Below are 72089 nucleotides of genomic sequence, written 5' to 3'. Positions count from 1 at the left end.
TCCAATGCTGACAGAAACAACACAGATGTTTGGGAAAAAGCACCACGTTTACAATTTACTGACAGGCTCGAGTGGTTCTAGCAGAGCTTGTGTTGCTAGAAGGGGAGCTTCTGTTCACATGCTGGAGGCAAAAAGGTGAAGTAGAGGATTCTCTCTCTAGAAACAAATGGTGCTGCCATAGTGAAGTTAGCCTGATTTGGGAGGAGGGCTTTTGATAGATCTTAGTTTATTCTTAAAAAAAAAAAAAAAAAAGAAAAGAAAAGAAAAAAAAAAGAAGTAGAACTATGAAAGAAAACAGCAAATTAAATGTATTAATAACAGATTTGAATCTCCACTTTCCTAATTATTTCCCCGTCCCCCTCACTCACTCAATGCATTTGCAGTTTTGGCCATTCACCATTTTATCTTACCATCCACCAATGTGTGTCTCAATAACTTTGGAACCTGCCAGCCAATTGCAGATGACTTTGCAGGGAACAGGTAATATATTTCTGTAGATTTTTTTTTTCATGTTAAACAGCTGACAAAGAAATCCAACAGTTGCTTCACCAACACGAGTGCACCCTCTGTTAGACATCAGAGAATCCACACATGATGTAAGCTTAGGGAATAAATCCATAAGCAAATAATTTCAGCTTTTTAGATAACTAGTGATTGACCATTTCAGTATTATCCTCTCTTTAAGCAGGATCAGGCCCACAGAGCAAGAGCAAGCTTTTCAACATGTCAGAATTAAGAAAAATACATTTCCAGAAGACTTTCATTTCACCCTTCGTGGTCTGTCAGCAAACATTTTGACTGAACAAGTGCAGACTGTGCTACTTGCACCCCTTCTGCATGAGTGTAAAAGGCTCAGGAAAGTATGAAAGAGCATTCCTACATAAATGAAGATATTATAGTTGCTATTAGGATTTCTAATACTCACGGCTCTCCTAAACGCACATACAACGTAGAGATAATAACACTGTGAGAAAGCTTCATTTTTAGTGTTCTGTTTTAAAATTCTCAATCTTTAATATAACATTAAAGTGACTTTTAAGAAAATTTCATCATCTGAATAGTTCGTACAGGTCTTTAAAAAAAGATTAACCTGACTAGTATCACACTGTGATTTATTATTATTTAAATTACTAATGTCTGTCAGTTGCTTAAGTGCGTGCATTTTTATTTATTTATATTTTTTGAAACATACCTATTTAATGAAACAACAAGGCAGACAGCAAGCAGCAGAAGGGCCATTGGACTGGGGCTAAGACTTCCCCAGTCTCAGGGTTTGAATTGTGAGTGCTGGATGACCTCTACAAGTCTCTTTACATCTTGATGTCACCTTTCCTCCTTCCAGTTTTCTACTGCCTCATCTGCTCATAAGTTCTTGAGGATAGAGACTTTCATCTAATACATTCACATAATTCACAGCGCAATTACTTGCTGATGTCACTCTATATTAAAAGATTATGATATGGTGATTGATAACTGCAACTAGAAAAGAGACATCTTCCAAACACTACTGAAGCCCACAGGTGTGCTACTGTACCATGATTAAGTGGTACATTCACGACAGAAGGTTTTAGTGAAGAAAAAGCCACTGCACCATTTTCCTCCATCTGCACGCACTCTGTACATTTATCATCTGGTATTCACAATATTCTTGAGTGCTGTTTCTCTGTAAGGATGCTCTTCACCAGAATTTCTTAATTGGGAAAACACAAAATCAACAGTTTTTATATTAGATTGATCTTTGTATGCATATGGAAGTCAAATGTTGCATGATATTATTTGTACAGCATCACGACAGGGCATGAGAATGGTGCTGTAACAGGCCAGAATACTCATATTTTCCTGAGCAAAGAAACAGAGGAAAAGTGGGAAAACCAGCAGCATGTTCCTGCGGTATTTTCTCCCGCTGTCTGCCATGGTAAATGTCATCAGACCTTATTCACAGAGGTCACTCCATTCCTGACTTACAGAGCACAGAAATGGAGGCTACTGTGATGGTCTTTAGTTATCTGTCATTGATCTGGGACGTCTCCTTGGACCGTGACTGAAGCATCTGGAAAACAAGGAAGTGATCTGCACTTGGTGGCCATCTTCATGGTTCAAAGTAACCATAGCATAACTTCAGGACTCTATTACAGACCTGTTGTGGCAGGACATCTGAAGGCAGTGGGGATGCAGGTCTCACTCAGCATCCACTATAGAGCCTAAAGCCAGATGGAATATTTACATTCAAATTTCCTCCACCTTTTCTATTTGTGAAGCAGTATAAAAGCTGCCAGCTCCCGGGAGGATAAGGCAGGAGCCATAAAGGTTTCCAATTTCCTTTCTGGGCTTTAGTAAGAGGATTACATATCTCCTTCTTTGAGAATAAACCCCTTTGCAGGAAAGATACTTTTCAAGCCCTCTTTGGAGATCAGCTGGGACATCATGACTCTTAAGATTGAAGCCATTACAGGAGCTAGTTTAAAGGAAAGGGCTTCTGCAGCTATGCAGGACTAGACACAGCGACCATGCTACGTCAGGTTGCTGGGATCACAGCCATTAGAGTCAGGAGAAAAAAAAAAAAAAAAGAAGCATAAACAAACAACAGAGCTCAGGCTTCATCCCAGATAACACCAGACTGTTGGTGAAGCTTTGGAAAGACATCACTAATCTTCTCACTTGAAGATCTTCAACATGAAGGACAAGTGACAAGGAAAAAAAGCAGGAATCTCTTGTAGCTTCCTTAAATTTAACAAAATATGTCCAAAAGCAGTACTCAAGCATGCAGACAAAGGCAGGATTGTGAGGATAGTGTCAAAGGCAAATCCATGTTTGTAGCACACTGCTCTTCTGAAGAATTGAAGGGCAAAAAAGAGGGAAGAACAATTATCCCCAATGACTGTTTTTTGGGAGCAATTGCCAAGCACGCATTTCCAAAGGATTTATTTTTATCCTTCTGGAATGTGAAGAACCATCCAAATTCCTCCTGCAGGAAAAGATGATGATGTACCATCTCTCCCTCAGTGCAAACGTGGTATGGTTTAAGAGAGCTATGGATTACTCAGAACACATCAAATGCTTCCACTTTTCCACAGACTCATCTTTAACAATCCCTTTTGCCTCTCTCAAAACACTTGATTCCTCTCCATGCTCTTGCTTTCCTTAGCCAAAGGCTGAACATGATTTTGATAAGAGTTCAGAACAGCCATACAAATTCTGATTGGAGCCTCAGCAATTGCCCTCAAAATAAAAGGATACAGAGCAAGCAAAGGAAAGCTATAAAAGGAGCTTATTTAACAGGGAGGACATTGTTTTCCATGAGAGGAGTCAGGCTGTCATTTCTCCAGCATAAGGAGATGGAATTCCTTAAAACTGCTAGCCTGCACAAGACAGAAGGATTCAATACCTGCTTTGAGAATCACCCATTAAAGAAAAACAGAGAAGAAAATGCTTCTTCCAGCCACATACCATCTACCAGAGAATTAATGGTCTCCTTTGAATAAAGATGACAAGACAGATCAAGATTTTTGTTAAAACAGAGAAAGCAAATTCAGAGTTTTAGGACAATATCACATCTCTTTTACTGTACCTCGCCCAAAGACGCTGACTAATTAAAGATCTTCAGGAGGACCATAGTGTCTAACTTAATCATTCCTACAACTTTTGAAATATCAACCAGCAATTACTTTGCAAGTTACTACACTCCTTTCTTAATAAAAAGAAATCTGTATGACAAGTCAAAAACACTACTCAATTCCATAGACCCTCGAGCTCACTGTTCTCTTCTGCTGAGAGACAGCACTCATGACAATGCTACAAACCTGCCCACTTCCTACTTCTCTGGGGTAAAGACAACACTCTGCCCTCCACATGAGTGAGTGTTGGTGGGAAAGGGATGGCTGGACTTACTGCAGCAGCAGCTTTACTCTCTGCCATTCTTTGTTCACCACTGTAACGGTCCTTTTGGATGGCTGATGGATGTCATAAATAAAGCTCCTTCCCCTTATACACAGTCTTTGCTTTTCCTTGCCTGTCCAGAGATGCCTGGGTTTTAGAAGCACCAGGTGCAGCTACTGGGACCGCTGGTCGAAGAAACATTTGCCTCCTGAGCCCGTTAATTAGCACAGTAACGGTAGCCGTGCTCCATTAGCCAACCCATGTGGTCGAGTCCCCTCCCCGTCCACCAACCTTGCCCTTAATGAGAGCTGGAAGGGGGACACTCACAAAACACTGCTTCAGAATAATATTCGGCTTTGTCCACGCCGGTAACAAGAGCTGACAGGATCACTACGTCCATTTCTCTTCTAATTAGCACACTTCCAGTTCGGCCTGAGCCAGCAGCCAGAGAAAAGCGATCGGACAACCGTACCGAATCACAAACACAAAGAGGCCCATTCCCCGTAATTAGGTGAGACAATCCCTCAGTCTTTTCTCGGCTGGAGCTTGCCGGTAAGACTCTCGCTGTTTTGGTAAGTCCCAGCAACACAAGTTACACGTCTCCCCAGGACACTAATAAGCCCCTAATTGTCTTCCGCTTCACACGGCTTGTACCATAGGTCCGACTTGGGGGAATTCTTCTAACGAGCGGCAGTCAGCACTCCCTGCACCACGGACTGCATTGGGAGCCGCCTCACAGGCACCGAGACCAGAAGGGGGATGTGGAGAAACAGGGAGGAAAGCAGCCTGGGCGCTGGGGCCCAGCCGCAGCATGGAGCTGGTGGCCACTCATTACAGAATCGCAGAACGGCCAGGGTTGGAAGGGACCTCAAGGATCATGAATCTCCAGCCCACCTGCCACATGCAGGGCCACCATCTCCCCATTTAATGCTAGACCAGGCTGCTCAGGGCCCCATCCCATCTGGCTTTGAACACCTCTAGGGACGGGGCATCCACAACCTCTCTGGGCAGCCTGTTCCATTACTAGGGAGAAAGGTCTCCAACCTCACTCCAGCTCTCCATTGCTATTGCTCACCTGTTTGCCTCTCCTCCTGACATACCTTCTTTCCAGTGTCTGACTGGGATCTACCTTGCCAGAAGCACAGCACCTGGTACATGCTTTCCTCTGACGAGGCTGTGCCATGTCTCTGCCCTAGAGTACAGATACAAAAGGAGTACATACATATCATCTTCCCCTGGAAAGGAACACATACAAGTTTTCACAGGACAGGTTTCTAAAGATGGCCCCCAAATGATAAAGAATATGAGAACTTCCAGAGGTTGTGAGGTGAGTAGGAGACCAGAGCTCAAACTCCCTGATCAAAACAAGGTAAAGGGAGGATACATACTCTCTCTGCCTTTCTTAGTAAGCCACCATCATCTTAAATACAATTCAGCAAAACATTTTGTCCAGAACCCCAGCGACAATTTTTAACAAGAAGTCCATTTTGAGCAAAATACTTCAACTGATTCCAAGTAAAGATGCTCAGATCCTGCAAATCCCTTTGCCTTCAGGGCTGCTGGTTACAGACTGATTGCTCCCGCCAATCAGCATCTTACCAGAAAGGATTTGTCCTTAAGATTTATAGTGCTATGACTTTGGTGAACTAAGCAGGGAAGAGAAACCCCAGTGGGCAGGAAGGCAAGCTGAAAAAACAAATTCATGTAGAATCCAAGAGAATGTCAGGCGCAGGTGATTACCCTGCAAGGCAATTTAGGATAGTCAATACACACATGTATAAATAAGTCAGTGAAAGTTAGCAGTAACTAATGAAAGCTACTTTAATACAGGGTGAGGAATACAAAATGAAGGCCACAGAACCAGGCAGCCTCAGCATCCGTGACCACTTGGGTCACTGCTGGTTACTTGTTTCTCATTCTGATTTAGCGTATGAGCTTCCCTCCTGAATTTTTGTACATAACCTGCTGCATTTTGGAGTACTGTGAGAAGTGAAAGATGTCAAATGGCAAGTCTCTAATGCTTAAGAACTCACTTTAAGATTCTGTGATTACAATGGGAATTGTTAGATGTGCCTGGTATTTTTGGGAAGGGAATCCTCCTTCACACATCCACATGCCTAAAAACACAAAATTTAATTACCCTGTATTATTGCACCTACTCATCATTTGTTGGTCATAGAGACAGCCTTTCAAGCAATACAGCATTGAGTCAAGTATTTTGCACCCTACCAAGATCTGATCAATAAATAAGGTGCAAGGTCACGCTTAGTGCCCATTTTTTTTCTATTAGCAATTAAGTAACCATTTTCAAAGCTCACCCCTCTTCCTCTTTTCTGTTCCATACTGAGGTGTCTGTAACAGAGACAGGCAAGGAGAGTTCTGGCTTCACTGGTCACTGATCGGTATTATAGGAATCAGCAGGGAGGCCAGAGGTCAACCACATAAACCCAACAAGAAAACGCCTGTTCTGTGCATGCATCAGCTAGCAGAAGTCGGTCATCTTGCTGAAAGGGACACAGCAGAAAAGGTCAAGTCTAGAAACCAGCAGTTCCAGTGGATGGCAGTCAAAATGTGAAGAGATCCCTTCATGCTGAACATACAGCACAACCTAAACATGGCAATATTACACATATTCTGTACAGATTACACAATTTCAGAAACTGTACATACTTCTGACTACTTATGCTTTTGAATATCTTCACACAGACTAGAATTGATTGGCAACGTTTCACTTCAAGTTTTGCATTTCATGTCCTCCTGATAGAAGTTGAAAGCATTGATTTAGGGGTAGATTTGCAGAGATAATAGTTCTAGAATAGCTTTGATTCCAAGAATCATAGCATAACACAAAAATCAAGAGGATCCAGCCTTCTTCCACCTTACACTGTTTTTCTCTTTCTTGCCTGTTAAAAATATCAAGGCTCATCTTTCATCAAGGTATATTTTTTCTCCCTGCCAGGAATTTTACGTTAACAACCAGAGCTGAGTGTTGTACTGCTTCTGTCTATGCATTTCAATGTGCAGCTACTCTTGAAAATGTAAAAGGTTTTGGGACAAGGGAGGCTAATATGCATCTCCTGCAACACCAATTTAGAACTTTTTTTAAAAGCATGAGAATTCCTCACTTTCGACACCGTGAGATGCTAAAAGTGTCAGTGTGAAGCCAACAGGTGGTCACTGAAGAGCTCTGGATAAAAAAAATGATGAAATAATACGTGATGCATAACCTCTACCATAAATGAACTATTAGAGGAATGGCAGGTGACAAAATTGGCAATAATTCTTACAAACTACAACAATTCTGGTCAAGCTACAGACCACCAGCTTTTAGCATCAATTGTGTAACTCAGCGAAAACTGGGAGATGTCTAAAGAACAAAACAGATGCAATAATACATCACGTATAACAGGGAAATGTGAACAGATTTAGTGGAAGATATTTTTTCCACACAACTACTGTGTATTGTACAAGATGTTAACAAGCACAGAAAGATGACCTTGTGATAGAATTTTGAGTTTTACTAAAGCCTTCTGGCTCTTGAAGAAACATCATGAAATAATAGCCTACATCTTCCTGTAAATCAACAAGAAATTACAAAATAGGAAATGAGCAGCAAGAACAGTCAATTTTTGTAAAACAGAGAGGCTGGCAACTTGTTCCACTTACACTTACTTGTCCCACAGACACAGGGCCTGTGCTAGTCACTGCCTTTGTCAACAATCCAGTGAGTAATGAGATGACACTTGTTAAAAGGTGCCAGTACAGGGTTAGGGTTATGAAATGGGCATACAAAACTAAGGAGGGGAATTATTGTCACATGATACAATTTGCCTATCATACGCAGACAGCTCACTCCAAGATACAATCGTTTTTCCTTTTGGAGTGCCCTTGGTGCCTGGGATTCATCCTGAAAGGAACTCCAAGAAAGTGTCAGAATATGTGATGCCTCAATTAAGATTACACCTTTGATATTCTGAGTGACTGCTGACTTTACTAACAGAGTAAAGTAGACACGGTCAAAGGATTTTCTGTATTCATAATCTGCAAGTTGTCCTTTTCTTTTGATCGTGGATGTCTACAAAGTTGTATTAATTTCAATGTATTACCAAAAAAATTGATGCAAGCATGCTGCAAATTCAGTACCATAACAGACCAAGCTTTCAGACCATAGAAAAAAGATGCATTTTACTACTTCTTTTTTTTTTTTTTTTTTTTTTTTTTAAAAAAAAAAAAAAAAAAACAAAAAACATACCACAAAGGTTGATGAAATACCTAGAATCACTTCCTCATCATGAAGTGTTTGGCACAACTGTTTTCACAGCTGGGAAAAAAAAGCACTGTTTACTTAAGACAAGTTGCCTTAGGTGAAAATGAAGTGGATGAGATCAGATTTGCAGTCTCTGTGCATGCAGCTAAGTGATGACCCTGTTTTTACAGCTATTCAAAGCAGGATTTCGCCAATATTGATGTGGGAAAAAACAGTGGAGAAATCACCATTACTACTTACCTCCACAGCATGCCTGTAGTCTGAACGCTCCACATATTTTCTTAAGGCATCAATGAAAGGATGTAATAGAAGACAAACGCCAAGAAACAAAAATGTAACAGATTAAAAAAAAAAATCACAAATAGAACAGAGACAGGTTAAAAACAAAACCAAAAGCCACTTGTTTCTGATAATACAAGAAATGAAAGGTTCAAAATCCAGTTATCATGTATCAGGTTTAAAAACAAACAATACTGTTAAAACAAAAACTTTTCTTTGCACAGCTGAAAGACGGAATTCATTCCCATAGGGCATTTTAGGAGCCACAAGTACAAATAAATTAGGACTAAAACAAATGAATGGCAGTAGGGCCTACTGCATACCTGGCTCAAACTAGCTTGAAACGTCACTAAGAGGTTGCTGGATAGGCTAACCTAAAGCAAAATCTATGCAAGAGTCTTTTGTGTATATTCTTTCCTATGCATCCACAACTGTTTAAAACAAGAAGATGATTACAGGTCAGACAGGTTTGTGATTTGCCTTGTAACAGCACATTGCATTTTTATGTAACACCACAATAAGATAAAAGAATATGGTTTAAATATCACCTCTGAGTTGGATTAGCCAATCTTACTTACCTGTTATTGCTAAGAGAGTTGTTGAGAAAAACTGAGAAATTGCAGGTTGTAGGATTGCTCCAAAACTGTCCATTTTGCAATGGCAAAGCACTAAGCTTAATGGAATATTACCCTCTTCCATTTAAAGCGCAACAAGATTTTCATGATTATATCAATTAATAGAACAAGAATTTATTCTGAATTGGATTAAACTGTAAAGTAATGAATACTCCAAAAATGAAGTGAACAGCATTCACATTATTAGCATTTAATACAACAAGAGCATTTAAAAGGAACTAAAACCATGGGTTTCATTTCCAAGAACTGACAGTAACATCTAACATACCAACACATGAAAATACTTCATAAAGCACTGCACAAGCTCAAGTATTACTTACTACTTATTACTTATCAAGCACAAGTATTACTGAATTTTGATCTTATTACACTCTTCATTCACATCATTTATCAAAATTTGTGGTTGTTGTTTTAAAATATAGAAATTTACCAGCAATATGAAGTCACCCAGATGTTATTATATGGATAGATGCTGCAGTGATGTTGGGAAGGACATCACTGAAGAGGGAAAAAATGGTGGTTCCAGAGGGCATGAAAATCTCCCAGTACCAGTTGGATATTGCCAACTATTTACTTACTGATGGGAATGAAGTAGTCACAAGTTGAAAACTGAAGTGGTGATGAGCAAAGTGTCTTATCAACTTAACAGTAAAGAAGAGCCTAAGAAAGAGAACTGCCCAAGTGACTCTAAGCCAACAGCTTTCGCATCCCAGAGGGCTCTTCTGGAAACTCCGGCTACTCTTTGAGCTCTGCATTTGTTTGTTATCAGATTACAGAGCAGTAAAGGTTACAATTCTCCAGCTATCATACAAAATACGTATACGTATTACCAATAAAAATATGCAGCACTGGCTGATCTCTACAGATGACAAAATACAAAGCCAATAAATACAGTTCTAAGGCACATATTATTTGCTGCCCTACCGACAATAAGTACTGCGTGGTAAAGGCTTTTTGTTTGTTCTTAAAAGACATGTATATTACTAAGAACTACTAAAAAGCCTGAAATTTCTTACTGGACACACTAGAAAACAAACAGGCTTTGATATCTTTTTCTACACTCCTCTTCCTTTTAGATCTCAACTTCTTAAAGTGTTGGATCAAACAAACCTGTATGAAATGCACAAACTCGTATTAGTCGTTCAGATCAAGTATCCCATTATGTGGTGTGTATACATACTATACATAGTATACAAACTTACAATTACATTTTAAATGTATAATTTTTAAAACTACATTAGCATTGGCTTGCACCAGCAACTTTTGTCTCTGAACAGTCATTCTTAACTTCTCTTTTCACTGCAATGTCTCATCTCTCATGTTCTCAAGGGATGGAGTTCCTGTTAAGCATGCTCTTATGTAAACCAAAGTAGGGAAGTAAATCCATTAAGTTTAAAACCATGCTCCTGAAATTCCTAAGTATTCAGTATTTGTGTGTGACCTTCCTGGGATTTGGGATTTAACTGCTTAAATTTAGTGAACTGGAGCTGTCCAAAACAAGCCAGGTTTTCAGTGATAACAACCACAACCACAGACTGCAAGCTAAAATACCACAATCACCTTAAGAAAAAAATCAGGGGAGTCTATTTGATTAAAAATCTCCTTTATCACACATGTAACTGAAAACAGTCTCTCTCTGCAAAGACAGACATTTGCAATGCTCTAAGGGCAACCTGTTAACGACGAGGCACAAGTACTATTTCCAAGACATTTCTCCTCTCACATGTGATTATCAGTCTGGGAAATGACAGACTTTGAAAAGCATGGATGCTAAAATTAACATTTTTAAATGGAAAAGAAACCCTATTCTTTATCCAATGTATAATACTATGCTTTACCCTAGAAAGATCATAGTTACTAACACTTATTTCCTAGAAAAATAGGATGAAAAAGTTCTTGCAAACAAAATCCGAACATGCTTCTCAACTTCTTAGGGCTGACAATGCAGAAGTGCATTAACAGAAAGACAATGCATTAAATTATAAAATGAGTGAAGTCCAGAACTGTGTGCTAAGAGACTGGGTCACATAAAATTCTCCCTTCAGAATTTTGTTTTTGCAGGTGAACCTAATTTTGAGATCCCAGTTTTCCAAGTAATGAAAATACCAAAAAAATGCTACTTTTAGAAGTGTGAAGACTCCATTTAAGCAGAGTATCCCCATGATGGGGCTCACAAGCCTGCTCAGGAGTTTACTCCAAAAATGAGCATTACTGCCTTTCAACCTTATAACTCTCCTCTGTTTCTAGCTCTGTACAAAGCAAATAGAGAATTGCAGAGCAGACAGACAAAGCTGTTTCTTTGTGTATATGCTGAACTTGCTATGGCAGCTATTTCCTTCATGGTACAGTAAGGCTTCATAGCCCCTATATCTGTCAGCCTAGATTTCACTAGAAAACTGTAGCACTGTAAGCTCTCAATACACACAATAGTTGATACAAGCCATAGGAAGTGAAAGGACCAACAGACTGAAGATCCTCTTTGTGGTACTGGGCACATTTCTCTGAAAGCAGAGATCAACTGGAATCTAATGCAGACTGCACTCAATTTCTACACTAAAAGCAAATGTTCTGCAGAACCACTGCTATCTGTCTCAGACCACACCCCAAACTGTTGTCCAGTCATTCAACACAGAATTTGTGTGTAGGAAACCAATGCACGTACAAGACACACAAGAGGGCCAATGTAATAGGATGCATGCTGGCCAGTCTCATGAAGAACTGCTGTGTACTTTACACTGGTGCTGCCACTCGAGAACAATCCAGTAAGGTCACGATGGGGGCACACTTTGAATAACTGACTAAAAAAAACTAAAAACAACCCATCAGGTGACTTTGTTGTTGCATGGCAGGGTCAAATCCTTCCATTTGGGTATCTTAAGGCAGGAAGAAGTCTGAATTCCAACGCACCTAATCACAGGCTTAGTAACCTGCGCATGCAGTATGTCTCTCCTGCAAAGAGAAGAGCTGTGGAAGTAAAAGAGGTGCTTGCTTCTGAGGGTCTACAGCAAGAGCTTTGTACTTCTTAGAAGTTTTGGAGTTCATCTGGATCCATAGTACATAATATGATCCAGTCAGGATACTTTATTGTCCCAGCTTCTGATGCTGCAGTTACTTCTTGGGTTTCTCTAAGATGTTCAGGAACTTGCCCCGAGTCATTTCTCTAGCTGAAACCACAAGGGAGGAAAAAAAAGATTAATATTGAAAGAAATCCAAGAAACCCAAACAGAGTTGTATATTTTACAGTATTTAACCAGAGGGTAAGAAAATCATTTAATTATGCTTCTACTAAGAATAAGGACTTGCTTTATTTAAATGAAAGGTAAATATATCTGCATTACAGCCCAATTTCCTGACAATCTAAAAATGCAGGCAAGGCCCGAAACTTTTCTAAACTCAGCAATAACTCCCAAAGGCTTCCTTGTTACACAAAATCTCAGCTTTCTATTCCTACTGCATTATTCTCTAGCAGATTCCACTTCTGTCTCTATTCCCATCCATCTCTGAATGGTATAATCCACATCTCCATCACTCTGTCTCAAAGTAATTGTTCCTGGATGTTATAATCCCATCAGAGATTATGGAACTCTCTCCATTTCAGGATTACTGGTCCCTGGATGCAACGATCTCCAACAGAAATCACACAGCATTCTCTCTCAGTAGTGTCAATCCCTGGGTACAGTAATATAACAGGGTTTATATTCTCCCCAACAGAGTTCATCCATGGATGGTGTAATAAAGTTTATAGAGCTTTGGTCTTCTCACTCTCTCTGCATTGTCATTCCTTCGATGTTTAATACAGCAAGGCAAGGTTTATACATCTCTCTTGGCACCATCAATCTCTGGTAGCTGTATTACACAGGGTTTACAAAGCCACTTTCCTGCATGAGATGCTTCTGACTTGTGAACAGAAGCTCACAAACTGGCAAAGCAACCCACATACCATCTTTGTCTCACAACTCAATGCAATGCATCAAGGACAGCACAATTAGTGACAAGAGTCCTGGAGAGAGACAATTTCCCCACTGGAGCTTTCCATCATTTCTTTTACGTAAAAGTGTGAGCTTCGTGCTGGACTGACAGCCATCAAAACATGGATGTTTTTATTCACAGGATTGATGAGAGCACGCACATCTCCCCATGCCTAACCTAGAGAGACTCTGAAAGGCAGAGATGGGAATTAATTTCCCATTTTCTCCATTCAATTCCTGACCTCTCTACTGAGAGGAACAACAGCAATGACAATTAGCATAAAAAAACATGAGGTGAGCGTGTTGCTGATGTTAACTTTTTACTCAGTATTACTCGTTATCTATTTGAATAGAACTGAAATATAATAAGTGTTTGTTTAGCTTAAAATACTTGAATACTCACCATCAGGTAAAGGTATTTTGTTACTTTAGCTATAAAGGTTAGAAATGGTGTCTTGAAACCTATTCTTTACATTATTACATTCCAATTTAGAAACTCAAATTATACCATGAGGTGCAGACATTTAAAACAGTATTGTTACAAAGTGCCTGGCACACTGAGACATTCAGAGGCTACAAAGCCCATCGCCACAAGTGGAACATGCCCCACACAGCTACTGCAGCTCACTGTGTTATTCACGTGGTTCATGCCATCAGCTGTGAGTTTTATCATCTAGGATCCACTCTCAAATCTGCTTCTGAATCAGCGTGAGCTCCCACAAATGTCATTTATTCCTTTGTATCTTTACCTCCCTGCCTGCAAGATAACCTATGTCTTTCAGTGTTATTGAAGAGACACACCGGTAGAAGGCGCTGAGAAGGGCAGCAAACAGACTGCTATATTGTCAAGAACTAAGTTGTCTAGCACAAAGAATGTGATTAAATAAAAATGCAAGTTTCTGAATGTGTCAGGTAGGAAAAGGTTTTCACCAACAATTCTAAGACATATCCCCGCCTTGCACCAGCAACAGTGCATGGTTTTGAAGCACTTCTTATGGAGAAAGCACAAAGCTGAACTACTGCTGATTGAGCAGAAAGTTTTCCTGAGTGCAAGTCCCATATAGGAGATATACGAATACATGACAATTCTGTTCCCTAAAGAGGCTGCACCCTATAAATCAGGCAGAGAGCATAGACTCCTTCTGTGCGCTGAGCAAAATTACTGTGGGTTGGGGGTTGCTCCAGAACACGTGCCCTCCTGTTCACTTGTCATCTGAGATGTTAACATTTCTGATTAATTCACAGACCTCTCATTTTATTCTTCATTCCTTTATCCTTGCTATCCTGTTCTGCTGCAGCTTAAAGATTCTTACCGACCTGCTACAATAATCACCGCCCGCTTCCCCCCCCCAACCTGGTGAAATTGTTTAGTGATGCCAACCGCGCTTTTAATTTGCAAGACATCAGACACAGAGGTAATTTATACCAACATCTGTTCATTTCTGACTTCTGAAACAAACTCGCACATGCTGCTACAAAATCCCATTAGGAGCAGGAGACAGCCTTCTGCTATTCTGTATTCCTCTTCTCCTCACATACTCAGCCTTGCAACAGGGCTTTATTTTTAAAGATATGATGCCAAACAGAAAGAAAGGACCTTACATCTTTGTATATGTATGAAAACGGCCAGGAAATAACATCCTCATACCACAAACAAATCCCAGCCAAGCTAAGGGCAACTTTCCACGAACACTGACAATCTTGTTTTCCCTGCTTCAGCTGCTTCTCTTGTCTGCCCAGGGATCACAGTTCAATGTATTCCTCGTAAACACAGGCCAAATACATATTACACGGTGCTGTGTTCAAACGTCTTGGCTATTCCTTCCCCTTTGTTCCTCTCAGATCTGCACTGAAGTGTCTTCAGCTTGGGTTTCGCACAGAAAAGCCTCAAATATTAAACTGACTCTGCTGCTCAGCACTGCTTCTGATGAATGAATTCTTAGAAACAGGAATCATTTCCAACTGGGCCTTTTGGAGCTTGCTAGAAAAAGAAAGAGCTTGTGAAGTAAGACACCATCACCCACATTCTAAATACCAACACAGACTGGGACAACAAAACCCATCTTAAGCCACTACCCAAGGGACCAGTAGAAGCACGCTGTATGGCAGAAAGAGGTGGACTTTTTAATTACAAGTTTGGACAGAACTGTAGTAAAAACCTTAGGGATTTTTCTTTAATATGGTTGCTTAAACTACAGACTTGTAGTGGAAAAAGGGCTTGAGCACAGGTTTCATCGCACTAGGAGACAGCTACTACAGAGGCTGTGCAGCATGAAGCAGAATCATGAATCTCTGTGTCAAGAGACAATTTACAGCCTTGCCTTAGCAGTGCATCTACTACAATAGAAAATCAACAATGGATATGATCGCAATAGCTTGGATACAAATTAATCTCACATAGTAGGGAGGAAGGAGAAGGCACTGAAGACCATAGAAAAAAAATGCTAAGATGTTATCAGCACTGGTTACAATGGAAGTTGAGTGCTTGAATTGACTCTCAAAAAGATAACTACTGTAAAATGGTCTCAGGCTGTTACAACTAATAGAGAATGCTGTGCCCTGCGAGTTAAGTTTGCTGCTGGGGAGAAGCAGATCTCAGGAACAGGTATTGGACAGTAAAGTCTGAGGCTGAAAGGAGAAGGAAAGATTTCTACTTGATAGGGGAACAGAATAAGGTTTAATATAATCTCTTCTTTAGAACTTCAATCCTTCAATCCCGCATTTAGCCTTGTTGCCTGGGGTCCTTTTCTAGTACAACTGCCCTCAAGCTGCTTCTTCGCAGTAAATTTTGTGGTTGCTAGTTGAAAAGAGTCAGTAGTACAGATTGATTTCCTACAAGTGAGGAGATGAGGGATTACCAAAAGCAGTCTTGGTTAACAAGATTGGGTGCAGATCTCCTGCGAGAGCAGCCCACTCTGCCAGTGCTTTGCATCCTTTCACTATGACATATGGGTTTCATTACACAAAGATTTTCCTGATTTTAACTTGGAAGCGATTATACTGAAAACTCAGAGTTATCTTTACATCTGTAGCAATTTAAAGGTTAAGTAACTTTTAATCAAACGACAAGGGCTCAACGTTTTTTTTTCCTCCACTGATAATGAAATCTGCTGTTCCATATATTCCTTCATGACAATTTAATAAGAAGAAAAAACAATGCACTGGAGATCTGGGCCCAGTCTGATTGCTTCCCATAAAAAGCCTTCTCATACATACAGCAGCACAGGACAAGCTGTGTCATAAGGTTTGGAGAGCCAGGAAATAACGGGAGGATTTACTGCTATAAAGTCAGCAACAAAAATAGTGACTTATATAAGAAACTTTCATCCAGGAGAATCCCTAAGCAACACACATACATACACATGTTCTTAATATAGCATATACTTAAATACAGAAGTGCAGACTTGGTGACAAAGACTAAGAACAAGATGTGAGACAAACTATATTTATGATCATCATCACACTTTCCACTGCTTACTGCCTCTGGGCGTATCTCAAAACAAAGCCTTTGAGCATCTCCAAATCAAAGATATTTTAAAATGAAGTCAGCCCTCAAAAGATGCACTTCTCTGTCTCTTGGGCAATTTTGACTGGATTTCTCCTCCAACCTGAAAACATAACCATGTTGATATCTCAATGCCTTGCTACTAAAAAAAAAAAAACCGGACGTACAATTAATGTCACATGAACATAACATGTTTTAAGCCCTGTAGTATCACACTTTGAATGCTACATTCTTGACTACCAAAATGTTATTTGGGGCACTGTCATAATTTGTTAGCTTCTCAATTAAAACATTCCCCTCATTCAGTTCCACGCAGTTGTACTTACAATAGTTAAGGGACTTGACGTTCAACATGGATTCTTCTAAAGTATCAATCATGCATTTTCAAACTGCTGTGTCTTAGCACTACAGAGACAACAAAACTAAGAGGCCTTATTTGTGAAGAGCTATCAGTGTAAATTACCAGTTCAGGGAAAAGGACACGAACTGCAGAAAGACAGCAGAACACAAGTCTAGGTTAACTCCTCTGTCACAAGGGTATAAAGCTGCAGCAATTATTTCTTTTGTCCTTTAACACAATGTTAGGATAAGAGGACAATTATTTTTCCTAGTTGGCAGGATAGACAAAAAGGCACATAGAAGGATTCTGCCCAGGAGTTAATGTGGGATTCTTGCTTCTGAGACTTGTGAGAGCAAACAGCAAAGCCAAATCACTTTCAGCCTTTATTGTATTTGGAAGGGAAATAAAGTCCCTCACTAAGGTGAAGGCAAAAAGGCATTCTAAAAACAGTAATAAACAAGTTAAGATTAACATTAGTGTTAAATAGCTCTTTGAAGAAGATAATGAGGTCTATATTGGCCAAGACTAAGAGAATATTATTAGCCAACCAACATAATCCAAACTTCTGCCGTTAGAGAAAGTGATCCACAGAGATCTCCATCTCCAAGTCATTTCTGACTCCCAGGCTCAACGCACACATACGCAGGAAAACCAGACCCCTAGAAACCAACCACCAACCATGCCCACTCCAATTACTTTGCTAACTTCATGCTTCATAATATTCCCGAGACATATGGTGATTTAATTCCCATCTTACAGATGGGGTCATGTCTCGACAAGAAGTGAGGCACAGATGTATACAAAAGAAGTCAGCAACAGTGCAAGAATTTGGGCTCCGAAAGATGAGTTCTGTCAAGACTTGCTACAGTATTTTGAAATATGAACATCATCCTTGGTACAAAGCATTACTTCCTTCCCTGGGTGAACAAGATGGCAGAATCTATCCTCACTTCAGCTCCAGGACAGTCTAGCATAACTTGTTTGGAAAACTAAGGAAGGAGGGCTTGCAGAAAGCCTGCTTTGAACCAAAGCAGGTAAAACACATACGTTTCTCCTCCCAGTATGCAATGAAAGCAGTTATCTCTGAAAGACGTAAACAGCAGAGACTTACAAAGTTCCAATCTGCTGGAACAGTTCAGTGAATACTGCCCACAGCACAGGTGTTCAACCTTTCAGCTTGTCTGGGCTGCACTGAACAAAGAGGAATTGCCTTGGGTTGCATAAACATAGGCGGTTCTGAAAATAGTGCCTGTTTTATTACCATCAATTATAGCAGATACAAAGAGCACAATAACACTATTTAATAGAGCAAATTCTCAGCTACACAACTATTTTTCAATCACCTCAATCACCACAACCATCACCACTGTGTATTCTTGCCAGCTATGAACATGAGCCTACATGCATCACTCTTGAAAATCAGCACCAGCAGAGGTGACCCATTGATGCTGTCATCACCACTGCCATAATGCACCACCACCACTTTGCTGTGCTTGTGTCCCCTGTGTCATGCACACTCCCACATCAGGTGCCATTCTGCCAGACTGCCACTCTCCTGACATCTGTTGCACAGCAACAGAATATAATAGGATATTGGTGGAAGCGTTCAACCTCTACTGATGTACTGCCAACATCTGCCTCTGACATCATGGGCTAACATAATAAAACAGGAGGCATTACTTTTGGAGCAGCCTTCATAAAATATACAATATAGTTATTACATAAGAAACAAAACATTCTAGTATTTAGGTTTTTTTTTTTTTTTTTTAATAGCAGACAAAAAACAAACAACAAAAACATAAAACTAGTGGGATCCTTGCCTTCACTTTCATGAAACCAATGCATCAGCCTGGAATGATGGCAGCAACTGCAATTTTTTAGTGAAGTTTCAAGGGGTTCATTGGAAATTTTTGATGAAATTTTACTCCTCCTGTACTTGATCCTTGACAACTGTTCACAAAATGCACATACTGCCAAAACTGGTGACATAAACAAGGCATGACTGCGAAGTGAGGGATATTTCTCTCTACTAAGATAGGTCTTATCAAAGTCTGGTAAAGAGACACAGTCAAATTTTTGAGTTGAATACCTGATTGCAAATCTACAAATTCCATTTGAAAGTTCACAGGTGATATATTTAACTGAAAACGAAGTTGCAAATATAAATTTATTTTTTGTTGCAATCTTGAAGACTACTCTCAAATTCCTATATAAAATATGAAATTCCTATATAAATACGAAAGCATTGTTGCTTTTTTTTTTTTTGCTGTTAACAGGACTGTGTTCAGGCAGTGTATCAAAATGCATACAATTATTAGCAGTAACTTAAGTTAGCACTGCACTGAGTCCTGCCCACAGCCTGGTTTCAGCCCAGGTAGTGCCAGTTACGTGTTGTTAGGTGGTTGTTGTGAGCAGTGCATGCATATCTGAGGTTGGGCCAGGCCATATGCAGCCCGTGGATTGGACATGGCTGGACTAGAGCCTTAAGAAGTGGAGTCAAACTCCTTTCTTGAACCACAAAATCCCGATGAGACCTCTTTTCATCTCCTTTCTTTCCACTCACAGTAGCGGTCTTTTATCCTATGCTTGCTGAGAGATTGCTGAGCTCCTTCAGAATTCTCCTCCTGGGTGATAACAGATTTATTGCACGCAGATTGAGATTTTCTCGAATATGCCATTGTTGGTACCAATAAGCAATAAAATTATACACCCTCCCACCCCTCCTCAAAAAAAAAAAAAAATCCTTTACAACGTAATTGCCTTGTTTCCTTAATCAGATTTCCCCACCTTGCAAGGCAGCACCATTTTGTTTGTACTCAGTTGCAAACAATGATGTGTAAAGGGCTATGAATGCCAAAAACCACAGCGCTCATTCACACACAGATGGGCAAAGCAAGCCAATGAAAATATTTAAAGCAAGGGGCAGCAACGTCCCTGCTAATGTCTAAAGAGCTTCTAAACTTACGTTCCAGGTCACAAACATTGGGATGTGAGGATATTTTGTCCCAAGCAACCCATGTATTAAACAATATTCCTACAGCACCTCCCACTTGCAGGAACTGGACACAGCCAACATCCTGTGAGGCCAAAGACCTGATCCCTTTGACCCCAAAGCAGGGAAAGCGTTACATCTTCCCACTGCGAAGCCAATAAAAACCTCTTGATTATAATTTAGATAAGAGCCACTGGATTGAATAATAATGTCTGAAACTCCCCTGGCTGTTTCACCTTGAGACGTCCATCACTGGGTTAAACATGATGCTAATTGCATTTGGATTGATTAATTTCTCTCACTCCTGTCTATTCGAATAATGCTTAACAAAATAATCACAGCACCCAGAGCCAAATCTTCTCAGTCAAAGGAATGAAGCCATCAGAACCAGCAGAGATGAAAGAAATGAAGATGACCCGTAATTACTGCTACGGTGATATCATTACCATATTATAGAAAATGAGAGTACGTGGGGGGAGAGGGGGCTGTGATTATTATTTATTTTTTAATGGAACCTTACATCCCAAGCATACAGATCTGACACACTGGAGCATACAGAAATACAGAGCTAAAAAAAATATTGTGCATTAAACTGCAAAAAACACAGCAAGCATCGTGGCTGCAGATGCATCATGTGTCTTGTACTGCGAGCTGTTTGCTCACTGTTTTTTCACTGCAGTAATACTCTGCATATGACTAACATAGGCATTTAAGATGCCTCCCTTCCCAAAAGGAGGCTCAAGCATGTGCAACAGAACTCACCTATAACCTCTGCCCTTTAATAACATTGCAAGACATCTTACTTTGAAGGCTGGCATTCTAATTTTTAAACCACAAGACTAACTCTTACTCCTAAATGCTGATTCCTATCTGAAAGCAGTTACAAATTCTGTAACCAGGCATTGTAGGTCACTTTCAACTATTCATTATGCTGGCTCTGTACAGATATCAAATGCATCAAGTCTGGAAGCATTTAAGCTAGAATTCAAAACCAAAATAAAATATGTAACATCCAAAAGGAAGGCCTTCTGTTCCCTTTATTCTCCAAGATACACTCCCAGAGCCCCTCTCATTTGAGAAACAAATAGCTTGGCAATTGTATAAGATCTTCAGACACCTGTGCACGGCAATTCTAATTGTGGTTTATACAGTTCACTTCTCTCCATGCTGGTTATGTCTGCCCCCTAGTCTCAGACTGAAGACACAAAACCTCCACACAACTAGCAGCTTAAAATATTTACTCTGGAATAAAGCCAAAGTCAAATACACATGCACAAAAAATTCACATGCCAAAAGTGTCAAGACCTAAGACCAGGCACTGACTCATGAAGCTAATTACTGAAAAAAATGATGTTCAAGTATTTTGTAAGGCTTAAAGGAATAAATTCCTACTGTCTTTAATACTAGAATGTAACTTGAAAGCTAACTGTACATAGAAGTTGATGATACTGTCAAGAGTACTTGAAGGAGACTTCACTAGTTTAAGTTACTCCTTCAACAGATGCAGCTTGAGAAAGTTTTGACCACCAAGTCCCACAAATGTTGGAATCAAACACTGGGATAGAAAAAAAGGGCACGTTCTAACAAAAAGCACACTAACCTAAAGTTTTCTAACTGCTTGTATCAAAAAGGAAAACAATCTCTTCATGCCTTTCCCACATTTGCAGAGGACCAAGAAAGCCTGAGTCATCAGACATTCTCACCACACTATCTGAAGCAGTAATCTTCATTATCTAATAACACACAGAAATTAGATCAAATCTGTTTGCTCAATAACTCTTGAGAATAAAACAAAGGGAGAAATAAGGTGGAGAGGTCTGCACTGAATATATGCATGCAGCTAGGTATGAGATGTTTCTAAAGGTGAACGAGTACTTCTCAGAAGGCATGCAGGCAGAAGCAATGTCTGAATTCCCATAAAACAGAGCATCATGATGCAGCCTCCCTTGCCTACGGAGGCAGCTGGTATTTAACAGCTGAGAGCAAAGCAGGTGAATCTTGAAAGTCACTATTTGTTTCAAGTCTTATCAGTGACCAGGGCATGCAGGCCATGGAAAAATCTGAGCCCAGAGCCAATAGAAACAAAGGGATTAAGAGTTATTAGGAGTAGAGAGAGAATTACATATTTACAGACCAGTTACTGAAAAATAATCGTGTAATGATTATGTAAGTCCCTATACTCATTTTGGCTAATAATGTTGAGATACATGTAGCATGGTTATGCAAGTCAGGACAAATAAATCCACCCAGAACACAACTTGGCATACCTTACAGAGAGGCCCACAGGTCTGTTCCAAGATCAGTACAGCTTCTTTCACCTCCAAAGGAGGAAACAAGACTGACAGCAGGTCATCTAGGTAACTGAGCACTGAAGCAAAACTGAACTTTTAAAATTAACTTCTGTCAACAATCTTCATAACATGTATCTGGAGAAAAGAAGCTCACACCAGGATATTCTATATTTATTTGTTCAGAGATATGTCTTTATTTTAGAAATCAAAATAAATTTAAGTGTTTTCTAATCGCAAGATTTCTTATTGAACCATTTTACCATGTAGATAAGTGCTGCTCTTGATGTAACAAATTACCAACACTGAAGGCTTCCACAAGAAGATTCATGCTTTTTTTATGACTGAGCAGTACTATTTGATTTACACATTAAGTAAATTTAGATCAATGTTCTCATTGGTAAAACAACAGAAGACTTCTGCAATTTCTAGAAATCCAAGTAAGAAGTCTGTAAGAACAAATACAAGGAAAACACTGGAAGCTGTGCTCCTAGGCAAAAATTACAACCTCGGGAAAGCAGAATTATGGAAGAGCAGCAATACACTGTTTCTAGGCTCTAGGCACAGAAGAAAAGCTCTACAGTCACCCCTGTCTAATTCTTTCCTCTGCATGAATCAAAGACATTTACTTCAATTACTTCTCTTATCCATATCTTTCTCTTTCACAGTATATTCACTGCTTGCTTTAGCCCAGCTGCTTTTCAGTTTTCTACTGACTCATTTCATGCTCTCTGTTGGCCATAAGCTTCTTCCTCTGGCAACAACACCCTGAGCTCAGGAATACCTGAAAGTCCAGAACAGGATCCAGGAAATTCAAAACCATTTTTTACCAACTCCAAGCTAGTCACAAGACATCCCAGGAAGTGAACTGATTTAGAAATGTTATGCATTTCACAGCATTCAAATGCTGCTAGGCTCAAGTTCAAATTAATAGAGAAAAAAAAAAAAAAAGGCATGTATTTGGAAGAGTTAAAAATCACATGAAAAGTGTTGTCATTCAGAGAAAATAACACTAGGCTTAAATTGACTGACTTGACTAAATTACAATACCTCTCAGGGCTGGTAGGAACAGAAATAGATAAACAGGCTCTGCTGCAAGTGCTACATTTTAGCTGTTAATGAGGGATAAGGCAATAGGCAGTTGTAAAAACTACACCAAAAATCAAATCCTCTCAGACCCATGAACAACTACGGGAACATTTTGCATGAAAATCTTCACACTTCTAGTTCCCATGTTGTTTGTTTAAGAAAACTTTGAATTGGATTTGAAGAAAAGAAATACCGAGGTATCAATATGCTGATTCCTCCCGGGTACAGTAGCCAGAGGAAATTTGAGTTGTCACTTCTCACTGGACAAGATCTACTGAATGTAGCAGAGTTAGCTTTCGTACTCTTTAGCTTCCATAAATCCTTTCATGTTTATTCACAATTCATGCATGCCACCATTCTGAGGCCATGTCTACCATTATTCCCTTACAAAACCTCCATAACAGCTATAGCAGACTAGTGTTCCTCATCCATTTCTGGAAACCAAAACCAATTGTGTTGCAGCAAAGTAACAGTGAAAACACCTAGAAGACAGCTCAGAAAAGTAAAGCAGAAGAAAGTGGTGATTGCCATGATAATTCATAATTTTACTGACTGGTGTGATTACTCTGATGACTGAGGGAAAACCGTAAGCTAGAAGAACCCAGAGGGCTCCATGGTCCAGTGACAATGGGGCTAGAAGACATACCTGAAGGCAGAAAAAGGAATAGATTACATGTAAGTAAAAAGCTGAACTCACTTCAGTTCACCAGCATTTCATGCCAGGGCATGAAGGACACCACTGGATGTCCAGTGATAGCCAAATACTGGCAGACAATCACTACTAGCTATGGTGTAATAACAGATGCATATGCAACCTTACATTTATTTCCATAGCACTACCTACCTGTTCGATACTGTTTCTTAACACTGAGTCCTCCACACAGCCACTGCTTTCCTTCAGAGAAGTCTGATTATCTGTCAGCAATCCCAGAGAGAGGGAAGGAATGGCTTCTTTTCTCCAAGTTTGAAATACACACATTAGCAGACAGAAATTGTAAACATTGTTTAATTTTAATATCTCTTTTCAAGTCTGCCAGGTACTCAGCATGAAAAATGAAAGTGTTGAGGTAATCCACAAAACTATCAGATGAAAAGCCAAATGGCACCTTGGCCCACTATCCAGAAAAATCCATCACCCAGCCCTTTTCTGTTGGGATTTGTGCTGAATGACGTCTTCTGCAAGTTAACAATTAGTTTCTAGCATGAGTCCTGTGTCATCATCATCATCTCCCCAGGAGAAAAAAACAGGCTGAATGATTTTTAAATTATATGCTCTGATAAGACACAGGCTCCTGACTCCCTGTGCACCGGTGCCATGCAGGCCACCTGCTCTATTGAGCTGCCACTGGGGATACCCTCAAAAGGGTTTAATAATAAAACATCTCTCTAGAGATGTAACTCAGAGCATGCTCTGAATGTACATACTGTATCACTGACTGAAATCTTGTAAATAAAATCCTATCAACAGATAGGATCTAAGATCAGTCTCTAGAAAAGTGTAATACAGTATATTGTGGAAATTTCCTATTAGATACAAATCTGTCATGCTGCAGTCAAAAAAAATGTAAATGAACGCTTCAGCTGATAGAGCAGGGCAGATCAGTGATTGACCCAGTCAGATATCCTGTCTCACTGTACCTATGATCAGAAGCACCACAGAAAAAAGGGACCATTACTATGAAAACAAATGGAATAATCAGCTCTGAAAGATTCCTCCTCTTCCCAAGTGCTTGTTCTGTAGTCTGAAGCAGCTAATGTTTCACAGTTCATTTTATAGTTTATTCTGATATAACAAGAAATCATCTTATCAATTTAATTGCTGGATTGTTTTTCAATAGCTGTTCAGTACATGGTCTAAAAATCTCTTTATGGCAGATAGTTCCACATCAAATAATTCATTGTGCAAGAAAAAAAATCTTCTTCACTTCTTTTCATATGACTGGCTTCCATTATTTTTTCTGGATTCTACCCTTCTTATTCATTTTAGGGCTGGGAATCAATACGATTTTTCAATTTACCTCCTAAATTGAAGAGATGTAAAATAACCAGCAATTTCTAAAAAAAAAAAAAACAAAAAAAAAACAGATGTCTGCTTTTTTCCCCTTTTATAGTCTCATGAAGAAATCTTTTGATTTCTAAGGAGCTCTCTAGAGAGGAATGCTGTATTTCACACTATCTTGAAACTGTTCCTGACGAAAGACTGCCTGAAATGACCCAGAGTACCTGAAATTCTAGGAGCTAGAATAAGAACCTCTTACTTCCTTGGAACAGATTACGAAGCCTTATTCAGAAAGGAGAGAAGAGACTGCAAACAATTACTAACATCATGCAGAAGAGGTGGGAAACAGCACAGCAATTTGAAGTGCCTCAAGCATGAAGCCACCCACCCAGCTCTACTATGTTGGGGACTGTGCTTACACTTGGCTGCTCTGGGCCATTCCAAGAGCTCAGAAGGCCTGAGGGGTATATGCAAAACAGGAATAAAAGCTGCTACAACATTTACCAGCTGCATGCAAACTCCGATTCCATCTTGTAACTTGTTCCCTGCTAAGGTCAGATAGGCTTGTCATGAGCATTCTGTTGAACAGCAAGTTTCTAGCTTAGAAACATCAAATCTTATTTTAAAAAAAATATACAGAATATCAGAAAAACTTAGTAAAAATATTTCTATCAAAGTACAAAGAGCCATCAAGTTGCACTGGTCCTAGCACAGGTTGCTGTGGCACAACCTATCGAACTCAACTTATGCTAATTATTCCGAAACTACACCTTACAAATCTACCAGAGTGACAAGCCTCCAAGGATAAAAGCAAAGTAAAAAACAAACTAAATATTATAAATGCGTATGAAGATCAATCATTAACTTTCTCAAACTCGCCTCACCAGGAGTAACAGCAAATTACAATTCCAATTTCTTAGAAAAAAATAGATTTTGCTATTTATGTACAAGACAAAGAATTTGACAATATTATGGGCAAGCAGCTTATAACTTACAAAGAAAGTGGAGGTATAGAGAACAAATCTTGTGATGTTCTCTCCCTTCCTTCCTTTGTAACAGAAACAAGGCTGTGACTAATTGTTGCCACATTTGGACTTCAAGTACCTCCCTTTCTGATCTAGGTCTGAACTACATTATTTTGATGTCAGAAAGTGTTACTTCAAATATAACAGAATTGCGTTACTTAGAGGTAAACTTACTTGATGGTTGCAATTATTGGGCTAAAACGGAAGCAAGCACCAGGAGACAGTACTTTAGTCTGTAAATGGAAACCTAGTTTCTGTTCTTAACACATTCACCCCTGCTACATGACTTTTCCATCCCTTACACTTCCCCATCAGTAACTGGTGTATACCTTTCTGTCAAGTTCAAAGATGAAGGGAATAGGATTTCCTTGTTTCATAATAATCCTGTTTCATCCTATTTTAGTTCAGGCCTAAGGCAACTAAAGTATGGTCCCAGACTAAGGTAGCTATGCTGAAAATCTTAAACAGATTCACAGAAAGAAACAAAAGCCTCCGCAACAGGAGTTCAGTTTAAGGTATGACTTCATGTAGTGCTTAGAGTGATCATATTTCTAATGTAGAGTACAAGTAGATGTTAAATGATAACAGTTGGTCCCAAAATTTGGTATAAAATTTCTCCCAAACATCAGGTCCTTCCACAGAAGACCCTTTTTATGTTATCAAAACCCTTCAAGGAATGCTCTAGAAAGTTTATTCCATACTCGCCTGTTACTAGGACTTAAAAGGCCAAAGGAGAGGAACCCAAAACGTTCAACCAAGTGCCAACACAGAAAGAAGAAACCCCCTAGGTTGTTAAAACACAGCTAGCTAGCTGCATTTACAGCTTGAATTATTACTGTAATGCCTGAAAGCTGTTTTGATCAAGTTACCATTCTGTTACAGACCACATAAACACTGGACAAGCGATTTCTGTCCTAAGGCACTTAGGAGATACATTGCATAAGCACAGACTGTATACATAAATGAGACTACACTGAACAGTACTTTATATCTAACACGTCATCTTACCATTTATCAAGACTTCTATAAATACTGTACAACTGACCACCATACAAGAAAGAAATTAAGAGAGTTCCCTGTTCCCTGAATGTTTACAAAGTATCACCCTGAAGCATGCAGGGAAACCAGTTTCTTAGAAAATAGCAATCGTTCATAGTAATCTGCCTTCTTGACTGATTAGAATTGGCCATTGTTTTACTATTGCTGAATAAAGCATGCCCAATAAGGCATAAAAAAAGCCATGAAAAGGAAGAGTAGTTTGATAAAATAAAGATGTTCGAAGAAAAACATGTCTAGAGATTCTGATGACAGTCAAAATGATCTCATCTTTGCAACTGGAGACTGAAGTAAAGAATTCCAGAAGCAAGATACAGACTTCGATAAGATTTGAGTGGATGGATAGGAAAGGTTTTATTTCATAAGTGTTGAACAGAAAAACAAAAGACAAACTTAGATTATAACCTGGAAGTCTGGGCTTACTGAAGTGCCATTATACCCTGGACACAGGGCTAAAAAAGGAACAGAACATCAGTGGTGTTCACAGTCACTAAGAAACAGGTACCAGAATTTCCTGGAGACAACCACAGGGATCACAGAACAGGAGACAGTAAGAATTCTTGTTTCCACACTTACTTAAATCATCAGATAGAAAGGAAACAAAGAGGCTAGAAAAAGGCATTTTTAATTCCATAGCTTCTAGAAAGGCAGCAACGTTCATTAGCTCCTAGCGTCCAGATACTTTTAAATGGGTTTATGTGCTGTTCCATATCATGGCTGTAAACAAAATCAGCAAAACAAAGCTGTCTTATGTAGTTCTGACAATTATCGCATGGTGATATTGTGAACGACTATATAGAATACACAAATTCTATCATTTCTCCCAAATTAATTGCTTGTTTAGGAATAGCCAAGCACTTTTATAACAGTTGTACAAAACTTAAAAAAATAAAAAAATAAAAAATAAATGCAGTGACCTACATGCAAGGGGCCAACAAATCCCTATTAACACCAGCCTCAGTTTACTCCACACTGGCACATTTGTTGCCATTACCTTGAGAAAAAAAAATAATTGTGTCCTCCCTGGAAATCCAGCAGCAGTTTTGAGCTAGTGTGTACTGTGAGACACACTAGGATGAATATTCACAATGACTTTGGTACAAGCTTATAGAAAGATCACTGCTTTTTCACCCAAAAGATAATCAACCAAGATAAGTGCCAGACAAATAGATGGACGCACACTGTAAGTAAGGAAAGAGAAGACTACTAAAAATACTTGTTCAAGTGCTGAACATCTAAAGGAATACTTTGAAATCCTGAAAACAGATTTTGTTGCAGGATACAGCATGCCAGCATTAAATTCCTTTCTCATTAATCCATGGATGCTTTGGCTTCTGCTTTACCCCCTAGGCAGGGGGCAGTCAAAATCCTCATTAGGAAGTGATCTGCAGCTATGCACCAGGGAACAGGAAAGAGTACATTCTGCAGGCTTTAAAATTTTAGTCAAGACACTGCTTAGAAAGAAGAGAGAGCAGCAGGTACATTTTCATTGCCATCTGCTGGATACAATGGACAACTCTAATGAAAGCTAGAAAGCACTGTTTTCCATTTAACACTATCAACACATACTAACAGCTCCCTCCTCTCCATATACTACTAAACAAAAATCAAAATTGAAGCTATCTCAAATGATTTTTATCCCCCAGACTCTGTCAGTGCACCCAAGAAAGCAAGCAAGTTCGAAAATATTTGAGTGAGTATACATGTTACTACCTCTGAGAATTCAGGAGGTTCTCACGGTGGAAATTTTCTATTAGAGTTGAAGAGAAGAATTTGATGTCTAGACTGCAAAACGTATTTCTACATCATGCCCATGTTATCTCCCATTCCAGAATGTTTAATATTACTTTTTGAAGAAAGCAGTGCAATGAAAAAATTATAAGACAAGTTTGTTTTTGCCCCTCTTCCCTAAAGCATATTCATTCCATTCAAAACCAGAAGGATCTACACAGCTGTAGTGATAGAAACAAACCTGTTTGTCTCAATAAAATGAAACAGAACACTCAAGAGACAAGTAATTTCTGTTGCAAGTCCAGCACAGAAAATATCCTAGAATTTGAGGCTGGATACATACATATTTAATAATATAGAGAGAATCAAAGTTCGGTTTTATCTCTAAGATAAGCCAACTTTCTGAATTCTGCAAATCATTATGAATGTCCTGGCTGTTCAGATTGCAAAGATTCATTAAATATCTCAGAAGTTTGCCGAAATCACTGATGTTACAGATACGTATAATTTCTCATAACGGACATCCTGGCCTTTCCTCTTGTGATAAAATTCCTGGAGACTGATGAGATGATCCTCTTGGTCTACTGGGTCTTTTAGACAATCTACTGAATTACGTGGATTCAGAAAATAAAAGGAAAAAGAATAGACATGAAAGTGGGTCTGGCACGAAACTGATATAATTGGTATAATAGAAGCAAAAATAGACTGTACTCCCATGTCCTCAAATACAAAAATCATAATTGCTGATGTGAAAAAAACAACAATTGTTAATAAACAGATATTCTGCTCTTCAATGCTCCATATGGCAGCCTGATGGATTAAACACCAGCAGAGTGTTGATCACTCTAAAAGCTCATATTGAGATGATCTGGGAAATCTATCTACAATTTACAAATTCTGGTTAATTTAATTAAAATGCTGCATCACTAAGTGCCTTAATATGTAGAAAGCCATAAGCTTCTGAGGTTTCTGGCACATACATGCCTGCTTACAGAAGAAGCTAGAGAACTAACTGGTGAAAATCTCCTTTTTATCTAGGAGTGCACAAAGGACAACTCTTAAACCAGAACAAAAGAAATAAATTTGAGATTACATGCAGGGAGAAGAGAGCAGAAAAAAAATCCAATAGACGAACAGAAGGACAGGGGATAGAAGAAGACTAAAGATGTCTGTGCATGAAGGAAAAGCAGTCCAGGCACTGCACTGAGCGCTTCTTTGAAAGGGATCAGCGCTTGATGAGTTATAAATAGTTAGATTGTATATTCATAGGGAGAGATATTCAGGAGAGGAACTGCAAAAATCTTACAATAAGTTTTCATATTCTACTGAATACTGCAGAAAAATGAAAAAGCAATGGCTAGGAGAAGCACATATGGATCAAGGCCTTTCTGGCCTACATCTCTTTCTCATAAAATATGACTGGATCCAAAACCATTTATAAAGTTCTTGTGCATTTGAAAAGAGCTGTATTGCAGATTGCCCTTGAGTTTGCAGATTGGGAAGAAGATAGGGAAGAACGGGTTTCAGTGACTAAAATATGAAACAATGTGTGTATGTGAGGGGATGAAGGCCAGGAAGTCCCAAAAGAGGAGGAGTCCATGATCAGCATGCTTGGCCAAAGGTAAATCCATTGCCCTAGTCTACCTTTTTAAGGAAGCCTTGAGATTTGGCTTCTTCAACTGATATACATATATGATCAATTAGCTTAGTTTAGCTAAGGTAACCATCCATTCTCACTTGTGGTGCCAACACCAACAAGTGTCAAAACGGGCTCAAGAGAGCCTCAAAGATCCTTTCTTTGCTAGAAGCATGGCTGGATGAAAGAATACATTCCTACCCTAAAATCCCCTTACAGAACAAATAAACAACAACAAAAAAAACCCAAACAAAACACCACAAATGAGCAAACAAATAAGCTACTGGAATCTGGAAGCAGATGACTAATGGGGGAAAGAGACGGAAAACCTCTTCTATATCTGCAGGAAGTCAGAACTAAAGGAAGCCAAGGCATTTCCAGCACACTCATTACTGCCTCTGGAACGAATCCAAGCACTTCAACTTTTTCCCACTTAAAATCCATTTTTGTTCTTCATAAGCTAAAGAGAAGTTAGCAGATGAAGATGAGAACAGTTTTGCAGGTATAACTGCTAACATTTCAAAGGGTTCTGGAAAGTCACATTAACAAGGAGCTGCTGTGGAAGATCAGACAGAACAGCAGGTCCCCTGCTACCGTTGTTTCAGTTTGCTGTAATTTAAAGCACGTTTTTTCCCCCCTCTCCTGTTTCCATTTTAAAAACACTCCAGAGCCAAAATAAAGTTACAGAAGGAAGCAATAGCAAGTTTCCTCAGAACCACAATAGCTTAGGCTCATTTCTCGTTAAAAATACTGAACAATTTTGGATTTTTTCTGTTAAATAATTATCTGTATTACTCTGTTTATTTGGAAAAAAACAGAAGCACTCACTTCAGAATAACAATTTATCCTCCAGTTAGACAGGCAGATAAAGTTCTGCCTGAAAGATAGAGAATAGGGCATGTGAAGTTGGAAAGATCTTGTGTTGTAAGTCTAGCACAGTATCATAAAAGAAGACAATCACCTGTTAAAGAACACTCCAGCCATGCTTCTACAATGTGCATGAAAAGGAAGAACGCTGATATTTTACAAGGATTAACCTTATACTACTATTTCCAGCATTAAGAGAACTTGATCTGGAGTAAATAAAAACAAAGCCATATGCTTAGTGAACAAAATCCGTACTTTTAAAAAGCCCAATCACATTTATATTTCAAACTCCAATGCCATCTCTATGTTCCTTTATGGACTATCTCCATCTACTTTTTAGAACACATATCTGAGCATGATGGAGCCAAAGGTAATCATTTCCCTCTTCAGACAGGAGGGTACAGAACTTCTACGCTATCACAAGCATTAGAACCAAAACAAATATAGTGCCTAAGACTGAATGCAAGGTTGGAAAAAACCCACCTTCCTTCCCCTAGCCTTCTGTTTCAGAGAGACCAAGTAGGCTGCTTTCAAAACAAAAGCAAGTGATAACTAAACAAAAGCAGATCTGAAAGGTGAGCAAACCCCACAAGCCACGCAGTCATTATTAGTGTGCCGATAGTGCACTTGTTAAAAATGTATATTTTAATTTTCTGTATTGCTAAAGGTCCCAATTTGCCCAGGGATCTAGCTAAGCTGCCATTTTCTACCATGACAGAGTCTAATCTTTATTTAATGGATTTAGCATCTATCTTCACTAGAGTGGTCTCTAAGGGAAAGGGGAGGGGAGTACGAAGGGGCACGAAGAGATGATCAGAGCCCCCCTCTCCTTCATCCATCCGGCGCTCATGTTTGTGTTCAAAATTCAATTACCTCCTTATTGATACTTCACAGAGATATTTAAGCTGCAAACATGAAGCCCTGATTTCCCAGGGGGCCATGCCCCTCTCTATTTCACTGCTCTGCTTCCCCCAGGGTGAATTCCTAAGGCGTCCATATTAATAGGTAATCAGTCACAATTCATTTATTAAACAGCTAGCAAGGTTTATCAGCCTGCTCTGATTAGCCAGAAGAAGCCACTGAATTCCTAATTTATTTATGGAAATGTAAGTGTCTTTTTGAATTCCATTCATGAAAGAGCGGGGTGCTGTGGATCTGGCATGCAGAATTCTAACAGGAAAGCAGCAGGAAACACGGGACCTGGGGGCCCTGCAGCTTCAGCCTGGGAAACACACAACAGTGACCCCAGCTCAGTAGATTTAGGGCCTCGTGCAAACATTCATGAAACAGCTCTTCAGAAGCAGGCATTGCCACCCACTGCAACCACAGAAAGAAGTCCTTACATGGGGCAGGTTATGTGGTTAAGCAACACCATGAATCTGTGATGAAGTAATGAACAAACAGAATATTAAAGAAAAGTTTCATAAATAAAACATTCAGAGTAGCGCTGAAGATAACTGCCATGGAACACATATACAAGTTTAGATATAAAATTCAGCTCTTTGAAATTTTCAGAAGACCAAAAGTTTCAAAGTTCCTTTTCTAATCATAATTCCAATTGAAACTTTAAAAAAAATGCAAACACTGCCACTGCATTTTCCATATAGCAGCATCCTAGAGCTCCTGTCTTATATTACCAGAAAGTAAAAACAGCTAATAAGAAAAAAAAAAAAATCATTTTTCTCTATTGTTGAAATGAGAAATGGAGAAATCAATAGAAAGCAGACCTTGAAGAAAGACAACTTACACATACGCTTACTTAAGGTAATCAGGATACAGTTTCTGATAACACAAAGCTTATATACAGCCCTCTGAATGTTCGAGGCCACCAAGGCTAAAAGCCTTTTTTTTTTTTTTTTTGTTCTTCCATAGAATCATTAAGGTTGGAAAAGACCTCTAAGATCATCTCATCCAACCATCAACCCAACCCATCCCCACCACACCCACTAACCACGTCCCTCAGTGACACATCTACACTGCTCTTGAACACTCTTGAACACCTCCTGGGATGGTGACTCCACCACTTCCTTAAGAGTTCCACCACTTGCTTAAGAGTTCATTATGCAAAAAAAAGAAAAAAAAATTCAACAGCATATTAAAACTTATTTAACATCCCTACTTCAGCTACGCTGGCACAACCCGCACTCTGAAATAAAAATATATGATTTCCTCTCAAGTTACAGCGGTCAAACACGAAAAGATGTAGTGCATGCAATAAAAACATTCCAAATACTGGCAGGAATGAGCATCTGAATTCTCCTATGACCAGAACTTGTATGTTTCAGGTATTTAAAGTTGGGTTGCATAGGAAAACAAATTATGGAAGAAGCATCTTTCACTACTCAAAAAGCAATCAAGTGAGAACTGTTACCTGTCTATGTTTTACCCAGACGAGGGTAATTCAGGGCATTTTTCAAGATTTCCAAATAATATCTTTCCTTAACTACTTAAAGACGACTCAATTCTGGAACAACTGGCAGACATCACATGGTTTTACAGCAGGTCCCAACATCTAATCAGGACATGGCTCCCAATAGTCAGGCTCTCCGAGCCTCATTGCTTGGGAACTGCAAATGATACCAGTGAAAACAAAACAACCTGTTCCCCTCCTGAATTTAGCCATACTTCACTTTTTCCCTCTTCAGCAGTAAATTCGCAATAGCAATTTCAGTCTATGACTGTAGAATAAATAAGACCAAACTCACCACTGAGCAGCACATTTGTGCATGTTCTTATTGTGAAGCTCACTGAACTTCAAACTCCACATTATTTTCACTCCCTTAATATACAAGCTCCTTATCATACAGAAAACAGCAGCATCATTTGGAGTAGACATCCAGTGAATGTTGCCCAAACGTGTCGGAGAACACAAGCTATAATTAATTTGCAGTTATTTTTAGTCTTCACAGATTGGAAGAGAGCTTTCAAAACACACTAAGTGAAAGCAGTGCAGCACTCTTCCTAAAATTGAAGTCAATGCTCTAGGAGATGCAAGCTGCTGTCATCACATTAAACATTTCTTCCCTGGTTATGTTTAGCATCTAAATTATTATTATACAACACTGCTTCCATTAGTTCACACACCCAACCAATGGGCATACCTGCACAGTTCCTGTAGCACTGCAACAGAGAACACAGCATTACAATCTTAAACAGCTTGACGCATCCTCAAACTGATCATCAGGAAGTCCATTTTAGTCTAACTGAATCTGATACAGAATGCCCAGCAGAACCCACCTTGATACTGCGTATCCACTGAGCTCAAGACAGAACTGCAATTCATGGCCCAGCATGAAATCCAGAGGAAGGGTTTCAAAATTAGAAACAGTGTTACACATGCATTCCTTCTTTCTAAATGCCATTTAATAACAAGTGGTGGTGAACACCTATTACTCTGCAAGTTACTGTTCATTCTTTTGTGCTGTCTCATCTAGTCATCTACCTCAAGCCTTCATTTCTAGCGCTCCCATAACAAAGCCCATCTACTTCTAACGTTACTGCAGTAACAAACCACATGGTTACAATAAAGGATGGGATAGTTATTTCCTGTCTTTCTTGCATATACAGTTGATGCTGGTAGCACTATACTTGAAGTGGCTTATGAAAATTACTTCCCACACTCTTTAAACATACAATAAACACAACTATAGTTTGTGTGACAACAGTTTATACGCAGAGCAGAGTACAGTTTAGGATAGAAATGAGAATCTCTAATTGACACCATGGAGGAAATTAGTTTGTAGTTGCATATGCTGTATTTTGCTGATGAAAAATCAGGTTATCATTTGAGGAAAAAAAAAAAAAGTATTATGAGAACTTTAATGACAACAGGTTATTAAGACCCTTATCGTAGACCTCACTGGAAATTTAATATTTCCAACAGCAGAGAGCCCCCTAGAGCTACTGGAGGAAAACAGCTCAGCAATCTAATGCTGCTTATTCCAACTTCAGGCTCCTCCAAACTCCCCTCCAACTACTGATCAGAACCAACTGCATCTGGACTAGAACAGAGATTAAAATCTCAAGTGAGAAAACAGAAACCACATTTCAACTTGAAATAAAAAACAATCCAATAAACCATAGGAAAGCAACTGAACTACATCATTTAGCTTTACTGTCACAACTTACAGCTGTGAAGAGTACTAAACACATCTTAAACCTCTTTTCACTGTGAATAAAAATTACAGTAAAATTTCAGGAAGAGTAAAATCACCCATTTTTTCAGAACCAACCAATAAAATATAGCACTGGGAGACAGAAAACTGAAGCATGGCACACCAACCACAGGTCTGCTTCCACGTGCTGAGAGCCCAAGTTAACACTAACAGTTATAAGCCTAACCTTCTGTGTGTTAATTCATCAGACTTACCATGATATAAGTTTGCAGTGTGCTCAGGGAACAACAAGCTCTTGGACACTTTAAAAAAAAATCCACAGACAGCCTTCAAACATGCTTTCATGGGGAAGTATAAAGTAATGTTTTATTACCAAAATAAATTTCTAAGATCAAGCACTTCACTGGAAGGGGGAGGTGAAGAACAAACTTGCAATGAATATGATGAGAAGTAGTATGTTTCCTCTGCTGGCACAGGCATTAAGCCTTTTTTGATCTCCAGCTAGAACTCAGAAAGCCACAACAAAACCTTTCTGTACAGATGGGGACCATTCAAAATATCTTAGTACCCAGACAAATCCACAGTAGAATTAAAAGTTGTACTTTTAATATGAAAGTAGACAATAAGTAGAAGCTTGTTAAAAAGGCATGTTGTAAAATCTCCACCACTATTAATTCATTTTAGCCAGAGGTGACTTTTTCTTTCCCCTAGAAGACAGTTTTTATGCAAGGGAATTGACAATAAATTAATTCAAAGCTTCCTACCTATGTGTTCAGGCTGTACTTCTGAGAATGCCCTTTCTAGGATGTTCTAAAAATCAAAGAGAAATGCTGTCTTGAAATCCGAGCCTTTTTCAGAAAACTGTCCTCAGACCTGAAATCAGAGATACCTACACCTGACGAGTAACAGGCAAGCAAGAGAAACAAAAGACTATTGGCAATTCTTAATCCATACAGTGGCTGGAATTAATTGGTATGACCTATTTTAACTTGTCCTGAATTTACCAAGGTTATTCATGTTGACTTGGGCTAAAAAGGTTCTTCTGAAAACAGACGGTACTAAAACTCTTTGTTTAACAAGATATTTGTTTCATTTCCTTCCCCTCTCTGAAGATCACTATCCTATTGTCTCACCCTATAGACCTGCTGCATAGCCTCATGATCTTCTATCATAAAAAAAAAAAAAAAAAAAAAAATATTTTCACCCATCTTTTTCCTTTAGAAGAACTGCTGTGAACATATTTGCTTTCTCTTCATATCTTGTAGGCATAATCATAATCTGCCACTTCTTTTTCTAAAGTGTCTTCTTAAAAGCTTCATATTTAACCTAACATACATAAACACAGAACAAAGAGACGGGAATTGTCTCACCTCCTGAACGACAGCACAAACTCTGCAAGACTCATCAGACTGCCCAGAAGTAATATTCCAACTTTTATAGTAAAACATGAAAATATGATCTGCCAGATTCATATCTCAATAACTAACCCAGCAGCCACAAGCATGCACAACAGATAGTCTACTGTAAACAACAGCCCAGCTATCAGATAGGATATCTCACTATTATGCAATTACTATGTATTAGGCAAATACATACTTCTTAACAATTATAGTGGAGAAAACGTTTTCAATTTCCTATTTCATTCCTAGAAAAATTGCAAAAACAAGGCAGGGTCTCCCTTTCCCCCTGTCATTTCCAAGCTTCCCTCTTTGGTCATTCAGCTCTGTGAATAATTCCATTCTCTCTTCACAGCTTCCCCAAGTTGTAGCAATGTGAATTTCATTCTTCCTTTGTCTCAGCCAGCATTGAAACAGAGGAGACCTGTTGTGACTTACACTATTTCTGGCAGAAAACATCCTTCTGATCTAACAAGCTTTATCTGGCAACTCTAACACAACACTTTAAAATAAATCTGAAAAACTAAAAGCTATTATCCTGCAGCTCTCCCTCTCATGCACATAGGATGCTCCAAAAGTAATACTTCCTATTTATTTACATGGAAATTGCAACAGATACAAAGAGCACAATAACACTGTTTGATAAAGCAAATCCTCAGCTACAAAACACTAACATTCAACATAGTCAGCATCCTTAGCTGTGCATTTCTGCCAGCAATGAACAAGACCCTGCACGCAGTGCTCATGAAAATCTGTCTGGCCACCTAGAATATGGTTTCTCTCTCACACTGCTGCCACCACTGCTGAAATGCACTACCCACTAAGCTCGCATTCACTGTTTGGTCTCCACAAACATTCAGTAAGTGTCAATAAATGTCCAGTGGGTGCAACTTTTTCCAAATACAGGAATTTGATGACACACCTTTGTTCCATCCACACTTCCATGTCAGACACCATATTGTCAGGCATAGACACAGTACTGCAGATTAAGCCTTATAAGGGTAAAGTAGAGAGAGACGATCACATCCCTCTCCCTGCTGGTCACCCCTCTTTTGATGCAGCCCAGGATACCACTGGTATTCTGGGCTGCAAGTGCACACTGCTGGCTTATGTCCAGCTTTCTGTCCACCAGGAGCCCCAAGTCCTTTTTGGCAGGCCTGTTCTTAAGGAGTTCATTGCTAGTCTGTACTCATACTTGGTATTGCCTCAACACAACTGCACTTGATCTTGCAAAATCTCATGACACTTCTCAAGACTGGCCTCCACCTGGACTCAGAACCACTGACAACAATCCTCTGGCTACGGCAACTGACCCAATTCTTTATCCACCTAGTAGTGCAACCTTCAAATCCACTGCTCTCCAATTTAGAGGTAAGGATGTAGTGTAGGACCGCATTGGCAGGAAGATTCAACCTCTATTCCCATACCATCAACATCCACCTCTGACCTCGTGGGCCAACATCATAAAATAAGAAACACTGCTTTTGGAGCAGCGCTCGTAATTTTACCTCAAACCCACTGATACATTCAATAATTAATTCCTAGAGGAGAACACAATCAGAAGGTTTTCGTTCTGTGCCACGTAGATTGGTCTGCTCTTTGTCCTAACCCCTCAAAAGCTTATAGCCATAAACACTAGCTCTGCTAGGACACAGATAAATATAGTACCTTATTACAAGATTGCCTTTCTATCTTACATCCACATTTCAGTGCGTAACAAAATGCAAATAGCTATCATTTTGACACTTTGATCTTTGAAATAAAACCCACTACGTTTCATTATAGCCAAACTAAACTTCCATGCATGAAGGATCAGTATTACAGAAGACGGGGCTTAGACATTAAAGAAAAGTAAGTTCAGCTGTGTAGAGACACAGAGCAGGTTCAGACTGAGAATGGAGAAGAGGAAGAACACAGCCATTCTCAGTAGCAGCACATCACAGCAATAAACTCACTGTGCTAAGGGAGAATATCAGAGCAGAGTCCTCCATTCCTTTCCCTCCCCTCATAAAGCATACATTTCTGCAGGAGATATATGGGAACTAGTTATGAAAGTCAAGCAATTAAAAAGCATTTCAGGGGTATTCACAGGACCGAACCAGCCACAAGTGCCTGACAGTTCTACGTGTGTGCCGGTCCCTGGAGAGCCATCACACTTCAATTACTATCACTAACATTAGTCATTATCAGGCTGGCTGCAGTCCCTCGGGAAGGCAGCTTGTGATGACAATATCCAGCCCCTCCTTGTAAAACAATTCATTAGGCAAAGCGGAACAGCTGGGGCAGCCACGTGCAGGCCCGCAGGCCGACCGCCCGCCGGGGGCCTGCAGCCCCCCCTTCTCCTTCAGCTGTAATGGCCCCTGGGGACGCTCTGGGTTTAATCAGTGTTCCTTATACACAGGGGAAGCATTTGATTGCAAACTTCAACTAATGGCACTTGGAAGGTTATGACAATCATCAGATAAGAGGCTTTAGAGCATTTTTATCTTGTTCTAATGCTCACAAGCTAATGAGGCAATAAGAGACAGATACTATCAGACTTGGTCCAGCAACATCACACACAGGGTACTGCATTCGCTGGTAATGCAAGAGGTGAGGTGGCAAGTTCATTATTGACCCCGTGGAAGATTTCATGCTCAGAACAGTCGAAATCACACTGTAACAACAAAATACTATGAGGCCGTTCATGTAGCCTTGTACATGTTGTCACTTGATCCAAACCAGAGGAAACTAAAAAGAAAATACAGCAATGCCCCACCAACACCTGCTCAGTCTGATGGACAAGTACACTATTTCCTTTCTCAGAACACAGACCAGTCCTTACATACTGAATCATAACTCCATTGCTTTCAAGCTAGAAGGACAGATGTGCCACTAAACAGGTAAATAACGCCTGGTGTTAGCATGGATAAAAACTAACAATTTTTTAACCTTCACATGCTTTGCAAATAGAAGTATTTTCACATATAGAAGGCAACAGGATTTTAAGTAATAGATACAGATCAGCTGCAAAGGTTTGAAATCCCCTGCCAAAGCATCTTTCATGATTTGTATGGCATTTTTGTGTTTCTTAAACCATAATGGAAAAATGCACATAACCTTATGCTTGATCAAACTTTCCCCTATCTTCAATTCCTCCACTGACAGTAGTCCACAAGTTATCCTGTCAGAATAAAAGTAGCAAAAAATAGACTTCTGACAGTATAATGTAAGAACATTTTGTTTGTAGTCATGTTTCTTTCTGCATCAAGCATGTGGCAGGTAGAAATGCTTTAATGTGACAGTCCATTCCCTTACTTTTGTGGCTAAAAAGCTCTTCAGTCAAGCCCTATTTGACCCCCTGCTTGTCTACACAAGTGATGGTGCTTTCACCGTTCATTTAAACTGAGACACACAAGAGTCTGTGTACGCTGAGAATCTCTCTCTTCCTGTGCTTAAAGAATGATACTGAATGCACTGTATATCCATACACAGAAAAATGGGTTCCCTAGCCTCAGTTGCACAGATGTAATCAGCTCTGTGGATAGAAGTTTCTGGAAGACTATTCCTCATCCCGTAAGAGTGTGAAAGCCATCACTTCCATATAAAAATCTCTAAGTCTCTTGTTCCAAACCAGGCTGCTCAGGTGGAAGCAAACAACAGTTTCACCTGAGATCTCCTACTCAAAGTTGATGAGCTGAACCAAGTGTCTCATGCTATTATGTTCAAGTGAGACTATAGAATGCAGGTACTGAATTAACTTACTTCTAGAACAGAACTTACATAGCAGAATCATCAGATCACTGCATGATGTGGAGTACAAGGGCTCAGGAGTTCACCTACTCAGAAGAGAGTCAATTACGGAGTCAGACTGCATCACTCAAAGTTTTATTCAGTCTGGCCTGGAAAACCTCCAAGAATGGAGACTGCACAATCACTCCAGTAGTTGAACATGTTCAGCTGCTTGACTGACCAGTGCTAGTACTCCAGATGTCCTCACAAAGCACAAATTACTGCTTTGATAAGCATACTAAAAATCCTTCAGAAAACTAATGTTGATTTGATGAATGATTTCAGAGATTTCAAACCAGTATGTTCAGCTGGTCTCCAGATTAATCAGATATTTTCCTCCCCTTTAACACTGAAAAGACTCCCCTCCCCTAACTATTAGAATTATTTAGAACAACATTCACTCTATCAACAAACTCAACAACTCTTTTCCAGAAAGGATCAAATTCATTGCAGAATTTCTTCATACTATTAAACAAACTAGAGGAGAGCTTTGAGAGAAGATGTTCAGTTATTTAGGAAGGAATGCCGGGTACAACTTAAAGTATTATTTATTAATTTTTAAGGCAAGCAGCACAAAGTACCTTTCACATCTACAATCTAGAACTGGAGATGTAAATAAGAGGAAAGAATGAGGAAAAAAAGGCAGACATCTCAATAAGATCAGATACAGTGTCTCACTACTTAGTTTTTACTGACAATTGCTGTTGCATTGGTCACCACTCATTAAGATCAACAGTAGTTTTAATATTATGGATATGTGCCAAGTACTTAGCATGTGATCCTTACACAGAACTTTGGAAACCCAGTTACTAGACCCAGACAGACGTTGTCTAACACTTGAAAAATCACCTTCTAGTATTTCTACCATTAGTCTTCAGAATTAACAAACAAGCAATGGCAGATGTAAGAGCATTGGGAATGCTAACATGTCATCTATGCACATTTAAAAATTATCTACACAGTCACAGAGTTTATGTTGTGTATTATTACGTTCCTTCCACAAAAGATGCCCAACGACTTAGAAAAACTTCAATAAGCAGCATCCAGGGCTTTTGATGAAAGTTTGACTTTCACAGTTACTTTAAATATTTAAAAATACCCTGGAAAGAAAACATTTACTGAACTTTTTAGTACACTAAAAATCATAGACAAATAATCCAACCTGAAATATATAATTAATAAATGATTCTGCATACATAGCATGCAGAGTACATACTGATAAAAGTGTCAACAACAGGCAAACGAAATAACTGCAGAGAGAAATTGCAGGAGTTTGAACTTCTGACACATTTAAGAGAGTTCCAGGATTTTCTCCTCTGCCAACTCTGATAGTATATACCTCCTTCTGCAGCAAGCAGAGACATCAATGCCTGAAGATTAGAATGCTATATTAGTACTCTCCACTGAAATCTACAACAGCACTTTCCCCTTAGAGTTAGGGACAGAGAGAAAGGCTGAGATGCAAACATTTCTGAAGCCTTCAGAAACATTGTTTCTACTTTGCAAGCAGACAGACCTTGTACCTCAATCCCTAAGGATCCATACAGCATTTTTCCTTTTTTTTTTTTTTTTTTTTTTTTTTTTTTAAACAACATAACAGTTACCTGGATACAGCATTGTTTTATGCTAAAAATGCATAATTTATGCGCATGGTTAATATATTTTATATCATTAGAGTATGTCTCCCTAATTTTGTATTTAGGAACACTTTTGACCAACCATTTTTTCTGCACATAGAGCAACCACACACCCACTTATTTACAATAAACAACAGCAGCCGAGGTCCAGACCCAATTTCCATCCTCACCATTGCAACCCAATCTCCTAGCAAGTTAATGCAAATCAAAGCGAACGTTTCTCTGACACTGGTAGCAAAGCACGCTCCTCTCCCAAGAGAGACCTGTAAAACAGGACAGTCACTGACAGCAGTACAATTACTGACACAGATACAGACTTTATGGACATGTTTATCTCTGCTGTAAATCCACACTCTCTCTCCACTCCGATTCATGAGTCATAAAGAAATTGCAGATAATGAAAAAGTTGGAGAAATTTACAACGTGTCGGAAGCCTCAGACAGCCAGAAGAAATTAAAGAGCTGACTGAGGATAAATCACACAGGTACAATTAAAACTTCCTATTCCTTCTTCACTTCCAAACTGGGGTACAAGCCAATGGAGATGATGGAAAGTTGAGGTCACGACTCCTCTGACTGTAATCATTTCTTAACTACCTACATGTCAAAATTAGCCAATTCACAGATCATGTTTGAATGCCAATTTCAGGCTGGCATTCTGATGCCTCACTCTTCCACCCAGAAAGAATCCTGTCAGTAAATAAACAACCCAGTGAGCAGTGTAAGAGAATGTGATTTCCTCATCCCTCCGCAGATGCAAAGTACACCTCTTACCATATCACCCTGCCTTAAAATGAAGCAGATCTACAGCATGGGAGGAGAGAATAAAGACAACCAGGAGAAAGGCCAAGGTTTCATGTGAAAATCATGGCAGCTTGGACATCACAGTGACAGGGGCTGTATAAATACCCTAACAGATCACAAGCATTCCTTTCACTTTTCTGAAACAACCAAATAATGGTAGAGAGTTACTATGAATGTAAATCAGAAATCGCCTGTATTAACTTTGTATTTTTCCAGGAAGCCCATAACAGGTAAGGAAAACAAAAGAAAGCATTAGCATTTCAATTGATAATGCAGCTTCTGAAAAAACCTCTCTGATCATTTCCTAACCCACAAATGAACTATCCATAATGTGAGACATTTTCTGGGAGAAGTCCACTAATTCAACGAAGTAAATCCTTATACTAACCGCATATTAAAGAAATCCAGTGTCCAAAGAGCATAATTTTGTTGTCCAGCTATAAAACTCTGCCTTCAAGCCTTGAAGCACAGTGTATACTATTTCAAAGTCTTTGCAAACACGGTACTAAATAACAAAATAAGAGAGAAATATGCTTCCAGGCAAAGCTGAAATGTAATGAAAATTCATTCAGCAAGGCAGGAAAATGTAAAGGAACAGAAAGAAAAACAGTTGCTACAAAGAAAATTCTGAACAGGGCAGACATACGATATGGAGGCATGCTGAAGCACATGCATCTCAAACTGTTCCCTTCCTAGGCAAGATAGCCCACCTCACTATAGTGTATTTAATATAGCGTATTTTTAAGTTTAAGACCATAATGAGCATTAGACTTGGCATAAAATATTCTAAGTCCAACATATTCAGAACAATATAAACGATTCCAGAGCACATTTTCTTCCTTCGTGTTTTAGGTAAATATAGACGCACTAGTGCTAGAAGCTCCACACATCTGCAGGTGCTGGCTTTTAACAAAGAAGCAGCAAGCACCCTCCTTACTCTTGTCAGTAGTCAAGATGCTAAGAACACTGCTGTATCTTTCTAATCACAAGCACCAAGGTCTCCAAGTCTTATAGGATCCAGACTTGGATCCACAGCATGCAAACCTCCTTCACTTTGCTTCTTATTTCTGTAACAGTTTCCTTCTCAACCTCCACGAGTACTTAAAGTGGTCTTACTTCTGCCAGGAAATAGTCATATTCAGCAAAGAGTCTGCCTTCTAAATAGGTTCCCAAAACCTCATTTTGGTTAACAAGAAACTGTGAGAAACCAGTTCCCTTTGCAAAGGTATAGTCAGGCTTCTGAGCTTAGAAAGCCTCTGTGTTAATTAAATCAGGACTAAATAAAGAGCAGTTATGGTCATTACTTCCTTTTTTTTTTAATCTGATCAATTATATAGTTAACATTATAAGCCCACTTGGGTACACAGGCCTCTAATTCTGCTTGGAGCCCACAGGCAATGTATGTTGATACTACACAAAGGCACTCCTAGGAAAGATAACTCATTACAGAAAACGAAAGACGAGATTCAGAAAGACAACAAATGATCCTCATTTCTTTCCCCAATTCCATTCCAATTCAGCAGCTTACACAAAGTTCAACTTAACTGCAAATAAACTGTCATGCTTTGTTTTTTAAAGCTTAAAATATAACACAAGCTCAATCTACAAAAGATGGAGTCCCTGATTTAAACCTACGCTCCTACCTGTGATCAGTAGTAAGAAAAAAAAAAAAAAGCTTTGAAATTGTCCATGTCAAGAGAAGGATGCAAGGATAACAAACAGAACTAAGTAAATGTTTCAAAAACATGCCACAGTTAAACTCCACCCAAGGAAAGAAGAAAAGACAGAACTGCTCTTTTTCTTCAACCTACAACAAAGTTGAACTTCCAGGCACGCACAGCATTTACCTGAGAAAAATGAAAAACTGAAGATGACCAGAAAAGAATGGCAATCTGTAACTAGCTGGGCATTTAGAATGAGCCCCTTTACTCTGCATAAACTTCAGAGGCTTCTGTGACTGCAGAGAACTATAATTCACAACTAAGGACAGCTTAACTCCCCATCCCCATCTCTATCTGTCTCTTTTTGCCTCTTAAAAGTTCTCTCCCTTACAGGAACACTTCAGTGATTTCTGGCAACAGCAGCTAAATTACCATGTGTTACAGTCCTGACTATTATAAAAAACAACAACAACAACCCCAATTCAATACCTTCCTTCCACTCCCCCATTTCATTGCCAACAGGCCAAAGGTAAATACCTATAGAGGAGCACAAGACAAGGACACAGCCCAGTTTGCCTACTAATCTTTCAGCTTTTTGCCCTGTTTTTGACCTCTTTGTTAGAAGGATTTATCATCCAGTAATTTGTCTCATCAATTCCAAGGTAACTTTGTACTCACAACCTCTGCCTTTAAGACACATTGCAAGTTCCACCTTGCTTTTGTCCTGACACACCACTGGTTCTCACTGGCCCCCATAATTAGAGAAACAGCGAAAAGCTGCTCCCCATACGTGCATCCTCTGCATTCATCAGTTCTACAGACATTTTTCCACACATGGCACAGTTGTCTATCCAGGCAAAAAAAACCTCCTAACTTATTTATTTGTTTTTCACATTAATGAAAACTATCACTAATTCTGACTACATCCTAGCTGACTTCTCCTTTATCATTGTTGCTTCAAGACTGACACCCTCGTTGCTCACCTGACATCCCCACCTCACCCAAGGCTAATTCTTGGCCCCTCAGTTAGCATCAAGCAGCTCCTCCACTATAGGATAGCTATTTAATTTGCTTGACCATGTTGAACATATATGGAAAAGAAATTGGTGCTACAGAAAAGGAAATGGGAGAAAACTTCCTGGATTCCAGTGAAAGCCAGGGCACACAAAACTAAGAGGGATACTTGGTTGAGCATGTCCAGTAATAACCTCATTGCTCTTGAAGTACGAGGATTTGAGATTGGACAATGCAGTCATTATACATTCCTAATTTTACAGGAAGAAAAGCACAAAACAGCTTCAGCTCCAAATAGAAATATAATCTAACCCAAAAGAGAAGACTAGCACTGCAGACAGGGAAAGTATAAACAGTATTCATGTTTGTAAGGTCAGTTATTCTGAGTTTTCTAGTATCAAAGATAATGTAAACAAGTACCATTACCTTCCCAGATACATCAGACCTTAAAAAGAATCCGGCTTTGAAGAAAGTCTTGCACTGGTGATATCATCAAATCTACCCTACAATAGCACAGCAGGTTGATAGTTATTCCAGCATCAGCAATACTTTACAAACAGGCAGTATGTATGCACACCTGGGCCACACAAGATGCTCTCAGACACTGAAGACAGCTAGCATAGTGCTAGCATTTTAAAAGAACTGGTAGAATAACCCAAGTGTTCAGGAGTATATCACCCTTCCATTGAGCCCAGGCAAACTAGAAAGAAGCTCATATGAATTTAAGAAGCCATATAATTCAGTAATGATTAAATTAATCAAACTGAAATCTGAGCAATAGATTTGACAAAATGTAATTTTAAGTGCCGGAATCCTGCCTTGATAAACTTTACAGAGGTATTCAGTCCCACACTTCCTTTAACCAAATGAATCATCATACAAAATTAACGTGAAGAGTGCCATGAACTGGTTCAATAACAGATCTCACAACATAATTACAAAGTCAATAAACAGGCATTTTTGTCATGGAGCACTGCAGGAATCATCATGGTCCAGACAGCATTTTTACCAGTAACTCAGACAAAAACAAAAGCCTTTGAAAATACAAAGGAATTGAAATGTAGAAGGCGGCACTGGAAAGTAAAGTACATAAAATACTGACACAATGAAGCAGAATTGTTTCTCACACAGTACAGAGGAGACAAGAAAATACTGTCAAAAGGACAGTGCAAATTTAGAACACAAAGTGTCAAAATAACTCTTGAGAAGAACTTCAAATCATGACAGACCGCACAATATTTTTGAAGTCTCAGGACCACTATCAGAAGCTTCATGCTGCCATCTAGAGGAGGGCAATCAGCAGGGTTTCTTAATTCTGTTTTTGGTAAGCAGCTTTGATCATCACTATGTAAAATGTGGAATACTAAGTTTCAATCCAAAAAGGCAAAATCAAATCTTATACCACTGAAACAAAACCACAAGCTCTTTAACTTTAACGAGCAGATCTTCTGGATTTTTCTTCTTGTTCTCTTATTAACCTAAGTCTACAAGAGAAAAAGATAGTACTGAAAGAAATAGTCCTGAGAGCCCATGTTCAAACTCAGCATTTCCTTATATGTGAAAGATTTCCCAACATAAACATATATGTCATGACACACAAAGCATTCAATGTGTTACAGGTTAAAGCAAGATAGACTTCAGTGAAAAGAAATTGCAAATACGATGAGAAGTTATATATACCTTACAAATTTAATATTTCAATTGCTACACACTAATGGATATCACTCTCAAATCTCAGATCTTCCATTTTCTTACTTGGTCTTCTTTTCATATTTCTTTCCAGTAAAAATAAACAGAAATAAACACAACAAAAAGTTGTTAATCTTTTTTGCTCTCTTGAGTTCTGCTTAAACTCTATTTAGCACACCAAAGCTGCTTGACATGTAAACCTACAGCTTAATTGAGAAGGCCAATCATCTGCCAACCTTATTATTTGATTAAGATTTCCATTGTTAAAGGATAACTTCTACTCCACTAAAAGCCTCATTCAATCTTTGTAGATGTTAGCACTGAAAGTAAATTTCTACCTATGGAGAATGTGTTCAAACAGGCTTAATGACCTATTGATAAGAAAGCATTTGGGTATTCCAGGCTTACTATCATGAGACTTCAAAGTTTAACCCACTTTTTGTTACCCACTGAAATGAAGCTGAAAAATCTTTAAGTCTAAAAATGTTCAAAGCTACATGTAAAGCCCAAGAGTTAGCTGTAAATGAAGTCTATGACAAAGCAAAATAAAGAAGAAAAAATTAATTGCATCAATATGCACAGGTACCGTTTAAAGGAAACACAATCCCTTTGGAATCTTCAAAGCTGGATCACCACATTAACAGCAAAATCCTAAATGCAATGATGACAAAAAAAGGCATCTTTTTTCCCCCTCCTTAAAAAAGGCAGACATGAACTGGTTATTGTAAGTGGAATGAAGGTCAACTTCAGAATGCAGCCACAGTACCTTCTGCTATTGCTGACTATGGAGAAAAATAACTGAGAGGCCAAAAGCTGCAAGAGCACTAATGGCTAACAGAATCCTTCACACCAGTTAAATTTTTACTCTATAGGCAGTACAAAAGGTTTCACGGAAGTGCTGGCACAGATACTCCGATAAAGAGTGTTAGCACCTAAGAAGCAAAACCAGTGATTTATCTACGCCAAAGCTAAGTCAGAAATTTATGGGCCACTAGAAAAACCAGACCTTAACATACAAAACAGGAAAAAAAAAAAATCTAAAATAAGAAATTATTTTAATTGTGCTCTATTAGGCTTCACTACACCCATGACAGACTTGCTTAGAGAAGCATTCTTTTCTTCTTCAGAAAATTCTCTACTGCTCTGTCATAATTGTGCGCCACTTCCCACATCTGTAAATGTACTTTTCTGACCGTAAGTGCAACACAAACACACACTTCAGTGGCAAGATTTATAACACAGTGGTCACATCTGTGCACAGAACTCACATTCATCCAGTCCCAGCTGATAAGCCAAGTTCTGCAGGCCACGAACCTTCTCCATCAGGTTAGCTATAGTGAGGCTTCCCAGCTCTAAGAAGAAAAAGTGTGATTTTTAACACTGTCTGTAGCCCTCTAGTGGCAGTTTATATGTTTACCACTTCACAGAGCATTCAAGTCACATTTTCAACACTATCAGTTCACAGTGTACAGTACAGCATATATTCTTCTCACAGCTCATAACAACCAGCAAGACATTCCAACCATTCCAAAGCAGGAATGGCAAGCAAAAAAAAAAAAAAAAGAAAAAGAAACCAGGGATTTACTGGTTCAAAAAGCAGTAACAAGGAGAACAACTGCATTTGTAATCAAGATATATTCTTGCAGATGATAAGACTAACTAAAATATAGGTAATGGACAAAGACTCCTAAGCAGAATCATTCAGCTGGAGATTCTGATTTTGCAGATATAAGGACAAGAGGCCTGAGGCTGTGGGAGTTACTAACAGGAGCCTCCTGCCTTCAGAACTGAAGCAAATTAATAGCATGATAAAAAAGTAAAATTAGCATAAAATGGTTGGGCAACCAGGACAAAATCCTGGAAGCACTGAACAGAATAAGAGGAGCATCCCCCATCCCTTCACTTGCAGAAGGCTTCAGAAGGCCTCCGAGCTCATTAGGCACTGAATTTCCATCCACAGCCAACCTCGCTACCTATGGTGCTCATACTCACCCTTTAACATATCGATATCATCATTTTCCAGTTCAGCCATCCATTTGGGAGGTGAGTTTGTAATAGGCTGGTTTAGGGAGAGAAAAAAAAAAGACAAAAGGCAAAGCATGCTCAGATAAGTACATTTTTAGCAGCATACAAAGCCTGATCTAACATTTACAACTAGTTACACTGACAGGATAACTGGCTCCAGGTACCCTACAGGGATACTTTAATGCCTATTTCTATTTTCTAGCTCTCCCTAAGCAAGTCGGGAGTTACAGTAAGACACCAACTGAAGCCAGCAGCAAGAGCAGCATTCCCCAAGGTTCAGGGCAGTGCCTTCCTCCCGAGCTGCGACAAGTCGCAGTCACAGTAAGAGCCACACAGCACGAAGTAGTGACAGCTTACGCTTTTGAAGGAGGCGGCGAACTCGGCGACGCCGGGCACTGGAAAAGAGAAGCGAACAGCGCCGAGTGAGCGCGGGGCCGGGCCGGCAGCCCCGCCATCACCCCGCTCGCACGGGCCGGCCGCACTCACACTGCTCAGGCCACAGATCCGGAGAAGCCCGGTCAAGCTTCTCAAAACTCAGCAGTGACGCTTCCAGATCGGCACCTACAATACAGGGAGCGGAGCAGAGGTGAAGCGGCGCACGGCCAGACCACACCGCAGGGTGACGATAACCCCATCCGCGCGCCTTACCGTCCCCGGGAGCCGCCATCTTGCGCGCGTCACGTGACCCAAACCCGCCACCCGCGGGAATCCACCCATGTGACCACAGAGCCGAGCCAGTGCGCCTCAGTTCTCGTGGCCAATCGCTGCCCCGGAGGGGGGGGCGGTGGCGAGAGGGGGCGGGGTGAGGCTCTCCCTCGGCGGCATTGGCGGCGATTGGCTGGCGGCCGGCAAGGCCCCTCCGGAGGGGGCGTGCAGCGGGCGAGGAGGGCACTCGTCTGACCAATGAACGGGCGGAGGCGGGCCTTCGGGCGGGCAGGAGGTGTGGCGAGGGGCGCTGTTCGGGGTCCGCCGCGCAGCGACCCTCGGCCAGGATGGCGGCGGCGGCGGCGCGTAGCGTTTGGGGCGGGCGGCGACACGTAGCGCTCAGGGTGAGGCGGCGGCCACAGAGCACTGCAGGCGGGGCCAAGGATGGCACCCCGGGGGGGGAGTAGGGGATCTGGGGGCGGCGGGGAGCCCCGCGTAACCGGACTGCTTTGTGTCCCCCATCCAGCTGCCGCCAAGAACCGGTGTTCCCTGGATCGCTTCGGCCGCCGCCTCCTCCTCTGTGGTGAGTGGCGCCGGGCGGCTCCCCGGGGCAGAAGTGCAGCTGGGCGAAGCGCTCCGGCGGGCGGGCGGGAGGGGGGCCTGCGGCCGGGCGGTGGGGCTGCGGTTGGGTAGTTCACCGAGGTTCTGCCGGGCCGGGAGGAGCTCGGATTTCCTGCACTTCCTTCAGTTCTGGAGGAGATGGTCTTCTCCCGAACGCAGTCCGAGGCTCCGCTTGCCCCGCTGTAATGTCAGCCACATCAGCACTTGTAACGTTTTATTCTTATTTTAACCCACCGCGGTATTCCTTCGCAAGCCAAGGCCTCGCTCATCCATTACCGGCATTAGGTCAGACATCTCACTTCAGCCCTGCTCACTGACAGTGCCTCAGCCCTTGCCGTTCTCTTCCTTTTTCACTCCTCCACTTTTCACTGCCATGACCTGTCCAAGTCAGCCCCATTTATTTTCCTGATTTGTCCTCTGATCTCTCTCCCACCATCACACCAGCGTGAGCATCCCTGTCCTCATTGCCCTCACCAGGTGACCTGCCTGGTGGATGAGGGAAAGGCTGTTGACAAAGTCTACCTAGACTTCACCAAAGCCTTTGGCACTGTCTCCCATAGTATCCTCCTGGAGAAGGTGGCAGCCCATGGCTTGCACGAGTACACTCTTTGCTAAGTAAAGAACTGGCCTGGGGGGGCAGACTCAGAGGGTGAATTATCCTGATTTATTCATCTTTATTGATGATCTGGACATGGAAATTTAGTGCACCCTCAGTAAATTTGCAGATGACACCACGGTGGGAGGAAGTGTCAATCTGCCTGAGAATAAGAAGGCCTTACAGAGGGATCTGGACAGGTTAGATCAATGGGCTGAGGTCAATTGTGTGAGCTTTAATGAGACCAAGTGTCTGGTCCTGCACTTTGGTGCACTCCATGTGACACTACGGGCTTGGGATCAAGTAGCTAGAAGACTTTGCAGAGGAAGAGGATCTGGGGGTGTTAGTTACTGACAGCCAGCTGAACATGAGCCAGCAGTGTGCTCAGCTAGCCAAAAAGGCCAATGGTATCCTGGCTTATATCAGAAATAGTGCAGTCAGAAGGGAAGGGATCGTCCTCCTGTACTTGGGATCTCAAGTACTATGTTCAGTTTTGGGCTGGGAGGGAATGGCCTCAAGTTGTGCCAGAGGAGGCTTAGGTTGTGTATTAGGAAACATATTCTTGGAAAGAGTGGTGAGCCACTGGAATAGGCTGGGCTACCCAGGGAAGGTGATGGAGTCACCATCCTTGGAGGTGTTCAAGAATTGTGTTGATGTGGCACTGAGGAACATGGTTAATGGGCATGGTGGTGATGGGTTGATGGTTGGGCTAGATGATCTTCGAGGTCTTTTGTAACCTTAATGATTCTGTGATCGCCCTCTCATAACTCCATGTCCCAATTCTCTTCACACAGCTTCCTGATATACATGGTTTTATCCTCATTTCTAAGACCTGTGTACCATCCCTGTTCTTCACTCCGCATCTCTGTTTCCTCTTCTTCCTATCCATTCTCCCCAAGTGAATGTTCTGTGGCAGCATGAAGCGTTTCTCACTTTCTCCAGGTTTCTTCATTACCTCTCAATATCAGTTACTAGTTTCCAGTCTCTTCACTTGTGCGGCCCCAGTTTTTCCTGCATGCTACAGCACTAACTGCATCTTCTACCCCTGCTTTTTCTTCTCCATACTTACCTGAGCTCCTTAACCAAAACTCTCATTTTTGTTTCTTCTGCATCTGAACTGAAAAGCTGTGCCCTCTGTGCTGCTTGCCATGACCATAGCTGTGAGCTCAGCAGCAACAGGTTCCCTGCTCTTGGCTGCAGAACCACTTGGGAAGCAGGAACAGGACAGCACTGTGCCTACATCTATGAGCTGGGAGATGAACTAGCTTAGTGACTTGATGGGAAGGAAGCGTAGCGCAGTTTGCACCAAGTGAGCGGAATTCTTACAAAGTGAATTATTAACGGTTTTTTTTAATACGTTTAGGAACTGCAGGGCTTTTGTGACTTAGTAATTGTAGTGACTGAGGAGATTAAAATAGTTCTGAACATAATTCTAGCAATGTGTATCTTCTGTAATCGTTTTTAGACAGGGTTTTAACAATTTTAGACTAAATTGAGGGAAAAAATGGTGTACAGGAATAAATGACAAAAGCTTGCACATAATAGGGCACATTGTTATGTGTGCACCTTCAGGCAAAGATCACTCACTGTCCTGTCTTCCACAGCCAACAACCAAACTGTTCATCGATGGGAAGTTTGTCGAGTCCAAGACCACAGAATGGATCGATATCCACAACCCAGTAAGTGAAATGGCTTCTGCTCATATACCCACAATTGGTTTGCAAGAGGGTGCTGTGATTTCCTTGAATCACTTGATGAAAGGGGGAAGTATGTGAAGTGTGTGTGCTTCTGGAGAAAGCTTAGAGTTGGAGCTTAAGATGGATTTAGCGTTGTGTAATTGCTTCACAGTTTCCTCTTCATGTTCACTGTCAGTGTTAGGGAAGTAATGACCTCTTTTATCTCCCTATGTAGTAAACCCCTGATCTCTAGAGGGAATGCTGAAATCCTTCTTAACTATTTTTCACATAGAAAGGCTTTGTGAATGCGATGTCAAAATTTCAGAAAGCTTCCTTTCATCCTGCATGTATGCAGCCCGATATAATTTGATGCCAGCTGAATGTGAAGTCCTGATAAATTGCAAAATGTGTCAGACAAGTCACTGAAATTCCCACTTGGAAACCGGTACTGCATTTACACTTTTCTGTGTGCCTGATTTGAGAAGTGTAGACTGAAAATTTTCAGAACTACAAAATGCATGGAATTCCAGCTGTGGTCCAGGCCTCTCGGTGTGCACTAAGACAGCAGTCTCTTTTCTGTTTCCCCCTGAGAAGTACAGCTCCTTTTAGAATAAAGGTATTAAGTGTGTGGTGTGCAAGGACTGTTGAATGGTCAGCAAGGACAGCTGGAAAAAATTGAGTTTTGATACAATTTGTTTCTTTCCATCAGGCCACAAATGAAGTAGTTGCTCGTGTACCCAAAGCTACAACTAGTGAAATGGAGGCAGCTGTAACTTCTTGCAAAAAGGCTTTTTGGAACTGGTCAGAAACATCTGTTTTGAGTCGCCAGCAAATCTTCCTGCGTTACCAACAGCTCATCAAAGACAATCTGGTGAGACACTGCGGCTATGTGTGATGGCTGTTGCTGAATGCATTGCAGCTGACTGTGAACGAAATTGAGAGACTTAATCATTAACTGAGTTGCTGTTAAGGTGTTGTTGCCGTAAGTGAGGAGCTGACAGAGTCACCATCACTGAGAGGTAGCAAAGCACTCTCCAGGCCGAAGCAGACACAGAAGTAGTACTTCTTAGGGAATATTATTTTGCATTTGTTTCTTTTACCAAAATACCACAGAAGGAGCTTGGTGGAGAATGTGCCAGTTGACAAAGACAAGTGAGAGAAGTGTATTTTTGGATTCCCCAGGTTTTTCTGTGTCTGTGTTGTGACACGTGAAAGCAATAGAATATAAGCCAGCCCACAGTTGTTTGTTTGTTTTGGTGTTTTTTTTTCAATATCCCTTGTGTAGCTCATTGACTTCTTGTCCAGCCCTTGTCGGCTTTCCCAGGATTTATTCAGACCGTAATGTTCAGTAGATGTTAAACTTATCCCTGAGCCCTTCTTCATGGGCAGGCATTTTCCTAACATTCATAAACTTCGTGTTTTCCATTTTCAGAAAGAAATTTCAAAACTCATCACCTTTGAGCAAGGGAAGACCCTGGCTGACGCTGAGGGAGATGTGTTCCGAGGCCTCCGTAAGCTGCTGGCTCCGTCTGTTACAAAAGGGGCTTTCAGAACCCACAGGAAGGGAGGAATTCTCCTGAGCAACTGTTTGCTCTTGGAGTTTGTACATCTAGCTCCCCTCATAACTTCCTTCTGAAAAAGAAGGGCAGTTGTAACTCCAACTTGAGAAGTTCCCTTAGGTAGAGTTCTTAAGTCACTTCCAAGTTGTTTGATCCTTTATTTTCTTAGGAGTGAGTACTGAATGCTGCAAAGAGATAGGAACTTCTCACTTGTGCTGAAATGTCTGAGGTTGAATCCCAGTTGGTACATTAAAACTACATCTGTACTACTTTTACTGGGGCTGTTGAATCTGTGCTTCTATCACAGTGGTGTATAGCATACTCAGGAGAAAATCCATTCACAGTGAGCTCACAGTGCTTGGGAGAGCAGAGGGATTTTCTGGAGCACAATGAGTTTTAAGTCGTGGCTGGAAGAAGGACTTGGGTCAAGGTAGTGCTGAGAAGGGAGTATGGGGAGTGACCGTTAACAGATCACCCAGTGGCATGTTGCCCTTTCTGCTGCAGAGGTGGTTGAACACGCTTGCAGTGTGACATCTCTCATACTGGGAGAGACCATGCCCTCCATCACTAAAGACATGGACACTTGCACCTACCGTCTGCCTTTGGGTGTGTGTGCTGGCATTGCACCGTTCAATTTCCCAGCGATGATTCCTCTCTGGATGTTTCCCATGGCTATGGTTTGTGGAAACACATTCTTGATGAAACCTTCTGAGCGTGTGCCAGGTGCACTCATGTTCCTTGCCAAGCTGTTTCAAGATGCTGGTGCCCCAGATGGGACTCTGAATATCATCCATGGACAGCATGAAGGTAATAATAGCTCTTGTTGGATTGGAGTATGTATGCGTTGTGGTGTGTGCTTAGTGGAGGTGTTAGAGCTGTTTGAGTATCTGATCCTGCTGCTGTTAGAGAGGTTTGGAAAGACCTCTGTCTTAGCCCCTATCATATATGTGCAGAGCTCCTGAGATTTGACTGGGGGGCCCGTGTTTTGAGTACTTGGGGCTCAGTGCATGGAAAGCCAGCAGAAGTCCTGTTGTATGAGCCCTGGGGCAGAGCTCACATGCTGAGAAGTTAGAGTGGAGAGACGCATGAGCAGGCAGCGGTGGAACTCAAATATTGGAGACAGATGCAAGAATTCTAACGAGAAGAAAGGTGCACAGATTAGCAGCATGGGGATGAGGACAGGGGGAAGCATTTTATACTACAGTGTATAATGTATTATTTCCTATTTGAAGCTGTGAACTTCATTTGTGACCATCCGGATATCAGAGCTATCAGCTTTGTGGGATCTAATCAGGCTGGCGAGTACATCTACGAAAGAGGATCCCGGAATGGCAAGAGAGTCCAGGCTAACATGGTAATGCCATTCAGTACAGCATGCAGCACCACACAGACTTCCTCTATCTGTACTTGCTTGAACAGACCACGCTGTTCTGCAGCAGACACTGACTTTGCTACTGATAATTACTCGATGAGGCTGACCTTCTTGCCATCCTGTAGGCAGCAAAATCATAACTACTACACCATGTTATTACCGAGCGCTAGAGAAGTGAGCGGGGCTGGTTAATGGAGTCTGTATGTGTTTTGTATTTTAGGGAGCAAAGAACCACGGTGTGGTGATGCCAGATGCCAATAAAGAGAACACCTTGAACCAGCTGGTTGGAGCTGCCTTTGGAGCAGCTGGCCAACGCTGTATGGCCCTGTCTACAGCAATTTTAGTGGGAGAAGCACGGAAATGGTTGCCAGAGTTGGTGGAAAGAGCCAAAAATCTACGTGTAAATGCAGGTACAGATTCTGATAATTTCTTATCAGCTACTTTGCTTCTGTAGAACTGTGGCTTTTTAGGTTGGTGTGTCTGCCATATTGTAATGTGTCTGTTGGAGCTGTTGGCTCTGTAGGCTTGATCCATAAGGATGGGAGCTAGCAGATTGTCTGGACTGGGACACAAAGCCCTAGACTTGGAGTTAGGAATATGTAGGAAGGAATGGCAGTACAACTGTGCTGCAAAATTTACAGGTTTGGTTTTAACTGGAACTTTGAGATTATGTCCCATATAGAACACAAACATTTTACGTAGCAATCTCACTTACAGGTCCTTCCAATTTGTAGTAAGCATACAGTAAGAGAGAAAAATGGAAACAAGTACTTTTGAGATTGATATTAGAATTCTCCTGCTTTTCATTTGTTTCAAATAAAGTCTTGCATGGAGGAAAAGTTTTCTTCCCAGTGATTAAAACTATGCTTATGACTTCTCTTGTTTGTTGATTATGTTTCTTAATGGTATAAATCTTTGCTCCGTGTCTCAGAAACATCAGAATTTTCCTATTTTTTTCCTGCTAATGTAGTTACCTTCATTATGCCTAAGAGGAACAGTTAAAAGCTTTGCATCTCTGCCTCTCTGCAGGAGACCAGCCTGGAGCAGACCTAGGGCCTCTAATCAGTCCCCAGGCCAAGCAAAGGGTTTGCCACCTGATTCAGAAAGGAGTAGAAGAAGGTGCCAGTCTTCTTCTGGATGGACGTAATATCAAAGTGAAGGGCTATGAAAATGGCAATTTTGTTGGACCAACGATCCTTGCCAATGTCAAGGTGACTTAACAAAAACTGCTTGATGCTGTATGTTGCAGGATCATTTGAAAAATGGGTCAGCCAAATTGGTCAGTATTCAGGATTCACCACATAGAAGTCTCATAAATAACTCAGTTTTCCCTTGCACAATTCCAATGAAGTGCTGGTTGTGTAATGTTGCTGTGGAGGTGATGAAAGGATTCCCAGGGACAAAACAATATTAATAAAATTACTGATATGAATAAAGTTAATAATCTTAACTTTTTTTGAATGTAGCCAATTGGAAGAACACATGGACAGTTTGTACAGTGTCAAATTAAATGTCCACTGAGCATTGTGTACTTTCTGTAGCAATGGCCAGCGGCAGATGCCTAAAGAAGATTATGACTAACAGCCAAACATGAAATTTTCCTGTCTGCCCATTATACATTCCTACACTTTGCACCTTCCTATTTATAGATATCAATATAATGCACAGCGTTCTCTATGGGAGAATATTTTTTTTACCAGGCACACATCTCAAGTCGATTTTCATATCTAAGTTCTCCTTTTTAATGTTTATGCCATCAGCTGTGTTAATTGCTGTTTAAGTATTAGATTCATTTTGGGCCCCCTGGTGTGATTCCAACGTGGCATACCAGTCTTGATAGTTCTGCTAATGTTGTATTCCTACGATTTTATAGATTAAATGCTGTTTATATATTTCCAGCTTTTAATCTGTTTCATAGTTTTCCTGCACTGTTTTCATTAAAGATCTTAAAATGTTTCACTTTCCTTTAATGCATTGTGAATAGTATTCAGAAGTAAAAGTTTCACTGAGTGTTTTTTATTTGTAGTTCTTTATATATGGTCAATATTAATAGTTCAATATTAACCACATACAGCTTACCTGTCAGGTGCCTATTTTGTAGTTTGTTGTGTTAGTTATTAATGATTAAAATAATTCCTAACTGGTACTTCTGTGTTTGTCAGATACTGCTTATTATCAAGCATAAGTCCTGGGCACTGAGTTTCAGAGAACTGCAGGTTATCAGCAAGATATGAAGTAAACTATCCTGAATTAATCCTGGCTTTAATCAGCTTTGAGCAAAGAGTAGACCTGTAACTCATGTTAGGCAGGCAGTAAAAGCAGAAAGTACTTCAGCAATTACAAATTGTACCCTCCTTAGTGGATAGGTGGCAGGGCATGGGAAATAGTGGAATGACAACCAGGACTGAAGGCAATGGAATATGATGGGTGATTCTAGGGATACCCTGAGCTTGAGCACTTGATGTGTTTATATCCTCTTTCCTAGGATATTTGATATATTATATCCTATTTATTATATTCAATATCCAGTCTGCTTTTTGTGTTGTTTGTCTTGGCAGCCAAACATGACTTGTTACAAGGAGGAAATCTTTGGACCCGTCTTAGTGGTTCTGGAAGCAGACACTTTGGATGATGCAATTGAGATGGTGAACAATAACCCCTATGGAAATGGAACTGCAATCTTCACCACCAATGGAGCCACAGCTCGGAAGTATTCTCACTTAGTAGATGTGGGGCAGGTATGTTCAAGCCAGAATTATTGCTGTTGATATTCACTCACCATTTGTGGTAAATAGCCATCCAGCTACAGCAACTAATCGCTGACTACTCAGCCAACACTGCCCAGCTTCAGATTAAAAGATACAGAATATTGCCATTTTTGGAGAGTGCTCTGCAATCTGCTGTTTTTTTATCTTGTGTGTAATATGGTGGCTATCTTTTGCTTTAGGTGGGTGTCAATGTTCCAATTCCAGTACCTCTGCCCATGTTCTCTTTCACTGGTTCTCGTGCTTCTTTCAGAGGAGATACAAATTTCTATGGCAAACAGGTAACTTGCCAAATTTCAGATTACTTTCTTAGGTTGATCTGAGGAAAATCACGTTAGCAATGGCAATGGGAAAATAGTCATCAAATCTCCCCTTACTGGGGGGAGATTTGAGAAGGGAGCAAGAACTAAAATAGCAAGCTTTCCCATAGGGCCAGAATCTTTGGGGAACTGTTGAAAGGAATAAGTTGAAAGGAATTGTTCCCATGCAGGGAAACACAGTGCACTGTAGATATGGGAAACAACTGCTTGCTACACCTGTGGCACAGATATGAAGAATTCCTAAGGCCAAATATCTGATCTTTGCATCTCTTTCCTCCAGGGAGTGCAGTTCTACACACAGCTGAAAACTATCATTTCTCAATGGAAAGAGGAAGATGCCACTCTTACCAAGCCTGCTGTGGTTATGCCAACTATGGGGAACTAAATCAGCCTTTAAAGATGCTGTCTCTGGTGCCCCTCTCTTTCCATGTTGCAATTGTCCTGACTATCATGGTTTCCTTGGGAATAAATAGAAAACTTCATTTTCTAAGGGCCTCTTTTTCTATGTAGATCAGGCAAGTTTAAAATGCAGTCTGGGTTTTCTGTTGCTGTGATTGTTTTTGTATAACTACAAGGAAGAAACTATCCTATCTAATTGAAAGGGAAAATGGATGGGCTTTACTTTGTGTTTCTTTCTAGACCTTCTAAACATGAACATTATTCTGCTTTCGGCTTCAGTGCTTCTAGCCTTAGCGATTCACTACCGGCTACATCTTGTAGCAGTTTTCTTTACCACTTTCTTACACGTTGAGATTGTGAGCTCACCATACTCAGATGAGTATTCACTTTGAGTGATGTGACTGGGACACTTTGGATGTGTCACAGAAGTGACTTCTACGTACAATGAAGACAGCAAGTTTTGGAGTTGAAACTGTCAGTCTTTCATCAATTGAGGAATTTCCAAAATACCTGGGAAATATCTTTCTAAGGATTTTTCGGGGAAGCGCATTTGATCACTTGTCTAAGGATAAAATAAATACCTCCATCACATAGTAACCTTCACTGTGCCTCTTACAGCTGGAAATTGTTCCTGTTGTGCACATGGCTTGCATTCTCCAGCTTACTATCAGTTCCATTATACCTAGAAGTTGGTTGGTGCCTTTTTACTAACAGTAATGTGCCTGCAGATCCTTTAAGATAGTGGAACTATGGAAGCAGAAATGTGTGTATGTCTTGCATCATAAGATCATGTCAGTCTAGTTGGTAGGAAGAATAGGTAAACAGGTCAGTAGGAGGAAACACGCGATTTAATCACAAAGCAATTAGGCCTGTTCTGTGTGTTTTCCTGAATATAAATGTATTTTTTTGTGTGTGTTTGATCAACTCTGTCACATTTGCTCAAACACAGTCACGTCCTCTAGGGACTGCAGATCCCAGTGCTATAGATTGTAAGTCTTGCTATACCCTGTTCTTATACGTGCATTTGGAGCTGGATAGCCTATATTTTTATTCTTACTTCCTAGAAGATGAAGCCATAAGGGGGGGAGGGAAGGGGAAAATCTGCAGGGACTTCATTCAAGTACCCATGGAAAATGATACTATTCTAAATGATTGTAATCATTACTTGTTCTGATTAAAAAATTCTGAATGTGAAGACTCTGTATCCTGCCTTCTAATAAAGGTACAATGTAACACATGCTTATTAGAGTAACTACTGTTGATCCACTAATGTTTCTATCTTATTTTGTTGGTTTTTTTTTTTTCTTCTGCTATACTCTAGAGGGAAAATTATCACCTTGCAATTTGATTACGAATTAAAAATTTGCTAATCACTGCAGAAAGTGATTGCTCCTTGATAAGATATTCTATAGGTGTTCTGTTGACTATATTACCCTCTTTGCAGAGGCTGGTATACCAATTTCTTTTGTAACCTCTGTGTAAATCTTTTTTTTAAAAAAAAAAAAAAAAAACAACAAAAAACAAAAAACAGTATTTCAAGAACTTCTGTAGTCATTTCCTCATACAGCATTCCAAGGAATGCCTTGGTTCTATTTCCACATATCTGTTATGTGATCGCAAAAGCTCTTAAGCTCCATACACTCGACTTTATTGCAAACTGAAAATGCATCTTTAATCAAGTTACCACCCCAGTGCTGCATTCAGCAGATAAGAGATGTAGAATTGCAGCTTCGCTCACAAGGTAACTCGCAAAGTGAAAATTGCAGATGAGTCTGTAAGTGCTGTGGAAGTTGTTCCTGTTGATGCCATGCGTACCGCTGCCTTACTCTACCCGTAGTGTTAACATCTGACTACATGGAAGGATTACTGCACAAGATGACAACTCATGATTCAGCCTGCTGTGTAATGAATATCTGGTTGGAAGAAATATTTTCTGTGCTGAAAAGATAAAATATTCGAGGTAAATCACTAATAACACCTTGACATTCATTCATATATCTGGGAAAGGAATATAAAGTAATAATCTGTACTACAGTCTACAGTCATTTGCATTCAAATCACTGATTTTCTTCCCAATCAGTATTGCTATTCTGACTTTTCTGTTCAAAGCACAACCTCTTTCTTTTATAAATTCTGAGATTTACTTTGATAGTAAAATTAGTCTTTATTACAAAGCTTGCTTGCTGGATGGAGATCTGCAGGAGTCACTGCACTTCTTCCACACTTGTGTGCAAATTCATTTTCTGATCATCTGCATTTCCCACAGCATTTTGAAATCAGATTATTTTAAGTGTATCAGGAATACAAATTTTTTATCTGCCTTTTTAGTTAATTAAACATCTTTTTAGATCAAGCTGCAGATTCTCACTCATCATGATGTACATGCTTCATCTCATCTCACTGCTATTATGGCTTTTCACCCGCCTGTTTGTTATCCTTTTTAATTAACATATGCTATACAAGCTAAAGAATATCTTCTGTATTATACAAAAATGTAATCTCACTATGAAGGATTTCAAATTTCTGTAGTCTCTATTAAAACACAATTTTATAGTTAACCCTTGGTTTTTGGCTTGTTTTTTATTTTTTTGGCCTGGAGGACATTGCAGTCTAGATTCTCAAAACTGTTTAACAGTGTAAGTCCTAAAAAAATGTACATTTCAATAGTTTAACCATATTTGAGAACTGGGCTCTGCAACTTCTGCTTCTGTTTTCCCTGTCTGTACAAAAAAAGCCACCAGTCACTTCCACACCTGTTTCTGGAAGTGGCAGTCAGCCTCTTAGAAGGAGATCTCTCATCTTCCCATAAAAATCCCTCCATAGATTCTTTATGAATGTTATCTGCTCATCTGGTTCCTGAGTGTTAGGTTTTCAGTTGTGAGTGTTTGACTGCCTCATATCTGACATAGTGCTCCATGATAATATGGTAGAACTCCTCCATTCATTTCTTCAGGATAAATTGATTTTGTTTGCCTTAGAGTATTATAAACAGCTGCATATCGCATCTGAGTCTGTCTCTGAAAACCAGGCATATGAATGCTTACAGCAATTAGACAGATAAATGTGATAGAAAAACACATTTCACTAGAGATGTAACGACAGAAGGATCTGCACAATAGAAAGGTGCTATAAAGGAAAGGAAGAAGATTGCTCACATGTATCAGAAGACTCCAGATTCACAGGGGAAAGCACCACCAAGGAGGGATCTCCAAAAAGAGATCCTTCCCCAGCAGCAGTCAGCCCTGAAATGGAGTCTCAGAGAGGTGCAGCCAGGCTCCACCCCTTCTGGTCACACAGCTGAATTGCCTTCACCTGTGCCCCAGGGCTGACCGGCTCCTTTCCCCAGGTGCTCAATCAGTGGTTCAGGCCGTGACTCAGCAGTTCCTGTACATCACTCACCACACACCTATCACCTTTAAGTGATCCTATACTGAATATAAAATCAGCTTAATATATTTTGTCATTTAATCAAAACTCTCTGTTCTAGATGAAAATATGGCTCTCTGTACAACTGTAGCCTTTCACTTTTTTTTCCTCTAAAAATACTAAAGCTGCTTTTTTGATAAGAAGAAGCTTTAAGATAGCACGAGATTTTTATTTTTTTTTTTGTCATGAAAAGCTGAGTTGACCCCCTACTAAAAGATTGCTACGACTAGAAATATAAAAGTAAGTAACAAATTCCTCACTTGTCACACATACATTTCTTTGTATACATCTGTCTACACCAATTCAGATCTTCAGATAAACCACATTATTTTGAAAGGAGGAGGGATGACAAAGAAAATTACATTATCAGGACTGTGGAGATGTTAAACAGCGTAGTAAAATTTAGTGTCTTACCCAGCTATGCTTTCTTTGTTAGCATCAGCAGGAGCTGGAGTTGAAGTAGCCAGATCTCTCCTGTATTTCCTGTGAGGAGGAAACAACAGCAAAGTTATTGTCATCTGAGGGTGATGTAAACTCAACTAGATTTCTAATCCCATAGCAAACTCCTTGTTTTCTAAAAAGAGTAGCGAGCCAGAAATGTCAGGACACTATTGGGTTATTGCAATGCACTTTCTGAAATCAGCTATATGAATCAAACATACATTCACTATTGAATTCTGTACTTTGTGGCAAAATAATTACAATTGAAAGTGAATGAGGAGAGTACAAACCAGGCATTATACAGGCTGTGGTCAGTGCTACTGTGCACTGTTTCTGCCCTTCAGTTATCTCTGGCTTTACAAATATAGGGTTGACTATTTCATGTTTGATGTTAGCAGAGGTCCAGATAATCCTCTTTACCACTGTGAAGACTATCCGTGACTGACCACAATAATAGTTGTTTGGGAAGTCAGGAATTGTCAGTTCCCAAGTCAGTTGTTGGGAATCAGGAAGGAAATGGACCAATGGCCTGATCAATTCCTTCAGTAGATATACCAGAATTGTGTTTAATTTTTTGGTTTTTTTAGAGGAAGAAAAGTGCACATCCAAAATTGGTATATAACACCTCTTTCACGAGGTTAAAACATCTCACACCAAGTCACACAGTTAGCTAGATTCTTCTGGTAGATGCAGAATCTCCTCTGCTCTGGAGTTTATCAGCCAAGCTTCTGTAACAGAGAAAGCTCTGTATTCACCTACTGAAGAAACAGAATATTACCATAGATTTGTGTCATTCATTTTGGCAAAAAGTAATCTCAGGACACGCTCTTTTTGTTCCCATGTCAACTCACTGATATCTACTTTTTTAAACTGGGTATTTTCCCTGAAAAACACAGAAAAGATCAATGGATTAGGAGAAAATGACAAAGGCATTTCTCTCACTCTGTATGTGTAGATATATGATATATAGATATAGATATATGATATGTAGATACAGACATATCATATGATTCTGTATGTGTAGAAAGTGTTTTACATTGCAATTGGTAAGCCATTCATAGTATGTAAGTTCAAAAGATATATTTGTGTACTGTCTTTCTAATTTCTAAATCTGTGGCTGTCTAAATAAGTAGAATAATAATTAAAAACACACCACTATTTCTGTTATACAGTTATTGATTATAAAGACCAGGAGGGAGAAGGCTAGTATTGATATGTATTAATTTCAAGTACATTGTCCTTTCCTTACTTTTTCATTGTTCGCACACAGGAGAGTTAACACGTAACCAACTTTTATCCTCAATTTCAGTCTTCCCCTTCTCTTCTTTCGAAGGGAAACTTCCTTAGATCTCTGTGAACTACTTTCCCCTCTGATTTTTGAATTCTGTATCATTGCTGTGATAAGCTGAACGCTGCTTTCTAATTGATTGCACATCAGTGAGTTACTCATTCAACGCTTGGTGCATACTAAGCAAACATTTTATTTGGGAGTAGTATAATCGTGATCTCTCACCAAAGCTGGATGCAAACAACAGCTCTACTGGTCCCTAATTCTATGGCTTAAAGCACATAGATATTGCTGTAGTTTGTAGCAGGAGGTTAGAGATCTATAAAACTGGCTACTGTGGCATGTGTCGCCTCAATTTAAACTAAGCTGCATCCTAATACAAATTCTTAGATGCTTATAAATCAGATTTTGGTTTATTTATTTTCAAACATAATCCTGTCAATCAGTACTACAGTGCATATGATCTTCATACTGATCTTATTGTATATTTCATGCAGTAGCTTGCTTTATAGATTATTGTGAAGCTTGAAGAAAACAAGCTCTGAAACTACAATGCAAAGCCAAGAACCTCTGACAAATGAACAAACAGTTGAACAGGGAGTACATGCCATCTACTGGTTGCTTCAGTTAAAACTGCCAGCAGGGTACTAAGGAGCTGTTAAGATTGTAACAACGTAATTTTTAGGCTTCAGTGTTGATAGGTAACTGTAGTGAGGGAAAAGGGCGTTGTGAGAATGATGCCTGTATGACCTGCAAAGACCAGAGATGCAACAATAATTATTAAAAAGAAACTGCAGAAGTACATCTATACTGAAAATTCAGTATTAACTTCCGTAGCACATTGTGGAATATGGAAAGGTCACTTTTGAGCCTGTATTCAATTTAATCCATTGAAATAATGACAGAAAGTGTAGTTAGGCACCCAGAAAGCCATTGTTAATTGATAGGATGTTACACCTCATAGTTATTCTCATTACAGCAGCGTCCACAAGTATTCCAAATATAGACAATACAATCACAAAGATTTGGGGGTTTTGTTGTATTTTTTTAAGGTACAGTAGGAAGATAGGCACTAGTTTTTGATGTTAAAATACCAGTAGCATTTCTCTGCTTCTTCTAGGTCTCTGTACACACTATTTGTGCTGTTCACATTGCTATTAAATGTTTTGATTTTGGGAAACTCTTCCTTCCCTGCACACGCCTCCATCATTTTCCTGTAATAAACAGCCTGGGCCATTTCCTTATAGTGTTTTCTACTTGCTATGATCTCCCTCTTCACATGTTCCAGAGCATCCAGGAAGAACCTTTCCACTTCAGTCCTCTCATTTAAGATATTCCGAGCTAGTTTCTTCACTCGGTTCATCTCCTGATCCTTCATTTCTAGCAGGTGCTGCAGTTTCTTGATCTCGACCATGCTAGCCTGGTTTTCTATCAGTGCCTGGTGCTGTGTTTTTTGAGTCTTTGTCTCAAATTCCTTAGTCTTGTGACATAAGGCCATCTCCAGTTTTTCCACTTTATGTTGCAGATCTCCTATCTGTGCTTTCTGCTTGTTGATCTGTAGGATCTTTTTTCTCATCAAACTTTCAGTGATTTCCTGAAAGATTAGAAGAAGAAATTACTTGAGCTTTTGTTTTGCGCCAAATTTGGAGTTTTTTCTTTTCCCCCAGCAATGACAGTGTAGTCAAGATGCTGGCACCTTCATACTGGAGAGTGAATATTTCTTTGGGGTCAGTTTCTTGTTTGCAACAGAAGCCAAATGAAGGTTTGATGAGTAGAGTGCACTACAGAAAGACCTATTCTTGGACCATTATGGGAGAACCTCCCTTCAGTCTCCTCCATCATTAAGATGGAATCAGTGCTCTTCTTTCTTCAGCTAACCCTGAGTTCACAGCTGCAAACAGGTCTGGCTGTGAAGAAGTTATTCTCAGTACACTTACATCTGTTTCCAGGACTTCAAGGACCCCTTTCTGGAGGGGAATGAAACAGAACTAAAACCAGAACAGAAACCTTTTCCTGTGACAGAAGAATTTTATCCTCCTCTAACTTCTGTTTCATTTTCTGCAACTCCGTTGCCTCCTTCAGGTGAGAAGAGGAAGCACCATGAAGATGAATGTTCTCTTCAAAAACCTGTCTCTCAACGCTGTTCAGCTGCCTGGACAGAGTGAAACAAAATCCATGAACATTAATCATAAACTTTCATACTTTTTTTTTAATATTAAAATCATTACTTCATCATCCTAATTTCCAAATTAAGCCTTGTAGCTTGAATGTGAGTGTTGCCATCATCTTGACATTTAAGATTAGAAAAACAGCCTCAGTCATCACCGATTTTGCCCTTCAAGGTCCATGCAGTAACATGGAAAAAACAGCTCTTCAAAACACAGCACTAAAATGGTTTAGTAAAGTAGAAAGCAGAAAATGCAAGAGTTTCTTACAAAACAGCTTCGTGTCGAGCAGCCTCTCTTGTCATCATTATCTTCTTCTCAGCATCTTCTTCTAGTCTTTTCTGAAAGAGAGAAAAGCTGGTTCAAACTTTGCTTGAGGCCCTTGGAACTGAAGCTTAAAACCTGTTACAGTGTAAATTCTAAAATCCTACACAAGTTTCAGTAGCACAGCTTCTTACTAATAAAAAAAGAATGAACTTCCACGGGCACTTAAGTTCCTGATAGCAGTGGAGAATAATGCCTCTCTGGGACCATGACATCCTATGCCTTTCCTTTGAAAGCTGCACCTACCCTTCATCTCAGCCATCATACTTACATTGGCATGGAGAACTGTAAACTGCTGAGAAAGGAGCTGTCAGAAATAAAGAAGCCAGAATAAGCAGTGGCAGAAATCATTCTAATAAAAGTTCATTTCATTGCCTGTCAGCTTTTACCTTCTCTTCAAGAAACCTCCTCTCCAGTTGCACAACCTCTTCCTGATGTCTCCTGTTTGAGATCTTGATATTCTTCTTTAACTGTGATAAAAAAAATAAACCTCTGTAATACCAGTGTTTTAATTTCAGCCTCATAATTAAAAATGCAGATGCAACAACTGAAGGAGGTACTTGGTACTTTTTCCTGGCACTACACCACCATCCTCATCAGATCTTCCCACAGTCTCTAAAATTCACTTAAATCTGACTTTTGGTGCTGTTCTGCTTATTCTTCATAGTTCACTTTTGCCTGTATTTTCATATCAGTCAGTCACTTCACACACATGATCTATCATTCTGTTTCATGCTTAGTTTTAGGAATCTAGTTTGCCTATTCATTCAGCCATCAAGACTATTTAAAATCCAATGCCTCGAGCATTCTTAGAAAAATGCATGAATAACTTCATTGAATGTCTTTGTTTAAAAGCAGCTATATATTAACAAACCAAATGCCACCGAGCGATCATTTTTCTCCATAGAAAACATGTTGTTTTTTTTCCAAGACCTGCATTGTAGCTGGAAAAAAAATGAGGTGAGCTGAGTCAGGAAGACAACTCAAGTTGTTTGAGGTGCCCGTTGGATCTCCTCAGTCAGCGGAGATGCTTGCTATCTCAGCTGAAATGTGTTACAGTTAATGCCACTACTTAATATGTGCAGCATAGATTCAAAACATGTACTAAATCCTCTGCTGCATCCATATATGTGCTTGTATGATTCCACATTGATTTTGTTAAAAATAAATAAAAATTAAAAACAAGCAAACGAACAAACAAACACAACACCCTACAGCCCTGGCCCATTGCAGATGCAACTTCTGGCTATGGAATTTGCTTTTTACAGACTTAGTGCTTTTCCTCAGACTCTGTAAACTGCTGAAAGAAAACAGCCTAGTAGATCAGTTGTGTCTGTTCTCCACTCCCAAGCTCCGTTACCATAAAGCAAGAAAGGTTGCTTTTTTAGTAAGTGTTACAAACCCATCTTTACGACAAACTTACATCTTCCAGCTCTTCCTCCATAGCTGCTTTCTCCCTGCGGAATTCCTTTATTAAATTCAATTCTACTTGAATCTGGCTGATTTCTCCAACTTTTTTCTGAAATTTCTCTTCCAGTTCTTTTATTTGTTGGGTATAATAGTCTTCCTGCAATTCAGAAATAACCAGTAAGAAGGAAACAAAATGAGAGAAGCCAGCCATCAAATCTTGTAACATGAAACACATAGCACACACTACTGAATATCTGAAATCACAATGAACTGCAATGTTTTGAAAAACAAGGAATGCAAGAAATTCATCATGAGCAGAAGTGCTGCAAACTCAGCAGAAGCTACCAACCCTCTAATGAAATAAAGACCCTAGAAATGACTAGTAAGTGTAAAGCAGTATTTGGAGCATCAGTCATATCCTTCTTATTCTTTATAATCTGAGGATGGGAGAAATGTTATGGAGCCTTCTTCACAGCAGATGCTGTCTTAAAGTCGAGATGAGCACAGTTCTGTGTTTCTTCGTTGAAGCCAGGTTGTTAGTGAACAATAATGTTCTTAGTTCTTTTTATGAATTTTTGCTTCAATAGAAATGAATGAAGGAGAAATACAGAAGAATTCAAATTAATTATTTGTTAACTCGATAAAAATGAAACATCTTTTTGCTGGTCTCTGGCTTCACCATTACTCAGCTGGTTCTTCACACTACCTCAGATATTATAAAGTATTCACAGAATCACAGAATGGCCAGGGTTGGAAGGGACCTCAAGGATCATGAATCTCCAACCCCCCTGCCACATGCAGGGCCACCAGCCTCCCCATTTATTGCTAGACCAGGCTGCCCAGGGCCCCATCCAATCTGGCTTTGAACACCTCCGGGGACAGGGCATCCGCAACCTCTCTGGGCAGCTGTTCCAGCACCTCACCACTCTCTCCATAAAGAACTTCCCCATGACATCCAACCTAAATCTCCCCTCCCTCAACTTAAAACCATTTCCCCTTGTCCTGCCGTTATCCTTTCAAAGAGTTGATTTCCCTCCTGTTTGTAGGCTCCCTTTAGGTACTGAAAGTCTGCAATGAGGTCACCCTGCAGCCTTCTCTTCCCCAGGCTGAACAAGCCCAGCTCCCTCAGCCTGTCCTGATAGGAGAGATGCTCCAGTTCCCTGATCATCTTCGTGGCTCTGAACCCTCCCCAACAGCTCTCTGTCTTTCTTGTACTGGGGGCTGCAGACCTGGACACAGTACTCCATATGGGGCCTCACAAGAGCAGAGTAGAGGGGGACAATCACCTCCCTGTCCCTGCTGGTCACCCCTCTTTTGATGGAGCCCAGGATATCATTTGCTTTCTGAGCTGCAAAAGCACACTGCTGGCTCAAGTTAAGTTTTTCATCTACCAGGACCCCAGGTCCTTCTCTGCAAGGCTGATCCTATTATCTAAATAATAGGGTATTCCTATTATCCAAAATAACAAAGAGAGTCGCAAGGTAATTCCCACATCACCATTCTTTTTTTCAAGTTCTTTTCCACTCAAGATTCTTGCAGAGTTTGCTGCCCTAACTTATTCCTCACACTAAAATCAGAACTACTGTTCAGCCTGCTCAGTGGATCCCATTGTTCTGAGGACAAAAAAGTTCATTCACCAGTTTCCTGTTCTCTTCTTGTGTTCGCTGTTTCAAATCAATTAGCTCCTTCTTCAGTTTCTCGGTCTGTGAAAATAAAAATCAAGAAATGTTAACTGAGGGGGGAGGCTAGAAAGGAGTAGTCTCTGAGCTGTGTTTTTCTCTTTAAAATCAATTATGAGAAGACACCAAAAGAGAAAGGTCCTCATTTGCAGTGTTCAGGCTGATTGAAGTGTGCTTAAAACTGGAGAGTGATAGAACCACCCTTGGTTTGTGCTAAGCAAGGGAAACAGTGCAAGCCTGAACAATAAAAACCCACCTATACTAGACAGAGTTCTGTGAATTAAAACTACATGGATGGAGGGTTTTCTTCCTTACTGTTTTGGGCAGTGGTGCAGTACTGAGAAGCAGTTCAGAAAAGGGGATAAAGCAGCTGGAAAAGGGATGAGTAAGGGCTACTACTCATGATAGCTACAAGAAAAAGGATTGGGTGTAATCAAGAACATTGTCTCCTGTCATTTAACCCCATCAGTGTTCTGGGGATTGATGATTTGTGCCTTAAACAGATTTTTTAAATCATTTATGAGTTCTGCTCCAAAAGTAATGCCTCCTATTTTATGTTGTTGTCCCACAAGGTCAGAAGTTGGATGTTAGAGCTATGGCAGTAGAGGTTAAACCTTCCCAGCAATATTCTGCTCCACGTTGTTGCCATGCAACAGATGGCAGCAGAGGGGCAGTCCGACAGACCGATGTCCGACATGGAAGGGCGGGATGGAGCAAAAGTGTGAATTCCGTCATGTGGAAAAAATGGCACCCATTGGCATTGGCATTCATCAACCTTTGCTGAATGGAGACCAACCGGTGGATGCAAGCACGGCAAGGTGCGGGTGGTGCCTTTCAGCAGTGGCAACAGCACATCACCTCCGCTGGTACAGATGTTTAGGAGCGTGGCTCGCAGGCTCTTGTTCTTGGCTGGCGAAAATGCATAGGTAATGGCAGCGGCTACGCTGAAAAATGGTGTTTTATAGCTGAGAATTTGCCGTATCAAATAGCGTTACCGTGCTCTTCGCAGCTGTTATAGTTTTCATGGAAATATACAGGAGGCATTACTTTCGGAGCGAGCTACGTAGTTCCAGCTCGTTTCGGAGATGCCGCTTCCCTCGGTACTCGGAGCGGTCGGAGCGGCACTAAGGCGCCCTCCCCGGCAGCCCGGCTCGCACCTCCGCCGCCCTCTCCCGGCCCTGCTCCGTGAGGAGCGCCAGCACGGCCGCCGCCTCCCTCTCCGAGTGCCGCTGCCGCCGCAGCAGCTCCGCGTTGCGCCGGGCCAGCAGCCGGGCAGCCTCGCGGTACTCGGTCCGGCCCGCTTCGGCTTCCGCCAGCCGCGCCTCCCACGGCGGGGCCCGCCCGCCCTCCATTCCGCGGCTTCCGTTACCGCCCGCTGCCGTGGAAACCGGGCGGCGACGTGCAATCCCCGCGCCGGGCGGCGCGCTGCGTGACGCGCGGTACCGGCGGGATGTGGCGCCGGCGGCGCTCCGAGCTGCCGGTGAGCGCGGGGCGGCGGGCGGGGGGACGGCTCCGCGTCGCCATGGGAACCGCATCCGGCCCCGCGCTGCCCGCTGACGGGGCCGGGCCGCGCGGGACGGGCGCTCGCGTGGCGCCTCCTTCGCGTCCGCTCCGTTACTCGCGGGAGCCGGCGCTCCTTAGGGAGCGGTAGGTGCGGGAGCTGCCGGCGGCGAGGCGTCTCGGCAGCGCCCCGGGGGCGGGAAGCGGCCCGGCGGGCTGCGGGGTGTGCGTCGAGGCGT

General features: G+C 40.5%; 3 protein-coding genes across 3 annotated transcripts; 1 reads left to right on the top strand and 2 right to left on the bottom strand.

Moving 5' to 3' along the window:
* Window positions 1–12165: 12165 nt before the first annotated feature.
* On the bottom strand, window positions 12166–50332 carry LIN52 (lin-52 DREAM MuvB core complex component; the record flags this gene model as incomplete). The annotated part of the gene is made up of 6 exons (XM_079537745.1): window positions 12166–12221; window positions 48909–48992; window positions 49633–49699; window positions 50023–50060; window positions 50152–50226; window positions 50314–50332. The coding sequence occupies 6 exons, from the start codon at window positions 50330–50332 to the stop codon at window positions 12166–12168; spliced, it is 339 nt and encodes a 112-aa protein (XP_079393871.1).
* A 325-nt stretch (window positions 50333–50657) lies between these two features.
* Window positions 50658–59603, top strand: ALDH6A1 (aldehyde dehydrogenase 6 family member A1; the record flags this gene model as incomplete). The annotated part of the gene is made up of 12 exons (XM_079537623.1): window positions 50658–50714; window positions 50837–50893; window positions 53131–53205; window positions 53912–54073; window positions 54635–54713; window positions 55266–55568; window positions 55994–56115; window positions 56354–56543; window positions 57163–57344; window positions 58692–58871; window positions 59081–59179; window positions 59499–59603. 12 exons carry the CDS (start codon window positions 50658–50660, stop codon window positions 59601–59603), a joined length of 1611 nt encoding a protein of 536 aa, XP_079393749.1.
* Window positions 59604–61500: 1897 nt separating this feature from the next.
* BBOF1 (basal body orientation factor 1) lies at window positions 61501–71702 on the bottom strand (the record flags this gene model as incomplete). The annotated part of the gene is made up of 10 exons (XM_079537466.1): window positions 61501–61555; window positions 63458–63526; window positions 64263–64367; window positions 65867–66366; window positions 66780–66924; window positions 67208–67278; window positions 67651–67731; window positions 68685–68828; window positions 70309–70374; window positions 71508–71702. The coding sequence occupies 10 exons, from the start codon at window positions 71700–71702 to the stop codon at window positions 61501–61503; spliced, it is 1431 nt and encodes a 476-aa protein (XP_079393592.1).
* Between the last annotated feature and the right edge of the window lie 387 nt (window positions 71703–72089).

The sequence above is a fragment of the Tetrao urogallus genome (genome assembly GCF_951394365.1).
Source record: "Tetrao urogallus genome assembly, chromosome: 6".
Lineage (NCBI taxonomy): Eukaryota > Metazoa > Chordata > Aves > Galliformes > Phasianidae > Tetrao > Tetrao urogallus.
Note: the sequence above shows the minus strand (reverse complement) of the source record. Positions and strands in the feature narration are given on the sequence as shown.